This window comes from Meles meles, chromosome 19 (assembly GCF_922984935.1).
Source record: "Meles meles chromosome 19, mMelMel3.1 paternal haplotype, whole genome shotgun sequence".
Taxonomy (NCBI): domain Eukaryota; kingdom Metazoa; phylum Chordata; class Mammalia; order Carnivora; family Mustelidae; genus Meles; species Meles meles.
In genome coordinates this window covers 4,315,960-4,371,947 of record NC_060084.1, presented here as the reverse complement: position 1 = coordinate 4,371,947, position 55,988 = coordinate 4,315,960, and the positions used below count along the sequence as shown (strand labels likewise).

Sequence of the window (55,988 nt, the reverse complement as noted above, 5' to 3'; positions counted from 1 at the left end):
GCAGAGTCCAGGGGCGTATAGCACACTCACAGTGTTGTGAAACCACTGCCGCCACGTCGTTTCCAGAACATTCCATCTCCCAAAGGAAAGCTCTGTACCTGTCAGCGGTCACTAGCCATCCCTGCCCGGCACACTAGCCCGCTGTCTGTCCCTCAGCCGCCTATCCCGGACATTTCGCATACACACGAGCACACATTCTGTGGCCTTCTGTGTCTGGCTTCCTGCCCTCAGGAGGACGTTTTCCAGGTTCATGACCAGTACTTCCCCCTGTAGTGGCTGACAAATGTCCCAGTGTCCGGATGTGTCACTTTCTGCTCAGCCGCTCACGCACACATCTGGGTCGTTTTCGGCTTTTGGCTACTGTGAACAGTGTGGCTGTGAGCAGGCACCTACAGATTCTGCTCCAACACCTGTTTTCAATGTTCTGGGTCTACGCCTAGCAGTGCAGTAGCTGGGTTGTGTGCTCATTGTTTACCTTGGGGAGCTCCGAAAACAGATTTCAAGGCCCTTCCCAAAGAGCCTATGATTCAGTAAGCCTGGGGCCAGGCCCAGGAATGTGTATGTCTAAGCTACTCCCCTGCAGTGCCCAGTCACCAGCAAATGAAACCAGCAGCCAGTGTGGGATCTGCTTATGAAGGTAGTACCAACCGTGAAAAAGAAAAAAAAAAATCAACAATCTTACTATTTTCTGGAAACTTCTCTCTCATCTGTCGATGGGTCCTCACCTCCATTCTGTGTCCAGCAAATCTAAGTAGCATCCCCATTACTACCAGTGAGTGGGCATCCTTCCTGCCATGGGGAAAAGGGAAGCCTGGCGTTGAGGGGTCCAGGCCCAGACCCAGGCCAGAGAGGGGCTGGAACGCGGGTCTCACCTTGGTTTTCTCACCTGGGAAATGGATGTGAGAGCATCACAGGTGGCTGGGACGTCCAGGTTGGCATCACACAAGACCCGGGCCAACGCCAGGTGGGTGGGGGGTACTGTGCAGACAAGGTGCGTGCACTCGCCACTGAGGCACCAGGCAGGGGGGCCCCTTCCTGTGGGGCAGAGGATGTACACGGGCACATTCAAGAAGACCTCAGACCCTCATGTCCTCTTACACAGGCAGGGTTGAGGGTGGTGGCGGGGCACCCAGCCGTCCCCGTTTCCAGCTCGCCTCCATTCAGCACCTTCCAGGTTTCTGCCGACAGGACCCCTGCCTGGCTCCCGAGAGAGCAGCGTTAGGGACGAGCTCTGGGGCCCAACCTCCACACCCAACCTGGCCCTGCAGGGACCCCCAGGGATGCACCTGTGGTTGTGGTGGGTTGACTGCCCTATTTTGTTTTTTTTGAAAGATGCAGCTGTGCTCTAGGACGATGAGCGCTCACGCCAGGGCAACAAAGAATCCCCTATAAGCAGGGAGTTGGCCCACCCTGGGATGGGGACATCCTCTCCAGAACATGCCGGTGCAACCGCTGACCAGAGGTCTCTTCTGGGAGAGGGCATCTGTTTTCCAGACCCCAGCATCCACCGGTTCTCTTCGGAGACCTTGGCCCCTTCCGAGGAAGCGCTCCCCACTGAAGACCTCTCTCAGCTCAGCCTCACCCACTCCACTGTCCCCTCTGTCCTCCCACGGTTCTGTCCAAGGCCTCCACGTCCAGTCTTCCTCCTAGCATGTCACTGTCCCGAAAGGGAGGCACTCAGGCTCAGTTCCAATCCTGCCTGCACCAGAGGTGTGGCTCTGGGACAGCTACTGCCCTCCCCCCGCCACCGGCCGGGCACAGAGACTCAGTGCACACAGTCTGCTGGGTGCCGTCAGCCTGCCGCACAGCTCCTGCCGACGGCCCGTGGGCTCGCACACAGGAGAGGATCCACCTCCTTTCTCCCACGTTATGCCTCTATTAACAAGACGCCTTCGGGCAGGCACATCACAGCACAGGCTGCCAGCTCCCAGGCACACCCCATCCACCCCCAAGGGCTCCAGGATGGCTGTGAAGCGGCCCCGTCCTCAGAAGCCCACTAGGGTCTTCACAGGGTCGCTAATGAACTTCACCCTGCTCTATCACCCCCCACGTGGTTTCCCTTCGCGGAGCCACAGTAACCACAAGTCCCTAAGAATCCTGCTGCACTAACAACTCTCCAATTCTCGTCCTGCCCCAACTCTGCAACCCTACGGACCCTACGCCCAAGCCTAAGCCATACACACGTGGCACAGTCCACCCCGCCTAAACAGGAGAGCCAGTGCCGAAGGCCAGGGACACACGTGGACACCGACATGGGGGGCCAGGTGAGGGAGCCTCCCAGCAGGCAGGGAAGGGGACCGCTACCAGGGAGGAGAGGCCCAAGTCTGCAGACAAACAGGCACCCCCACGGCCTTCAGCCGCATGGACTCTGCGGCCTAGCGCTTCGTTCCACAATCGCATGGTGTGCCCTGTTAGAGGAACTCCAGAGCAGAGCTGGAGAGACAGCCTAAGTCCCCAAAAATGTCTCTAATTCTGTTACTTGCCACCATACTCCCGGTTTCAGGCCTTTCTGGAATAACCTAAAGACGTGCTGTCCCCGAGGCAAGGCCTGGGCATTCTGGCCGGTCCCAGCTCCCACAGCCTGCAGTCCTGCGCCCAGCCCGTCTCCTCATTCCCAGGACCTGCCTGGGCCTGTGCAGAAGCACGGGCTGGGACCCCAACTTCCACAGTGCTGAGGAGCAGGTGGTGAGCTGCCCACACCTGTGGGGGACAGGCAGTGGGACCAGAAGGCCCCACAACAGATGGCGCCTGAGCCCTGGGCTCTGACACACCCAAGCTGCCCTTGGATGCGCGGCCCACCTGACGACCACAGGGCTACCGTATGCCAAGTACTGACGTCCTCCGGGCTGCTTGGGACAGAGAGAGCTCTGTGGGGACCTAAGGGATGCCTGCAAAGTCACGAACATGACCTCTGAGGTAGGCCTTAGCGACTTCTCCCTCATCCCGTGGCCTGTGCCTTCTTCTTCCCAAGACGTCAGCAGCACCCTGATTCCACAGGGCCTCTGCCCCTCCGGTCAGTCCTCACCTGTGATGTGAAGGCTGAGGTCAGCCGGTTGGCATACGAAACAGACTGGACAGGCAGGGGTTAAGTATTAATGGGCTCCCTTGGATGAGGCCATGGTTTCCTATGAATGGCCCGAGAGATAAAATGGCCTCCATCAAAATTAGACACTTTCACGCTTCAAAGGAGACGACCAGGAAAGCGAAAAGACAACCAACAGAATGAGAAACACGTCTGCAGTTCACATACCTGGTAAGGGACCTGCACCTAGAATACAAAAACAAGTCCCACTCGCACAGTGCTAAGGAAACCCAGTTACAAACCAACGCCAAACACACACGGCTCGAGAAGACATAGGGACGACCCACAAACAGCGAAAGATGTTCAACATCATTCGTCTTTAGGAAAACACAAATCCCAACCACAACGAAGACAGCACTTGACACCCACGTTGTGCTAGGACGGGGCGGTCAGGGGCCTGGGGGAGGGCGCGGAGAGGCTGGGACCCTCGGACCCCACTCCTGGGGATACAAAAGGGCGCCCTGGCTTTGGACAAGAAAAGCTTAGCAGCTCCGCAGGAAGGTGAGCATGGTGCTCTAAGCTCTTACTCCGGGTATTTACACCCAACGGAGATGAAAACTGATGTCCACGCACAAACTCGTACTCAAACACTCTTCGCATCAGCGCTCCTAGGAGCCAGAAAGTAGGAGAGTCCAGCGCCCACCGACGGAGGAACGGATATACAAGGTGAGCCCATGCGCACGCCGCGCCGGTGCCCGGGCCGTGCTGGCCAAGCCACCACACGAGCGCGTCTTACAAACGTGCTACGCGGGGAAAACGGGCCACGCATCACGTGATTCCACGCGCGTGAAATGTTCGGGCCAGATATATCCGGGTGCAGGAGGTGCTGCCGTTGGGCTGGAAGGGAAAGGATACAGCCTGATTTCTTGATGGGACAGCCTGTTTTTGGGGTGTTGAAGAAGTTCTAGAATCACAAGGGTGATAATTACACAACCTTGTGAGTATACTAAAAACCACCAAATGGGACACGTCGGAGAATTTTATGGGACGTGAATTAGAGCTCAAACCACACCCCCCACCCCACCTCCCCCTGCCGCCCAGCAGGCCGACGGGGACCGTGCTCAGGCGGTCATCAGGGAGACCGGGGCGCGTGGAAGAAGAGCCTGTTACACCTTCTCTTCAGCTTCGCACAGGTAATGCGTGTTTACTGAAAATCTGCTTCACCCACAACGGTGAAATCAAGACCCCGAATTACAAAACACGACGGCAGTTGATACTTATAAAAATAAAGCGAAGGTCTATGTTTCACAGATCTGTGCAAATTTCCTTCAAATCTCAGTCTGGAGATCACGGAATCTGTGTTTTTTCTCATGATGTCATAGTAAAAAAACCGCATTCCACTGACAAAAAAAATAGCTTTGCTTCCGAATAGCACAAGTCTTTAAAGTGACTTTTCCCAACAATAAATATAGAAAATAGCCTTTGATGAGCACAGTTCAGCTTGGTCAGAGCTTCCGCTGGTGTAAGGCGGCGCACCCCTGAGGGTCGGGAGTCCCCAGCCAGCGTGCCCGAGGCCCCTCTGAGTGGTCTCCCCGGAGGCTGACCCACCAGCCCCTCCCACAGACCCCCGGGAGGCCCGCTAAGGACAGACTGTGCGGCGTCGCGGCTGGAGACGTGACCCCTTCCTGATGGGCTGCCCCTCACGGCCGTCCTCAAAGGCTCTCTTTGGCTCTCAGGGCCAGCAGGTCTGGGGTCACACGGAAGGGGTCTTTGGCGGGTGGGCCGGCTGCACCAGCTGGGGGCGCTTCACCCTGGGCTTCCTGCGCTTCGGCCGGCTCCTGGCCTTGTTGATTTGTACCACGAAGAAGGCCAGGACCACCATGGCTCCCAGGAAGGCAAACACGGGGATGGTCTGGCCCACCTCCTGGTTGTAGCGACCGGGCATGATCCCTGCAAGAGCACAGCGGCAGCGGTCAGGGGCACCCGAGCATCTGGTCACCGCCCCTCTGCCGTGGAGGCAGACGCGTCAGAAACAAAAATGAAACGAAACACATCACCGAGGCTCACGGGGCAAACGGAATCGTGAAACCTTAGGTGAATGGACCCGGGTCACGTGCAGAGAAGAAATGAGCGATTCTCAGATTAGCAGCCTTGGGAGTGGAGGGTGGGGTGGGCAGCGGTGTCTGAAGTGAGGTTTTTGCTCCTTCCTCTCCCTATGCCCACCTTAGACGGAGCCCAGGACCGGCCAACCTACACAAAGGGGTGCGAAGAGCTGCTTCCAGTTCCCCTACGTGCATGGGAAGACAGAGGAGTCTGGACGCTGGGCAGGAGACGAGCTGCTGGTGTCGGACTAGCTGAGTGGGAGGACGGCTGGCCATACCCCGACCCTCCTGGGAAAGCCGACCACAGATGGGACATGCGGTCAGAAGTCAAGAGTGGCACCTGGAGGACCCTTGGTTCCAAACAAACCACCATCGTACACCCCATGACTGCAGGCAAGGCCCTCAGGAGCTGGGCGTCACCACACAAGGCCCCCGGGGTCGGAACACATGGGCCACGGCGACAGTTCCTGGAACCAGGAGTCCTATGGGGAGCTGTAACCTCTTGAAAGAGCACAGAGCTCTCCAGAAAAAAAACAAAAACAAAAACTGCTGCCCACGCTTTGCTGGAATGACTGGATCCTGGTCGTTCCAGGTAAAAGACGACCTGTCCCAAATGGTCTAGTCAGGCCAAAAGCCACTGTCCGTGGAGGGAACGTCCTGTCCCTTGGGATGGGGGGCACAATCAGATCAGCTGAGGGGCAGAAACACGCTTTCAGGGGAGCGTCCCAGCTCAGGTGGGCCAGAACGGAGAATCAGCGGAGACCTCTGGGCTGAGGGTTTAGAGGCCAGGGTGGCTCAGCCACTGGCTGGGACCCAAACCACCTAATGACAGAGGTGTTCCCCGCATCAGACACACTGGCCTACAGAACTTGGACAAGAGCGTGCAAATTACTCTACAGGAAGAGTTTCGGGTGTAACACCCGGCTATTTGTTCTGAATTTGAAAATCACGGTAGAAAGTTCTGAAGGGAACACGGTGTGTAATCTCTTAGGCCCACTTCTGGCCGTGCTGATTCATACCACAGAGAAAGCGTGGGGGCACCTGGGTGGCACAGTGGGTTAAGCTGCTGCCTTTGGCTCGGGTCACGATCTCAGGGTCCTGGGATTGAGCCCCTCATTGGGCTCTCTGCTGGGGAGCCTGCTTCCTCCTCTCTCTCTGCCTGCCCCTCTGCCTGCTTGTGATCTCTCTCTGTGTCAAACAAATAAATAAAATCTTTCAAAAAAAAAAAACAAAAAAAAAAGGCAAGCATGGACCAGATGCTCCCAGGAAGGCAAAGGCAGGCCCACCTGGCCTGCCCTGAGCGGGGTGGGGGGAACCAGAACAAAGCGAGTAGGGTCTAGCACACCGAAGCCCCTAAGAACTGACCTCCAGGAATGTCCCAGGCACCGCTCTCTCCGGGAGACAATGGCCTCACTTGAGGGCGGTTCGATCGGAAGTTGGGTAATACCACTTTGTCCAGGTCGATGGAGAGCAGCTTCTGGTGTTTCCAAAGGTTACTTCATGAAAATGGATCGAAACAGAGTGAAAATAAGCAAGTGCACTAGCTTAGAAGCTTAGCCGATACCTAAGAAGAAGCCATTTCAGGAGAAAGGTGAAGCCACGTCCCACCGACACCCACCTAAGCCCAACTGCACAGCACACTGTGAGAGCTTCCAGGTCCCAAGACAGAAACGTCAAACGGAGTCTATACGTGGTCTACCGGGTTCCTAATAGGCCCCAAACGGTCTGCCTCTGCTTAAACTGGACATGTCGCCGCACAGTGGGAGAGGAAACCACCCATGAACCTCTGAAAGGAGTCTGAAGCCAGGAGCTGAGGCCAGGGCTCCAGGTCTGGGGGCTGGCGGGAAGGTGCGTGGGCGTCTCTGCCCCGGGCCGGCACAGCCTGCGGAGGCTGCTTTCCGAGGAACCCAGACCAGGGCGGCCTAGGAGGCTCCACGGGTGCCGGGAACCAGACGGCCTCTGTCCTCAAAGATGTCGCCACAAGGGAGGATGAGGCAGACACACAACCGCGGAGCCATCAAGAAGAGCCAACCGTGGGAATGCACGTCGGCCTTGCCCGCTGGGCCAGGATGAGGAAGAAGGGCGACGTGTCCACTCTGTCAACACGCTGGCCTCACTACGGCAGATGCACCGCTAGTCTCGTTCCTGATGCTGAGACCCAGCAACATTTTGGGGTCACACCTGACGCACAGAGAGGCCGACACGCTGCACAGAGCCGCAGAAAGCTGGCGGGGGGGGGGGGGGGGGCGCCCAGATTAGAGCAGCGTGCAAGTGAGCCACGTGAAGACTGCTCTGGCCGATCCGGGAGAAAGGAATACAGTGTGTCTGCTGATCATGAGCTCCCCGTTTTTCTGCTCCTTGCTCTTCTGGAAGTGGGTAGCTGGCCTTGTACTTTGGCCGACTGAGGCAAAGATACTCCACTCTCTGGGCACCTGGGTGAAGGGGCGCCAGGGGAGCCCGGGTCTGGGAAGGAGCTTTATGCGCAGGAACGGCAGGAGCGCCTCTCAGCCACCTGCAGCTGGGCAGCAGCTCGGAAAAGGCCAGTGAGCACGACAACCTATCCTGCCTCGCAGGGCTCAACTTTACCGTTCAGGTTCCATCCTCTGAAAATCAAACTGACAAGGTCAAGTTACGGAATCCAGGCCAGAGACGACCCTGTGGCTGAACAGATGCGGGCTGTGCTGTAATTCGGACGTGAGGTCCGGCTCTGGAATGTAATTATCTGGCCACGGCACCTTCTAGTCAACGACGGTGGAAAGCAGCACACTGCGTTGTAGCCCTCCAACGCGACGACGGAGGGTCACCCGGCCCGCAGGTTCCTCTTGAGTGTGACATTCCTGCGACTGCTCCAAGTAAGGACAGCCGGTGCCCAGCAACGGAACTCAGAAAGGGGTCATTTCAGAAACAGAAACTTGCGCTCAGCACCAGACTGACGGACACCAGGCCTTTCCAGGGTTGTCTAGAGCCGTCTGACGTGGTCTCGGATCTCTCTGCTCCAGAACTGGGACCCAGATGTAGATCTCTGGGGACTGAAAATAATTTTCAGCAAAATGTTTCATGTGAGATAAGGGGGAGCCTGACGGGCAGATTAAGAGGCAATTCCCGGGCGTGCTGGCGGACGCCAATGCCAGGCGCTGCACGGCGTCCGGAACGACTGGCTGGTGGCGGCCAGATGCCCGACGTGGGCGCGCCTAAGGACGCAGGACAGCCTTATCTGCTTCTGAGTCCCCAACAGCACCGGGGGGAGAAACTGGGCTTCGGCAATTCTGGCCAACACGGGCTGCCCCTGACTAGGAACCGCTGACGACAGCTGGAACGAAGTGCGGCCTGAATGCTACGATAATAGGAGGTTATGAACAAGTGGATGTAAAAATGGAATCTTATCAGAAATTTTTAAATGACAGGATATTAACTAGAATGGAAAAGTACTCTGTAATTAAAGTTTCAGAAAGAAGCAGCCGATGAGATGACGTGAACACTTCACAATCCCACGGTCTTCTGCCGAGCGCGTTCTCCAGAGGACACACGGTCCGTGACTGGTGCACTGAGTAGTCGGTTCACGACGCCTGGGCTTCTTCCTCCCAGTGGCTCACTGCGTCGACGGTGGTCCTCTGTCCCCTGCCACCCCGAGCCCCGGCCCACCAAAGCCTGTATACACCAAGACCCAAGCTAAGTGGGCAGCTTGGTAGGGGGAGCCCCACCGGCCAGGAGGCAGGAGCCGTGCTGCCGGTGAGGCGGACGGCTGCCCGCAGGACTGCGCAAAGGAGAGGCGTGGGAGGACGGCCCCCCAGCTGTCCTGGGACACAGGCCCCGCCTCACTGTGCCAGGACCCCAAATCAGGACAAGCCCAGAAACAGGGAGGAGGAGTGAGGGGGAGAAAACAAGGGAAGCAGCGTGCTCAGTGGGCTGCGGTGCCCAGAGAGAAACAGCAGGAGTCACTCTCGCTGTGGCTTCTGAAAGCAAAGGGAGCAGAGAAAGGAGTCGATGGCGTCCGTGAGATGAAGCAGCAGGCAGACCCGCAGTGTCCGGGCACCACACACGCAGGGGCGACAGGGACCGGGGGAAGGGCGCGGACGCGCTCCAGGCCAGGCCGCAAGCAGGAGCGCACACCTCCCCCGGGCAGCCGCGGCCCTCTGGACTGAGAGAAGAGCCTGTCAGCACTTCAGAACCCGCACCACAAATAAGGAGCACCCGCCTCTCGAACCCCAAACCAGAAGAGTCAGAGCTTCTGTTCAAGCGACAGCACTGTCAGACCCCAGCTTTTGAAGCAAGAATCAAGCAAACCTAACACAATGCTAATTACCCAAAGCGCTTCCTCAGGCAGGACACCACCAGACGCGTAACTGTAAAGGTCGATATGGGGGCTCACCCATTAAATAACATCACAAAATGGCAAGCGAGAAGATCGGATGATTCGATAATGATGTCAGTAAAATTCCATCCTCTCTTACAAAAAAAGAGTAATGAATCACAAACCCCGCAGAAGGAGTGGAAAAGCACAGGAAGGCACTAACCTGGGAGCCGTCTCGTTTAGAGGCTGTGGCTTGGCCCACGACAGGTGCGGACAGGCCGGCAGAGCCCGAGGCTCCGGGCCTCCCAAACGGGCCTCAAGGACCTTGGAGTACCGGTGCAGGTGGTTCCCTGGGGCGGCAGCAACACCAGCGACACAAAACCACGGTTGTTAGGAAGACGCCAGGAGATAACTGAGAGGCCTTAGCCCGTCTGTCTGCCTGCCAACGGGCCCACCACGTACCCTGGTACCCTGGCTCCCAGACGCTGACCAGTGCCCCGGGGGACGCGTGCTCACTGCTCACGGCAAGTGAACAGAGCGGAAGGGCCACTCCCTTTCAAGTGGCCAAGCCACACGCAAGGCTGTGGCCGGGCGACCTTTACTGACCACACTTCCACACACCTGTAGATATGCTTCGGGAAGAAAAGCTTTCTCTTGGGAGTGTTTACTTCTCAGGCAAAACAAAAAAATGTGCATCTTTAAATTTCAAAATTTCTTCTATTTCTCAGCCCTGTGCTGTCCAGTACTGGAGCTGTGGGTGTGGGTACTGAGCACCTGAAATGGCGTGTCACGTTCCAACAGTTTTGGTGTCCTGGGCCAAAGAACTTCACTAAAATGAATTTCACCCGTTTCCTTTACTTTTTTGGCGCGGCCACTGGAAGATTTACAATTGTGTCTGCAGCTCACGCTACGCTTCTGGCGGTCCCGGCAGTGAGGACCTGAACACTCCGGCCTGGCGGGCACACGGGCCAGTCCTGTCCGACACACAGCGGGCAAGGCCACAGGTTGCCGTGGCTCACCAGCCAGTGACCTCGACCAGTTACATCTCTCAACGCCTGCCTCTTCATCTATTCTCCCAGAGCTCTGAGAGGCCTGGGGGGAGGTGATCCGTGTACCCGGCACTCAGTGAGGGCTCAGAAACGCTGGCCCATCTTCCCACAGACCCCCAGGAGCCATGGCTCCATCTGGGAGAGGGCATGATACACGCTAACTTGGGGAAGCGCGAGGACCTCGGAGTTCACGTCCTTTCTATTCCCACAGAAGCCGGCCTGTGACCGCTGGCAACAGCCGGGGGCTCGCCAACAGGCTCTGTTTCTAGCAGGCACAATGGCCCACGCACACTCACCTTCCATCCTCTCTGGAGTGGCCGAGCCGGCTCCGCTGGGAGGGCGCTGCCGGTTCCCGGAATGACTGAGGCTGGGAGGGGTCACCCCATAAGACGTGTACTGAAGGAGTGCATCGAGGAGCCAAAAGCAGTCTGTGGGTTCAATGGGCATGCCGTTTAGGGATTAGAGTGTTTTCAAGGAAGGCCTACAGGAAATTGAAAGCCCCCCAAGTGAGGAAAAACAGGACGTGAGGAGGTCGCCTACTCCTGAGAAGTCCACACCCTCTGCGGTCAGCGCCAGCTCACAAACACCAGCACGACAGACAGGACCTGACCGTGGGCTTCACTCCTAGCCCCGGGGCTCACGTGGGTCAGTGCCACTGGGTGCTGGGCTGGACAGGCTGCCCGAGCGCCACCTGGCTCTGGGCCCCTCACCATGAGGACAGAATCCCACCCAGGGATGGCCGGACCACATGACACCCACTGAGCAAAGAATGGCTCAGAAGAACAGGGCCGCAAAGCCGCGGCCAGCTCCCGGAGGCTGTCCTGAGGGAACTATCGGGATCTACGCTTCGAGGGGGGAGCCGGGACCACTGTGTGCACACCGCTGGAAGTGAGTTCAAGGTCAACACGAGGGCAAAGTCTAGTAATCTGGGCCGCCGGGCCCCACACACAACACAGGGGAACAGGAAACAGTCATTCTGAGGGACCCAGCAGGGAGTCCAGGCGCTGGGCTGCGGCCGACGGCTCATCACAGACCCACACGAGGGTCCTTAGGTCAGGACACAGAGACGCTGCGGCGTCTGTAAACCGGGCCCCGCTGCCTCCACGCAGGCTCGGCCCACGCCTGCCACCGCAGACCCACTGCCCCCAGCAGGGGCTGGACAGGCTGGCGACACGCGAGGCCAGCAAGAGCTTCGCTCCCTCAAGGGCGCTCTGGCTGTGTGCGTGAAGCACGGCCGCCGGCAGACTTCGAACGAGGACAGTCCTCTCAAAAATTTTAATAAAGACTCTTACAGGAGATCTCCAGTCTTAAAAGGAAATCTCTGTGGAAGTAAAACATTAATCTTCTTTCAACTGTGACTTTAACCTTTTTTAAAAAGATCAACCATGTTCTAAGGATTTACACAAAACGCTAGGAATCTGTCAAGTTCAACTTCACTCAGAGATGCACGCACACCCAGCTCACGCTCCAGGGGATCGGCCCTCTGCTCTGGCCGGGCTCCTATTGCAAGCGTGAGGCTCCAGCCCCCTCCCCAGCCCCGCCGTCCTCCGGGAAGCCCGAAGGCGAGCTTCCGACCTGGCTGTGTCCGCACCTCACCAGGCCAAGACATGCAACGCTTTCACCTCCCATTTCCTCCTTCCCAGTGAGAAATAAACAGTCTGCGTCCGGGCTCGAAACCCCCAATGTGGAGGATGCAGTGATACCGAAAAAGCGGACGATTGCCAAGGACCAGGCCCCCCTCGCTAGCTCCCCCAACCAGGAGGGTACCGAACGCCCCCACTAATGAAGGCTCACAACAGCCAAATCCCCAAGTCTGGGAGGAGAGCCAGGCGCTGGCCCTCCAGGAAGAGCGGGTCCGACCTGGGAAGAGCACCACACGCGGCAGCGCCTGGGACGAACAGACTCCAGAGCGGGGCGGGCAGATCCAGGCAGAGAGCCTCTCCATGGACACACGACGGTCCCAGCATCCGCCCTCCTGAGGACAGCAGTGCGGCAGGGAAGGCAGCACAGCCCACACACGTGGGTTTGGCTTACTCTGCGTGTCCAGACTTAAGACACCCAGCGAGCGTGCCCCATCACCAAAGCAGCTGGGAGTTGCCCGGCTGCACCGGGCATGCATGCCCCTGGCGTGCCCCTGGATCTTCCAGCCCCTTATCGGTGCCTTTCCAGGGCTCAGGGGGACAAAAGGTTTGGCCACCAGTCAGGAAGCCCACGCTGTTTCGCGGCCGCACCCCCGGTCCTCACCCCTCTGTCGGTGACTGTCGTCCAAGCAGTTGGAGTCTCCATACAGCACGATGCGGCCACCGCCCTCAGTGGGAATTTGATAGAGTCCCAAAATGGGCACGTTTTCAACAACTGCTGTCTCCTGCTTCAAAACCTCCAATCCTAAAATAATATCACAACAAAAACAAAAATGCTGAGGAATGAAACTTCTTGTTGTTGAGGAATGAAATGATTTTCCAATCGCTGCTTGACATTTAATCCACACAACGAAGAAAATAAAGAATGAAAAAGAAAAAAGCCACAGCAAAATCTAATATTCAGTCTCAACAGTGCAAACTTTTACAACAGGAAAACATCTTTAGCGCCACTAATTTGGTTTCAGCGAAACTCACTTCTGTGTGTACACACATCTCCATGCCATCCTCTCCCATCTTCACTTGAAACGGCAGAACACAGGATTTGTAGTCCTGACAACACACATTTATGTCCCCTCGGATTCTGACGAAAGGCCTACATCCCGGGGCTGCGTTCACAAGGGGTCGCTGGCCAGGCAGCTCTCGGTACACAGAGGCACTCCGTGGCTTCAGTTACATATCCGTAGGTTTTGCATTTTATTATTAAAAGCAAGGACAAATATAACTGATTTTTAGAGCCGATTGAAGGCACTTGTTCTATCGGTCTCACCGTTAACAAATGTTCGACAGCAGAGCCTTCTTACCTCTGCCCGACCAGATTTCACAGTTTACAGTGGCCAACGAACCAAGAAGTCAAAAATGCATCAGTGCCACGGGCAGCAAGTGCCCGGGACCTCACCGCACACCCTACAAGGCTAGCCCTGAAGCCAAAACGTCGCTCTGCGCCGCACAGACGCACACCTTCTGCGTGGTGTTTACCGTGCTGGTGACACCTAAACCAGTCTGTGGCTATAAAAATAGAGCATTTCTTGGTCTCTGAGGATCATCCCACAAGGAACTAACTGGAAGAGAAAACAAGATTCTCTTGTTGGAGGGAAAGACAGAGAGAACAGATGAAACGGGGCAAATGCGTACTGCGTTGCCATGCGGCTCATGGTAAGTCAGAGGCTTCTTTCTGACAAAGGGTCCCTCCGATTCAGTGTAACCCAGATTTCCACATTCCTATTTCGTACCCAAAAGATTATTCAACTTACAGGCTATTTGGAAATAAAAAGCCCCTTAGAAAGGACTTCAAGGCAATTAATTTTTATTTTCACCACCAGAACAGCAAAACACACACCCTGAAATCTACAGTGATTCCCCCCACCCTCCCGCCCCAAAACCAGGCAGCGACAAGCCAGCAACATGACCACTACTCTCACAACCACACCGGAAACCACGGTGCCCTGGGAGAAACAGTTTCCAGAAGCAATCACCAGGCCATGGTAAACTCTGCCTAGCAACTGGGAACACAGAATCATTGGTGGGCCTGAAGTTAAATTACAATCTTAGGAACACAGATCTATTTATTGACTGACCTTGCCTTGATGAAGGGAGAAAAATCACTCTAGGTAATTAAAAAAAATACATTCTACTGTACAAATGCCAACGGATGACAGGGAAATTCTGCTTCCTTGTCATTTTTTTTTTAATTGCTAATGATAATAATTCTATTTTATTTTTTCAGCGTAACAGTATTCATTCTTTTTGCACAACACCCAGTGCTCCATGCAAAACGTGCCCTCCCCATTACCCACCACCTGTTCCCCCAACCTCCCACCCTGACCCTTCAAAACCCTCAGGTTGTTTTTCAGAGTCCATAGTCTCTTATGGTTCGCCTCCCCTCCCCAATGTCCATAGCCCGCTCCCCCTCTCCCAATCCCACCTCCCCCCAGCAACCCCCAGTTTGTTTTTCCTTGTCATTTTTAACCAAAGAAATTGTCCCTAACTATTAGCAGCAGAACTGCAAGGGAAGAACTTTCTTTCCTTCAAATTCCTTTTTTTCTCCTCCTTCTTAAGATTTTAAGTCATCTCTACATCCAGTGTGGAGCTGGAACTCCCGAGCCCCAGATCAAGAGCCGCTGCTCCCCCGACTGAGCCAGCCAAGCGCCCCGCTGCCCTTCAAATTCTTAAGAGAATTTTAAAAGATGACTCCATAATTAATATTCTTTACACAGCTAAGAACTTTAAAACATGGTCAGCAGTTTTCTAAAATTTTAGTGATCTGGCAATCACAGAGACAGAACAATTCACAAATAGTAACAAATTTTAAGCAACTATGAAGGTTGTTAAGAAGTCACACATCTACAACAGCCAACCTCCTGAAGGAATTCTACTTATCCTGCAGTGATCAGTGCCCACAACTATTCAAATTCGCTATCCTTGCAGCCTCTCTCCCAGAGCCACCTTCTGGAAGTCCTGCCTAAAGCAGGTACCATACAAAAAATATTACAAAAAGCTTTTTAAAAACACAAAACTGCTAAGAGGTATAGGGTGATGAAAATGTTGTGGAAGCAGGTAAGAGCGATGCCTGTGCATCTCTGTGAATACGAAAGTCACAGAATTATACAACTCAAAAGAGTCAATGTGGAAAAACAAAATTTTTTTAAAGTCAATGTGAATTATATGCAAATAAAAAAAAAAAAAAGGAAAGACACTAAAATAGCATTCCTTACCTTGGTCTTTAAAAGTCTGTGTTATCACTATGCCATCTTCTGGAAACTTAGCGATGCTGCACCCTGACGCGTAGTACACTGGGGAGAGAGCAGTATCCGGAGTTACGAGAATGTAGGCACGCACGCGCTTTATCCAGTTACACGCTCACCTCAAGTGCGGTCTTTACGTCAGACGGTTTTTCGAACGTTCTTTTTAATTCTAAGACAGAGGCTGCTGCTACTGCCTGTTCACATTTAAACGACAGGTTCAACCCCCAAATTCAAGCTGAAAAAGTGCTACTAACGTGAGGTCTCGGGCTAGACTTCGGAAGTCCAAGCATTCAGTCAGGACGAGCGGGGGTTAACAGTAATGCTCAGGATACTGTTCTAAAGACAAGTTTCCAAAACTAACCTGCAGGGAAACTTCTTCAGAGAGACATGCAAAGTGATTTCCTGAACAGAATTTTACAAATCAGGGATCGGTGAGAGTTTCCCTCTCCGGAAACACACGTCAGTGAGGTCAAGAACCTGGCCAGTGGCACCAAGATCAGGGATGCCTGCAGACAAGACTCTCATTTGAAGAATCTGGATAAAGCGACAGCTTGACTGCAGATGTCCTCTTTTGAAGACACTGACCCGTTCTGCCTACGGACCCTGCTTCTTCAGGAATCACACTGTCCTCTCCCTCTGACACCGTGTCTTCAAAGACACGTGGCTTATGCTCTCGCATCCTGAGATCATGGGCCCTTTTTTTTTTTTTTAAGATTTTATTTATTTATTTGACAGATAGAGATCACAAGTAGGGGGAGAGGCAGGCAGAGAGAGAGAGAGGAAGCAGGCTCCCTGCCAAGCAGAGAGCCTGATGCGGGGCTCGATCCTAGGACCCTGGGATCATGACCTGAGTGAAAGGCAGAGGCGTTAACCCACTGAGCCACCCAGGCGCCCTGATCATGGGCCCTTTTAAAGAACAAACGAAACCTTACTTACTGTCATGGTTTGCTAACGTAAAATCCCCTTCGTACAAGCCATCGCTGAACCCCATGTTCCAGACGGAGAGAAGTTCGTTTAGAGCCGGGACATTCGCCCCTCCGGTGTCCGGCATCCACCACTGCCTAGGGAACAAAGAGGGGGCTCGGGCTGTGAGGGGCTGCAACCACTCTCCCACCACACACACACACACACACACACACACACTCACACTCACTCTCGGTCTGTCTTTTCATGATGAGACTAAATGTCGCTGCCAGGATCCAGCCTGGGCACGCTAAGGTTTCAGTTGAAACCCCGTCCAGGCTTGAGCGACAATGCGACATACACGCTTCAGCCAGTGTACAGAGTAAGTCAAAGCTAAACGCACTGGACGCCACACACCACGTGAGCACAAACACACCGCTCCAGAGCCTGGACCACAAGGGGATCCGCGAAGAGACGAGAAAGAAATCTTTAAAGCTGAAGTCACAGACTCTGAAGAAAAAAATTCAAAATATGTTCTACTGATACATTCATAAAACACTGGGAATCCCTGATCAATAATTAATCTACTAAAACGTTCCTTTATTTTTTTAATTTTTAAATTTTTTTAAAGATTTTATTTATTTGTCAGAGAGAGCGAGCACAAGCAGAGGGAACAGCAGGCAGAAGGAGAGGCAGGCTCCCTGCCAAGCAAGAAGCCCGATGTGGGACTCGATCCCAGGACCCCAGGATCATGACCCGAGCTGAAGGCAGACGCTCAACCGACTGAGCCTCCCAGGCCTCCCTAAAACGTTCCTTTAAATAATGGTTCCTTTCATCCACTTAAATTCGTATAGATCCAACAACAGAGAAATGAAGAAAGTGCAAGCTCCAGTATCTAATATCTAGGACCAACGAGGGAAGACAGCACCCGGATCCAGGAGCACGTTGCTTACTCCGCAAGCGTCTCTCGGCAGCACCGCTGTGGGGGACAGGGAGCCTGCTCCAGCCCCGCGTCTGAACCCGTCTCTGGCCATGGAAGGACTGCCTTTGGACCAGTCCTCTGAAGTACGTACTGGACAGAATTTAATCCTCAAAAGGCCAAATCTCTTATCAAACACCAACTCCCATCAGTACCTTGTGTTTTCGTCGTAAAACTTGACTTTCCTCATGACAGACGTGTTGTACCAGTCACTGAAGACAATGAGTGAAAGGCCATTGTCCACATCCCGTCTCAGCTTGGCGACCTCCTCAGGGAAGTACTCCTCCTCACTGTCCACCATGAGCAGAGTTCCTGAGGGACGGATTGTGGGTGGTGAGACTCTGTGCCTCTGAACCGTGGGACTCGTGGCTTCAGAAACACACCCATTTCCCTGGTGGCCGCGTCTCAAGCTCCAGCTTCTAATATTTTGGTCTGAGGCCCCCGTACCCCTCTAAAAGGGGTTAAAAACAGAGGACAAGGGTCCAAAGCACAGTCACCTACTAACAACGCTGGCCTCCTCCATGTGTGACCCCCAGGTACACAGATGTCACTCGATGGAGAAGCAGCAAAATGCAGCGCGAATTTCTTTCAGTTAAAATGAATACGTAAAATGCACAAATGTCCTTGTCCCGAGTTTGCCAGTGTCCCCTTTCCCCAAAGGTTACCACTGTCACCGCCGGACGGGAAGACGTGTCACCCTGCCTCAGAGCCCCCCCTGCAGCCTCCTGGAGGACGGCAGGCCCCGCGCCCGCCCCCTCGCGGCCTCTCGCTCAGCCCGCAGTCCGTCCTTCCCCACACGGCCACCCCGCGGGAAGGACACGGGGCCGGCGCCTGCAGCGACTCACCATACTGACTCGCATCAAAGCACGTGAAAGGGGAGCCGAGGACTTCGACGAAGTAGCCCATGCTCCTCAAGTGCTGGTACATGTCCCTGAAGTTGGTGTGGATGTGGTCGCCGTTCCTGAAAGACACGGACGGCCCCGTCCCTGCTGGTGACCAGGGCGTAGCCAGCCACACAGCTGGCTTCCCACGCCGGCCACCTCACACCCTGCGGCTCGCCACCAGAGGGGCCTGGGGGCTCCCGCCGGCCACACGGAGCTCAGCCTCCGCAGACCAGCACGCTCCGGGCTGGCACGTGAAACGGGTGGTGCCAGGCGATCTCGCATATGGCATGAGCTCGGACTGCCCGAAGAGCTGCTCTGCCAAGTGCCCTGATGCGCCACGCTGGCGGCGGCAAGCATGGAGAGCCACCGCCAGACCCGGCTCGGGAACACAGAGCCTAGTGACGTTAACCGGGCAGCACCGACGTGGATCGCCTTCCCATCCCTTCGCCCGGAGCTCACTCGTTTTCCTACTGTGCCCTCTCCGTAAGCCCCTTGCCAAGCGCCCCATGGATGCGCCGGGGCCTCCCTGCAGCCCTCCAGAGCCAGCTCGCCCACAGCACGAGCCCGTCTTCTCTAGGATGTGGCCCCTACCTCCACCCACCAACTTCTCACCACTCCTGCCCCCCGGCCTCTGGCCCGAGCCTTCCAGAGACATCTTCACGAAAAGCCCATCACACCTGTGAGTGTCCTGCCCCCATCTTTCAAGGCTGCCTCCTCCCCCACTTCCAGCATTAAGTCCAAACTCCAGTACTTACAGAGGGCCACAGTGGGCCGGGCATACGGGCCACGAGGAAGCCAAGCCAACTGCCCTGGAGGGCAGGCCAGGAAGGCTGGCCGAGGGCTGGCATGGGGCAGGGTCTGGACAGTGGAGCAGCACATAGCAGGGAGTCTGGCATGTGAACGAGCCTGGAGAGTTCGAGGCCAAGAGTGCTTGAATCCCTGCTTTTTAAGATTACCAGAGCTGCTGCATGGAGAACCGACTTTAGGGGAAGAGTGAGACTGGCCAGGAGGCTGCCATCCAGGCAGGCAAGGACAATGACCTGGGTGCCGACGGGGCGGGGAGCAGAGGCGCAGCAGCCAGCCGGGGCAGGACTCGGGACACGCTGAGAAGACAGGACCGAGAAAGCGTGCCGACTGACCCGGCAGAGTAAGGAAAGACAGCACCTGAGGACGAGCTCGGAGGGTGCTAAGGTCGGGCTCCCCTGCTGTGGGAGGACTCGGGGGATAAGCGTGGCAGCTGGCGGCTGCTTACCAGTCCAGAGGGTCATTCTTCATCCTCAGGTTATCCCTGGGGAAGTAGCCGGGCGGGTAGCGGAGGTTGTGGTACTGGTCCCAGAGAACTCTCTTGCTCCGCGGAGGAGCGGGAATTATCTTCACCTTAACTGGGAGCTTCACGGTCGAAGTCTGTTCTGCACCATTTTTTGACTGAAATAAAAGGCATTCAAACCGCCCCTTTGACTCAGAAGAAACTGGCAGGCTTTTGGGTTTAAAAAAATCGCTTCTATGTATCAATTTAACGCAAATAATTTGAACACAAGCATTCCTAATGACAAATGTGGGACGAAACATTCACATGTCACAGTTCACCCCATTAAAATCCTTCCTTTCAGAATTTAAGACGTAAGGCACCTTGTTTCTAAAACCTACCGGACTACACAGGTGCGGCCCCACAGCCCCTCGGAGAGCACGAGTATCTGTGCAATCATTCTGAACTTGAACTCTTGCACGCGCTACTCTTACCTGCGGTTGCTCGGCGAGCCCACGGGCGGCAGCACTACGCACTGCTGGGTGGGCTCTGAAACGCCGGCTGCGGCACAGGCCCGGGCAGCCCCGACCACGGCCTGCAAGCCTCATCACACCTGTCAGCCGGCTTCAAATCCCGGACCCCAGGCACTCGGCCTGCACCTCCCAGCACCACTCCCCACTTCCTGGCAGGAGCCGGTGGAAGGTCAAGGGCAGGCCCCTCCCCCGCGTGCAGCATCTTCTCTCACCTCAGCCGGGGAAGCCACGGTGACCGTGACGTGGCCCTGCGCAACGCCCTCCCACGAAGCTGCCTTCTTGGTGACAGAGATAGAGATGGCCAGGTAGCCGGACCACGGCCATAACACGGAGGAGTAGGAGAAAGCGACTTCGATGTTGTCGCCATTCTGCGGTAAGTAGGGTTGCCAGTCAGGCTGCGGAGAGAAACAGGCAGAGGGTCCGGTGAGGCGCTCGCCTGCAGCCTTCCCTGTCTCGGCCTCAGACCCCACTCCACTCAGCAGCACCGAAGGACACTTACGTTCCGATCCTAAACTACCTACAACCGGAGTAGACCAGGTAAAGTCTGGAACAGCATCCGTTAGAACAGTCTAGAAACAACTAATTGGGACAGTCTCCAATTCTAAAGAGGATTTTTTGCCAAGCTTAAAAAAAAAAAAAAAAATCCTCCTCTCTCTCTCTCTGCCTGCCTCTCTCCCTACTTGTGATCTCTCTCTGTCAAATAAATAAAATCTTTAAAAAAAAAAAAAAGACAATGGTTTAGCAAAGAACTTTTAGATGATAAAGAACGGAAATAAACAAAACCTCTCCAATTTGAGAACAATTTTCAATTATTTGTATGCTTTAAGAATCACAGCAATATAAAGGAAGAAAATACTAAAATGGCGTGGATTAACTGTCCCAACTCAGACCACACAGCCAGTGGCCGCGCAGGCAGGTCTCTGCAGGCCGCCCGGAGGGAGGGGGCCTGCGACCGGGCAGAGGGAGCATGTGAGGGGGCATCTGGAAGAAACACAGACTCGCGCCCACAAAATGGACCAGTATTTCGAACCAACCTAAATTACTTTTTCCCTCACAAGCCAGGGAGCAATATTCTCCCCAAGTCAGCATATTAAAAAAAAAAAAAATCTGAAAAAGATGACAAGTGTGTGTAGGATACGGCACCACAAACACTGAGGAAGGAAAGGGATTTGTGACAAATGCTCCAGGGATCACTGGTTAACAACAGAAAAAAGTTAGTTTCCTTCCATCTCTTACAACATGTGTCAAATGAATTCAACATTGATGAGAAAAGTAAGCATTTTACAAGCATAAAAGGAATAGTAATACAAAATACAATCGAGAATTTTGTCCTACTGTGGAGAGAAAAGTTTCTAATTTTTTGAAAACAAGAGAAATTATGAAAGATGAAAATTCAAGCACTAGCAAAGTGTGGAACTTGTACGAAACCGAAAAGAACTCTGTAAATAACACTACCACGAGCGTCAAAGAGAAAGACACTCATCTGGGAGAAACTGTTACGTATAACACGATGATGGTTAATTCTTCTAGGACAGAGAGAGGTTCAGATCGACAGAGAAACCCCGAATTCCAGCAGGAAGAACAGGTCACGGGAATGAAAAGCTACCTAACACAAGGGGCCATACAACCGGGGAACCAACCTGGAGAGCGCCACCTCCCAGATAAGCGGAGAAGACCTCGGAAGCAAAACACGCATTTCCTCCCCTCTGAATTTAAAGTCAAAAGATGAACCACTTCGGGGCGCCTGGGTGGCTCAGTGGGTTGGGCCTCTGCCTTTGGCTCAGGTCATGATCTCAGGGTCCTGGGATCAAGTCCCGCATCGGGCTCTCTGCTTGGCAGGGAGCCTGCTTCCTCCTCTCTCTCTCTGCCTGCCTCTCTGCCTACTTGTAATCTCTGTCTGTCAAATCAATAAATAAAATCTTTAAAAAAAAAAAAAAAGATGAACCACCTTCAAACAAACCAAACATCCGCCAACTGATGCTAACACAAACGTGGACCAACCACACAACAGATATCACTCGACTCCGAAGAGGAACGAAACACCGACGAGCTAGGACACGGATGAACCACGAAGACATGCTGCACGAAAGGCCAGTCACGACGGGCCACACCAGGTGTGACCCCATGTGTACGGGCTGTCCACAAGAAGCAGCTGCAGAGACAAAAGGCCCTCAGGTGCTGCCCAGGGCTGGGAGGAGGGAGAATGGGGAGCGACTGCTAATGGGGCTTTTCCTTTTCCAGTGATGAGAACGTTCAGGAATTACAGAACATGGATAGTCGTGAATCACCTGATTTAAAAGGCTGCATTTTATGGTATGTGGATTTTATTTCAATTTTTAACAGCCTCATGGAATTAAAATAAAGAGCTGTCCCGGCCCGTGCAGACAATGGAGCCTCTGCAGAGCGCTGGCAGGTCTGCTGAGAGCAGCGTGCGCGGACCTAACTCCTGGTAAGAGTTCAGTAGCGTGTACCAAGGGCCACAGTAACGTCCACGCTCTCTGACTTGGGATTCCAATCCAGAGAGTTTACGTTAAAAACCTATTTCAGAAGAAAAGGAAACCATGTATGCAAAGATGCTCAGTGAGACATTTACAGCTGGAAACCCCCAGCTGTCCAAGCCCCGGATGCGGGCCATTTCCCACGGGGCCCCGGCGGCTAACTTGACAGTAAGCAGTCACAGCTGCAGCCTCTGCGTGTGGACAGATGCGACATCAAGAATTCACACTGTGAAGAAGTGGGATACGGAAACCGCTGGCAAGCTTCTGAGATCTGATGACAATGTCTCAAATCACACCCCAAGGAAGGACACTCAGATCAGTGCTCAGTGGAAATACCCCCATCAACGGAGGGCAAGGGCCTGAGCGTGAACAGAGTTCTGTTTTGTCTTTTACGGACAACAAAGTAGAAATCTCTTTTAACTTAGATTTGGATTATGTAAACCTGCACTGTAAATGCCCATTTCTGTACGCTCATCACAATCATCTTGAAAAGAAGAACAGCTTGTTCCCTGAAGGCTAAAAGAAGGGTTTTGGGTTAAAAAAAAAAAACAAAACAAAACAGTAGGTAAATTATGATTCAGCACTGCTCTGTGATATCAAATAGCTGTCAGCAAGTACCCCGGGGCTGTGCAGAGTTACATCTGACAACATGATGAGAGCGGAGAAGACGAGAGTAAACCTGGGCCTTACGGAGAACAAAAACGCATACTTGAGATAAAGGCTGGAAAAGAAGACTTTAAAAACTGTGGCTACGTGAGTGTGCTGGGGGCTGGAAGTGATTTCCCTGCTCTCTTTTCCCAGTCCTTTATTATCATGGTAATGCTTATGCAGGAAGTAAAAGAAAAATTATGAAAACAAGACTAAAAACAAGAACCCCCCTTTTCAACCACAGGCCCATTCGTGCTCACTCAAGAACACACTAATGGCGGTGGGCATTTAATTATAGGTGGGAAATCAGACAATGAAGGATCAAATATAATTAGTCCATTCGGGAGCCAAATTTGAAATGCCAAAGTCAAAAAGTACCAAGTTGGCTCCGTTAATTTATTCTGAGCTTATCAGTTTTGGACTCAGGAGAAAAGAAACCACTGCTTCCACACCCTGGCACCCAGGACAGGAGGAAACCTGCCCTGCTTTAACAGGCGAGAGAGGGAGACGGGCACAAAGGCTGGGCCATGTCTGAGGTCACCACAAGCCCGAGAGCGGTGTCACCTTATCTACAATCCTTCCCGTGACGCCCATGCCGTTAAGGATGGTGACGTTGACGATCGTCGGCATCCCTCCATAGTAGATGGGCTGGGAGCAGTACGGCCACATGTAGGGACACTCGGTCAGGTCGATGTAGCTGGGGCTCAGGCTGGAACAAAGAACGCAGGGTCAGAGGAGGACCAAAAGGCACTAGAGCTGCAGAAACGCACCTGCGTGGGGACCCGAGCCAGGGACAGCTGCTCACAGGGCCGCCCTGGGCTGGCACCCAGGGACCTACTTCGCAACACTTCCCGTGCCCAGAGGCCAACAGGCCGGCCTGCCCAGACTGCTCGTACGTGGCACAGGGAGCAGGAAACCCCTCTTTCCTTCCACGATTCTGGAACTCTGGAGGCCCCGGCTGGCACGGAACCGCCCCCAGGGAATACCCGGGCCCCAGTCTCGAAGGACGGCACGTCACATCCCTGAGGCAGAGACAGCGTTTAGGAACGGGAGCTCACAGACGGGTGGCCGTGTGGCAAAGACCCAGTAAGATCCCTGTTTCACATGGACACAAGAGTACACTCCACACGCGCCAGAGAAACTTGAGGATATAAAAGGACACACACACATATTAGAAGAAAACGTGGGTGAATTCCTTGTACTTTCGTGCAGAGAAAAGCCTTCTGTGACTCAAAATCCAGGCTGGCAACACCAGCAAGAACCTAACAAATGTGGCTCCTGGAAACACACACGGAACACAACAAACACTTCACGCCGAGTCAAAACGCCGACACACGGAGAGAAAGCTCAGGGACCCCGCTCTGTCAAGAAGTCTTCAGAACTGAGGAACAAAACCACACAGGAAAACAGAAAGAATAAGCAGACGCTTCCCAAGAAAGCAAGCCGAAGAGGACGAGACACAGACGCTGCACTCCAGTCAGGACGTGTGTGTTTCACGAGGGGAGGGCGCAGCCGTTCCCGAACTCTCCCGCACAGACTGTGAGGACTCTGCGCCAGCAGGTGAATGCTCTGGGCCCGGCACGGGGGAGAAGCGCGGTCCATGTCAGGAGAGACGCGCCGGAGAACCGCCGCCTGGGCGGGGCCGGGGAGCGATGCATTCACGCGCTCCTACCCACAGCGACAGACAGGGCCGACAAAGCCACAAGCCCTGGCGGGGGACACACTGCTGTGGGGCGCTGCGTCCGGACACCCCCTCCCACGGCAGGGCGGGGGCTGCGTGTGGAAACAAGGAACACCAAGGCCGGGGCTGGAAACGGGTGCTCAGTCCGTGTTGCAACAGTGAGAACGTGTTCAAAACACAAGCAAGGAGCGCCGCAAGGACACAGCAGCCAACTAGAAGGAGCCTCCAACGGGTCCCAAATCTGGGACAATTCGAGCAATAAAATCAACAATGGTTATCGATGGCTCCAGTCCAGAGAAAAACAAATACCCCCGTGCCCACTCTGACCTAAACCAGCCGGTAAGCAAGTACAGGAGAGAAAAGGGACAGCTCTTCCGTAGAGAATTTTAACTAATAAACGTAGGAGGAACGAGAGAAACAAAGTCAGCAGAGCGCACCCTCCAGATTAACACTGTTACAGACAAGAACCAGCAATGGATGTGGAACCCGTGAGCCAAAGGACATTAGAAACATTAGAATCTCCCGGTGCCTGCGGGGCTCAGTCAGTTCAGCATCTGCCTCTGGCTCAGGTCATCATCCCAGGGTCCTGGGATCAAGCCCGGCGTCAGGCTCGCTGTCCAGAGGGGAGCCTCCCTCCCCATCTCCCTCTGTTCCTCCCCTCTGCCTATGCTCATTCTCTCACTGCCTCAAATAAAATTTTTTTAAAAAGAAATTTAAAAAATAACAGAAAAAAGAGAAGGAAAGGATCATCTCCAAGTGCGCCCACACAATACCCTCAGCAATCACAGGGGACAGGGCAGGGACCTGGCGGGTGCCACCCATGGAGCCAGAAGCTCTGCGGCTCGGAGCCGCCACAGGAGCATGGCCGATGGACCCCCTGCCGTGTCTGTGCTGGGGCAGGCTGCCCCCTGCTGCCCCCGGCCAAGGCTGAGCATGGGGGAACCAGGGCAGGCCCAGCCCGAGACACAGGATCCTCAAATGGGCTACTGTGGTTCAAGAGCTCCCCATCAGTGGACACTCTGGGACCTGTGCTGTGGCAGCCCTCAGACCCTTCCTGTCGTCCTTCCTAGGTCCCTTCCCTGTAGCTGATCTCCTAGACATGCTCCCCCTTGGTGCCTGCCTCCTGGAGGGCGCAGAGGGACACACCACCTCAATCACACGAGGCCAATGGACACCACCAGCCGTAAGAGGAACCGGAACCGAGGAAGTGTCCTCGCAGGAGGAGACCAGGCAGATGGGCCCACCCAGTGTACTGCAGGATGGTGGCTGCATCCTGGACCCGGAAAAGGATGCGACACCCAATGGGTGACATGTGAGTACAGTCTGGAGATTAGGCCATGGTAACGAAGCAGTGTTAATTTCTAAGCTTTGAGGCAGGCACCACGTTCCTAAGCTGTAGTCCTCAACATACTATTTGTGACTTCGTTGTAAACCTAGTAATTTCAAATAAAAGTTTCAAAATAAAAAACAAAAACTACTCTGACTAAAAATACATAACCTCAAACTAATCATGAGAAAACATCAGGTAACTACTTACTACCCACTACGTAAGTAACCAGCACTCCCAAACAAGTCGTGGTCACGAGTGAAAGCAAAAGACAGATGAGCTGCAACAGGCTGGAGGACTGGTAAGGCAGGGCAAGAGCACAGGCCTGGATCCCGGCCGGACGCACGCAGCGCACCGGGGCCCGGGCGCCTGTGAGCCAAGCCCATGGCTTCATCGCAGCAGAGCGCTGGTGCTCCCTGGCTGGCTCCAAGCGTTCAAGTGCTGTCAGCGAAGGTGCTGGTGTCGGGGAAGCTGAGTAAAGGGAACGTGACTAGAGCGACACTACCTGTGCAAATTTCCGCAAACCTAAGATTATTTTAAAAGAAAGTTCTGGGGCGCCTTGCGTGGCTCAGTCGGTTAAGCGACCAACTCTTGATTTCAGTTCAGGTCATGCTCTCAGGGTCCTGGACTCGAGCCCTACGCTGGGCTCCCTGGTTAGCGGGGAGTCTGAGGACTCTCTCTCTCCAAAATAAATCTTTAACCAAAAAAAAAAGGGTAAAAGAAACCAAATCAGTATCTTAAGCTACGAGTGTTCCAAGCAGCAAAACGTGACCTGACCGCGCTCTGGCGGCAGCGGCCCCGCAGCAGGGTGTCCGCCCTCCCCGAGGGTCCAGCGCAGTGTGATCAGGGCCCAGCTCCCGCCCCGAGGCCAGGATCCTGTGCAGGGAGTGGGGGACCACCCTCAGAGCCCGGAGCGGGAGGGAGGCCGATGTAGAGGGAGCGTACCAACCTGGCCTGCGGCTTGTAGCTGTTGAGGATCTGATAGGCCCTGAGGAGATCCAGCTTGCCGTGGCCCTGCTCAAACATATTGACGCCAGGAAGCCTCCGGGCGGACGCAATGAGCGCCTGCTTCATGCTGGCCGGGTTCACCAGTTCGCGCTTCTGCACTGTGCTGGAGAGAAAATCACGGATTTGCTCATTACCTCTCGGTGGAAGGAGGAAAATCGGACTATCCCTGTGGACGCGCAGGCCCGTGACCTCCGATCTGGCGTCACATCTCCCGGAGGCTGCTCCGCAAGTCCGCGTGGGCTGAGAACAAATGTGTCATTTCTGCACCTGTCTCAGGATGACTTCTTAGCCATGTGACTCAGGGAGCTGCTGCCTGTTCGTACTGAGTCTATCAGAAACACATATTTTCCCAGCGACATACTCAAGAGACCGCAAAGGCGGCAGGAGGCAGAAGAGGTCAGAGCGCCTGGCTCCTGAGGGAAAGGGAAGCCGGTTGGCAGAAGGCAGTGGACCAGCTGCAACAGCACCCTGCGGCATAAGGAGCGGACACCAGATGGCGCCAGGGAGGACCTCCAGGTGGGACAGGCAGGAGCCACAGCGCCAAGTGACAAGGCCCCACAGCACGCACACACCTGGGCCGCCGCCTCATCAGAACGCACCCGACAAACGAACGCACGGCTCTACCTGGCCAGGAGGCCCGGGATTCGCAGGTGCATCGGCGCTGGAGAACGCTAGCACGAACACGCAGTTTCTCTATGCTCACGAATCACAAATACAATTAAGTGTCAACCCCTCAGCGTGGGGAACAAAACCCAGAAAACGAAAGAGAAACAGACTCTGCACAGCTCCCGAGTCTCTATGAGGGCGGCTGGTCTTGGAAGGTGTGCGGGATTTCTACTCGTCTGGGTGGGCCATCCGGTGTCAGGAGAGGCCGAGGTGGTCCAGCGGGAGTGAGACCCAAAGAGCTGCCAGGAGCTCGGCCGCAGCCGCACACACCCACCCCCGCACCAACAGGCCAGACCAAAGGCCAGGCCCGGCCTCCTCGGGAGGGCTGCCAGGCTGGAGGTGAGCAGACTCGCCCTGGGCGCACTTCTGAGCTCCAGGGAGACAGGAAGGTCAAAGGCTTCCCTGACACGGGAAGCAGCTGTACTTAGAGGAGCTCCTGGAAACGAAAGCCTCCTCTTCTCCCTGCTCGCCCGACGGGAGAGGTCCTCTGGGCTCAGGAGCGCAGCCGAGCCTCAGCCTGGCCCGCAGTCACAGTCGGTGGGGAAGGAGCCAGGGTCCCTATGCCCGTAAGCAACAGCGTAGCTGGACCCTAGTCGAGCGCGCTCCTCCCCGAGTATGAAGGCCTGCGTGCGCCAGGCGACCCCACGGTCTGCCGGCCCTCGCCAGCGCCTCTTCACGTGGAACACGGGGTAAGGAAAACAAGTGGAAGGGAAAAGGCTTCTTCTCCAGAGACCACCCCAGCCAGGCTCCGCATTTTCAAGACTATGGCTCTGAACGCTAAGGGAAGGATGGGAGAAGGAGGACAGAGACAGACAGCTACCTTTCTCAATGATGACTAATTAAAACACAGCCCAGGCCTCAGAAGCTAAAGTCAACATAAACTTACTTGCTTTAAAAAAGAATTTCAAATATAAAAACATTTACTATCATTGCCCTCTTACTTTCAAAATGAACACGGACTACATTAACTTTCCACTATATGGGTTTACGTGAGCCCAATACAAAAGCTCAACCGACACCTCACCCAGGTAGAAAGCGATTTGGGGGAAAACACCAAACGAGCACGAACTCCAAAGACCTCTCTGTAACCTTCGGACTGAGGCACACTGCCCATCCGACTCAGTCACAGCCCGTGAGCGTCACTTCTGGCCAACTGCCTCTGAGAACATCTTCCAACTTCACTCTCTGCAGAACTAAGGGCCAGTCACCAAGCTCTGTTCCAAGGGTACGAGGGATTCAACGAAATGGACTGATAAATTACATAGAGACGGTCCGTCCCGCGGCCTGAACACAGCTCCTCGGCTAACAGAGGACAAGGAAAGGGAACTCTCTAAGGAAAGGAAGAAACGGAAGGAAAACATCAGACTTTTTGTGCCCTGCCTGATATTCTGTTCAGACTTAGCAACTATAGCACAAAATTGGCATGTTAAGAAAAATAAAATGGAGGCACAGGGTCCGTGGCAAATCCCGTACCTTCCTCAATATTGCTGTGAACCGACAACCACTTTTTATTTAAAAAGCTTTATTTGAGAAAAAAAAAAAGCTTTATTTGAGAGACAGACAGAGAGAGCGTGTGCGCAGGCACATGCATGGGGAGTAAGGGTCAGAGGGAGGAGCAGACTCCCTGCAGAGCAGGAACCTGACGACTTGGGGCTCAATGCAGGACCCTGAGATCATGACCCAAGCTGAAAGCAGCCCTTAAACAACTGACTCTTTAAGGGGCCCCTGGGTGGCTCAGCCGGTTAAGCACCCGCCTCTTGATTTTGGCTCAGGTCATCATCTCAGGGTCCTGAGAACAAGGCCCGGGGCAGGCTCTGGGCCAGACATGGAACCTGCTTAGGATTCTCTCTCTACCTCTCCCTCTGCCTCTCCCCCCACTCAAATAAATAAATCTTTTTTTTTTTTTTTTTTTTTTTTGAGGTATTTACCATAAACCAACTGGAACAAAAGCAGACACTGGAACCGTGGCAGATACCATTCCCTCAGACAGTGCTTTCCAGCCAGAGTCAGCGTGTGCTCACGCACGCGAATCCCCCGCACATGGATGGGGTGGAGAGGGGGAGAGGGAGGGAGCGAGGTTCCTGGCACGCTCCCCGACCCTCCAGCCTGGCTGGGGACAAGCAGGACCCAGGTCTCAGTCTGCGGGCACCACATGCTCTCTGCTGAGAGGCACTCACCTTACCAGCAAGGTGACGGCACCGGCAACCACCGGAGAAGCCACGCTGGTCCCCGACAGAGCCCGGCAGCCCCCCTTCACACCGGAGCCCCTCACTCCAGCACCGTAGGTGACGATATCAGGCTTCACGCGGCCATAGCCTCCCGGGAGTTCCTACGGAGGAGAGAAGCTTGGTTTCCCCCAAAGCACGGCGCCAGCATGTGGCTACCGCAGTTCGGGGTGGACGTGGGGTTATTTCCACACGACGTAACCTTAGTCACGCACTATTTTATCTGAAATTCACTGCGCTAGAACTCACGCTTAAATGGCCGTGTAGAAAATGAAGTTATTTGGGGTGTGCTCTGTAACGGCCAGTGTAAGAGTAACACCACGGAGCCGCTGAAAGTGAGTGTCTAAAAGACCAGAACCTGGAGATGCTCGAAGGACCCCAAACGTTAGCATTACAACATAAATATCCAAAAATCAGAATTAAAGACTAAAGAAAAAGTATTTCTTCACAGATAAAGGATAACACGACATCGCTGGACATTTCAGACTGTCGACAGAGGGAAAGAAACGCTCAGAACGATAAACGTGACTGCACGAGCAACAAGATTTTAACTGAGTACTCGCCTTTTTAAAAAAGTTTTATTTATCTGACAGAGAGAGATCACAGCAGGCAGAGAAGCAGGCAGAGAGGGGGTGGAGGGAAGCAGGCTCCCCGCCGAGCAGAGAGCCCGATGGGGGGCTCGATCCCAGGACCCTGAGATCATGACCTGGGCTGAAGGCAGAGGCTTACCCCACTGAGCCACCCAAGTGCCCCTAACGGAGTACTCTCTTAAATGTCCTGGAAACTGAGGCAAAACGAGAATGACAAGATCTTATACCGTATCAGAAAGAAGCACGCCAGTCTGAACTGAGCGAGTGTTTCCTGGCTCTCAAACGTTCCAAGGTGTGGGATCCAGACTCAGCGTGGGGCACTGCGTAAAGATGCCTTCCAGACCAAGCAGGAATGCTGCTCAAAATGCCGCCACAAAACAAGGCCTTGGTGAAGGCCAAGGGCAAGACCCATGAGTCAGAGCACCAGGAGGGGCAGACGGGAGCACCCGAGCGCTACCCACAGGAGCAGCTCTGCTCTGGGGGTGAAGGAGGACGACTCAGCGGCACCATCAACCCCAAGGAGCCCAACGGATGAATGTGCCGGCGCTACCCCAGCTAAACAGGATTATCTCCCGGGCAGCAGAGCTGAGGAAGAGCTGTTCTCACTGGCCTCTCCAGCCTCCTAAGACAAGAAATATGATCTTCCCCAGCACGGCGGAAGGACTGCTTGCCTTCCTACCAGTCAGGACAAGTGGGCGTGAATCCAACCATCTAAAGAGCGAGTTACTCAGAAGTCAGTTAAGAAGTGGGACGCACCACTCACCACCGGCCCCCGCCCGCACGCCACGATGAGACGGCAGATGTCCACGGGGCCCGATCACTCATCCTCGTGGCCAGGCGAGCCCCCGCAGCCCTGGCCCCTCCCCAGCTCTCCTCCACAGGCACACCTGTACACACACCCATGGCTCGGACACACACGTCCTGTGCGGCACATCCCGCTAGTGAAGAAAAGCCTACCCAGGTGGTCATTCCCCTCGAAGAGAAGCGGGCGATGTTGTCCTCAAAGTCAATGCCGCCCACTCCAATCACATCCATCTGGTCAGCAGGGTTGTTCAGCGTGCTAGAGCGAGGCACAAAGACACAAGGGAAGAGAAGTCAGTTTACACGAATAATTCAGGGGGTGCCTGGGTGGCTCCGTCGACGGAGCACGTGACTTGTGATTTCGGCTCAGGTCAGGATCGCGGGGTCCCGAGATCGAGCCCCGGGTCAGACTCTGCACTGAGCACAGCCAGCTCCTCACCCCGCCCCCCGTCTCTCTCTCATAAATAAAATCTTTAAAAAAAAAAAAAAAAAAAAAGAGTAATTCAGGTAAGGGCCGTACTCCCAGAGAGACCCGAGATGGCATTAGGTTCTCATATGGCTCCTTGTGGCTATCCAAAGGCCACGCTCTCTGCTGCCCACACACCGGGCTAAGGCCGTTATCTCGTACGCGGAGCACCTCCGCGTTTTCTCCCAAGACACTCCGCTCCCTCGTGCTTCCAGGCCTGAAGGAGTCCTCTCTCTGAACAGCAAGAGACTCCGTGCGCTCGCGACAGTCGCCCACTCACATGCCCTCACGCCACGAGTGTGAGATCGCACACTTCTCTGGGAAGCAGCGCCAGCCACACACTGGCCCCTGCCACCGCCGTGAAGTCAGAGTTCTCAACTGGCCTGCCTCAGGGCCGACGGAGGACCGACCCCTCCACCCTCCTCGGGACCCCTCACGGCGCAGACATAAAGAAGAACCACGCAATTCTCAGTACCTCGGGTGGACCGAATCTGCACAGGAATCACAGTGGAGCGAATCACAACAAAAGGTTTTAATTCTAAAGACAAGAGGTTAAGTCAAGATAAAACCGAACTGCTGGAAAGTACCAGTTTTAATGCGTGAAACTCCCTTTCTGAACTTCACCTACTACAGCCCCATCACCAAAACCAGAACTGTGACAACTCAATAACCACAAGTGACTCGTGGGGGCGGAAGGGGTTCCAGAAGCGAGACTCTAGGGCACGTGCTTACACCGCACTATTCTGAAGCACCAGGACTCAATCCCGGCACGGCCTTCTTAGCTCACAGCCACCGACATGCTACCAGCAGGTTGCTCAGAGGCCCCAATGGGGATTTTTTTATTGGCTTGTGACAAAAACGAAGTCCAAGTGTCCCAAGGGTGCAGGACGCGGAGAGAGGCCGGCAGGTGGGGCACCTGCGGGGATGTGAGCATTACTTCCAGAGGCGCGAGCAGCGCCTCGCCTGTGGCAGACGACAGCCCTCTGAGCACAGCCCCGTCCTCCGCCGAGCACGCCCCAACGCCCAAGCAGGAAAGCATCACGGCGCGGGCCAGGCCGTACCCAGCACGAGCCCTGTGCGGCTCCACAAGCAGACACGTGAGTCCGACGCAGGGCCCTTTCCAGGGTGCTCCTCTGACACACGGAGAATGGACAACTCTTGGCCTGTAACAGTGTGACAGCCCGCAGAAGTCACAGGATTTCAGAAGAGTGACCAGCGTGGGGCAGAGCAGTCAGACGGTGCGTGCAGAGCTGGCGAGAGGGGTGCGGACAGACGGAAAGACGAGCGAGGAGGCTGAGCAGAACAGGTGATGGGGGCGCAGATAAATGCGGCCGCCGCAGGGAGGCCCAGGAGGGGACCGGGACCGGGGAGTGCACAGGGGGGTTGGGGGGCTGAGAGGACCCAGCACCTGCAGGCTCCCGTTCCCCGGCTGGGGCTGCGGACCCGAGCAGGTCCACCGTCTGTCCATGCACGTCACACTTCCCCTGGAACAGCCACGCCCACTCGTCCACGCACATCCAGGGCCGCTTTCCCATTACGGGGGCGGGTGGGTGCTGACAACGAGCACCACACGGCCTGCAAATCCTCAAATATTTACTCTGTGAGCCTTTGCAGAAAAGATTCGCTGGTTCCAGGATAGAGTAGCGAGGACCTTAAAAAACAAAAAAATGAATGTGTATCTGATTGGGCAATGATGACCTACAGCAGAGTCTTGAAGAAGAAAATTGCCAGAACGTGTCTGAGAAGAACAGAAAACAAGGAACGAGAACAGCCACCGCTTCCAAGGGCTCAGTATTGGCAGAGCCTTCCCTGCGGGTCGAAGGTGTCCCTCACAAGCGCCCCCACAAGCGCCACCCAGGGGGGCCTCACGCCCACCATGACGGACAATGAGGCCAAGGCCCAGCGACGAGAGGGCCCCACGGCCTGCGCTCTTCCCACAGTAGGGACCTTACACTGTCCAGGCAGGGAGACAGGCTGGAAAGCTGATGGACAGTCTGGGGACTCTGGAGTGAGGGGGGACCAGAAATGGGAGAAGTGGCCAAGGAGAGAAACGCAAAAGGGGCAACAAGACAGCCGGAGGGGACTACGCGGTACCGGGGCGTCCCACAGTGGAGCCGGACGCACACGGCAGGCGACAGAGCAAACCAGAACCGTGGGCCCCTTCCAAGGAGACAGGACCCAGGACCACTAAGAACGATGAGGCTGGAACCACGGCTGCCAGCACGTACAGCTCCCGACTTATACCAACAGTCGTCTCCCAGAGCTCGGCCCGGCCCCGAGCCCGGGGCCCCTCACGTCAGTCCATCGGTCTTCGGGACACCGCCGTGCACGCCTGGAGGTATCAGTGCACGATGCAGGGAGCGACTGGGAGGGCACACGAACACACACACACGCTCGTCTCTCCCCACTGGGCTGCAGAGCAGTGAGCACACTCTGTGTTTTCTTCCTCTCCGTGGTCCCCTCACCCCATCACAGCGCCAAACCGCACAAGGGAGGACGGTACTTCAGCACGAGAGAGGACTTACACGTGTCACCTACAGGAAAATCGGAGCCGGAGGTGCAAGGCCGGACAAGAACTGAGGGCCCGTACCGCAGTGACTGACGTTCCGCGTCTCACGCTGCGTTAGTTCACAACAACCCAGCACAAAGGGGCATTTCTGGGACAGCATTCCCTCTGCCTCCCTCCATGTGACCCCACTCGTCAAGGCGCAGGCGCTGGCCGGGTCTGCATCGGGGCCCGCTGTGGCGGCTGCGCCCGGTCCTTCCTAAGACAACAGGCCCCTCGTCCTGTTTACCTTCTCACGCCCGGGCTTTGCACAGAGAGGATCTCCATAAATACCATGCAATCCACTTATTTCTAGCAGGTTTACTTCCCCGACTGATTTTAGAAAAAAAAAAAAAAAATGTAAAATAAAAACTGCAGGCCTCCAAACTGCTTACATTAAACAAGAAAATAATAAATAAAAAATTAAATAAAAAGAGGCCAGCCTGAGCTGACCCATGAGACGGTGGGCACTGGTTCATTTCGCAGCCTGGCTGGCTGTGCAGGGAACGTCCCCGTGATACACAGTTCGAGACAGATACAAAAAGGAAAAAACAGAGACAGACGAACAACGGATCTGGAGTTCTTTCGGGGGAAACACCTCCAAGTCATCGCTGCGGGAGTACTTACCCATAAAGAGGCCCGTCGTTGCCAATAGCAGAAACCATGATCACGTTGTTAGCCGTTAACTCCCACACCTACGGGATTAGCAGACATGTATTGATGGAAGCAGGCCGGTCTCAATCAACACACACCACACAACTGTCCAAACTGTCCTTCTCCTCCAGATGTAACACTAGACCCTCACGGGCATGGACGTCTGCCAACCAGCCCGAGCGTGAGTGCCGACGAGGCCCAGGGCCCGGGGCCTTCCGTCACACAGAGCAGAGCCCGCTCTCCGGGCAGGTCCAGGAACGCGCCGTCGGAGAAGGAACCCAGCCCGCAGATGTGCCGCTCCCACCGCCAGTCGCCAAAGCTCACGCCACCACCCATCGTCCTCGCGAGGCAGGCACACTGTGCCTGACAGGCCACCAGCGCACCAGAGACAGAGCGCTCAGAGCAGAAGCTGTGACCAGGCGCCACCGTCCTTCCTGCGGGGACACAACCAACCTTGTCGACGAAGGGGTGGTCCATGAAGTCGGGGCCACCGATGCTGAGGTTCAGCACGTCCATCTTCTTCAGGATGGCGTAATTGAAGGCGTCCAGGAACCAGGAGGTGTAGGACACCTAGTCAACCGCCAGACATGACTTTAGTGAAGTCTCCAAGGGCGACGACAGAGTTTGTTTCTAAGGGTCCCTACAGACTCTTAACAAGCATGACATATTAACTTCAATTTCAGAAACGAAAACCAAGAACAAATAATGCTCCAAAATGTGAAGCAGACACCCGGAAATTCTAGCTCCCGGCAGCCGGACTCAAGGGACAGCCGTGCGGTGGGGGCGGCCGCGCTCTCCTAGCCAGCCGTCCAGCGCCTCACTCTCCGGTACACCTTCCAGGGTGAGCCGAACCCCACAGATCTCAGTGCCTCCTCGAAAGGACTAATCACAAGATACGTCCCTTTCAGCTGAGCATTTCTACACGGTTTGCTGTACTAACGTTCTTCATTCCTAACCGGACCGGAGGGGAAACGGCATCAATCAAAGTTATCTCACAGAATTATTTCTCGGACAGAGCTGAATCGCCTCGTGTAACACCACTCAAGACGTTTGTATAAAAAATACAATTAAACTTACAGTAGAAAGAGCATTAGTGCAATATTTAAGAATTATGTTTCTTAAAGGCGTTCATAAATAAGACCTGTTTACATTTGCTCGTACAGGCAAATACAGGAGGCCAGAAGCAGCTCGGCATCGAGGAGGTCTTCTAAATGAACTAAATGAGCTGCTTCTGAATGAACGGGTTCTCCCAAGTTTCACCTTTTATGTTCTGATGTCAACTCCGTAAGCCTCAGGGGTCCTCAAAACACCTACCTGGTTATTGGTAAAGACCCTGAAAATATGGAGTTCCGCATCTGGAGCAAAGCCTTGGCACTCCCGCATGCTGGCTATCACGCCTGCCACGAAGGTGCCGTGGCCCAGCCCTGCAGACCACAAGGAGAAAAGTCACAGGACACGGCTGACACTGGGTGGGAAACCCAGCTGAAAAAGAGCAACTCAAAAGACGCCCTTCTCTGAGCCCCGGACGAAGAAGTTGCACTGCCCCGGAGCGCCCCCCAGCCAGAGCCCACGCCCTGGCTGCCCCGATTCCGCGCCTCGCACCCCCGCCGTCATCCGAACCGGGAGGTCCGGGCTCCTCTACCAGGCAGCCCTCCCGCCTCCGACACGACTTCCTGGCATCCCAGGACCATCAGACAAACTTCTGCCCAAAGGCACACGAACAGCATGGGTCTGTCTTGGTGACGGCTGCCCACGACTGTGTCGCCACAGGCATCCAGAAAACCGCACTCTCAACCCACACGAGGAGGACAGGAGCGAGGGTCAGAGGCCAGGTCACACCACAGCAGTGCCACCCACCGTCGTCCAGCGTCCGCTCATTGGTCCAGTTGGTTCTCTCCTTCACATTTTTGAAGTGGGGGTGCTTCTCACTCAGCCCAGTGTCAAAAACAGCAACCCTGACATTAGCACCTTATTCCGAAAAAAAAAACAACCAAGCACAATCACGTTTAGAAAAATCACCTTTCTGGATCTTGTCTACGAAACACAGTCCTGAGGGTGGCTGGGTAGCAGACACCGGGGAGGGTGTGTGCTATGGTGAGTGCTGGGAAGTGGGTAAGCCTGAGGATGCACAGACCTGCACCCCTGGGGCGAATAATACATCACATGTTAATAAAAATAATTAAAAAAAAACACACATATTCCTCCCTGGGACCTGTCACGGAGGCGCAGAGACCACCCGACATCTGCACATTAGGTCAGGCGCCCCAGGGGCCCTGGCTGAGCCAAGACGAGAAGGGGAGACTGGGAGAGAGGCCATCATGTGCTGCTAAGCAAGGCTAAGTAACCCTTGAGGCTTCAGGGGAAATCCCCTGGCACATCCCTCCACTGTCATCAGGGCTCAGTCCTCCATGTGAGGGAGTTCCCGCTTCTGGTGACTTCCCCGGGTCTCCCTCCCCTCATCTCCTTAGAGAGGCACTATGGAAGGAGGGGCACCAAGTAAGAGCACACCCTCGGGGGACAGGAGACGAGTCCGTTGCCTCCCCTCAGACACTGCCCATTAACCCCTCTGCACACGGGGCTGCCGGCACGGTAAGGAGAAACCACTATGCAGTACACCTCGCTATAACAAGGAGCCTATTCCAGATACGGGCCAAAAGCTACGTGCACCAGTGTTAAGACTGATATTGCCAGATGAGGAAATTCTAGCAAACAGGTAGAAAAACCTAGGACACTCGTATTGTTTAACAGCTAACAGGTGTCACAGAGGTGGGGTCTTTCTGGCGCGAGAGCTGTGCTGACGCGTCCGTACTACATTAAATCATCAATTACACCGACAGAACTAGCAAAACATACTGCTTACATTTAAATAATGCACATAATCTCAAAAACCACTTGGTTTGGGGGGACAGAAAACGCTTTTCTGTTTAGAGAATTTGCTCTGTGATGAGTTCTCATCCTGAAGAGAGAAAGCCACGCAGTGACAATCATTTTACTGCAACTCTGCTCCACCAGGCCTGAAGAGTTCAACGGTCTCAGACCTACTGCAGGGCAGGGGCTAGGGCAATCAAGGGAGAGGTCAGGGTCTCCAAGGCTAGAGGACGTGGGTGAGGACCCCAAGACCGGCTGAGATGGACGGAGTGGAGGAGCTAGATGGACGGATCTACAGAAACGGCTTCCATTTGAGCGGGCGTTCAAACCTTCACAGTAGTTATGACAGCAATTTTCTTCTGTGATGCACGGGGAAAATACTGTATTGGCTGTTCTACTTCCTAGGATATGGTCACTAATGCCGTCTCCCGCTCTGAAACTAAGCAACAGGTGCACGGCCCGTAACTCGGCCACTCTGCACAGAGCTCCACTCTCAAGGGATAAGCTCAGTTTCACGTTATCACTTCACAACAGCCATGTCTGCACTTGACCTCATTCCCTGAGCAGCTGCTGTGTGTCCACCTGCACGTCAACAGGAGAGAAATGCTCCACCATCTACCCCCAACCTCAGAAATGGTACAGAAACACACCGAAGGTAGAGAGGATTCAACAACCTAAAAAGGCAGAGCCAGATGCCCAGCACAGGAGGTCAAAGGCGGGGCCGCCAGAAGTGTGCGGCTCCACACGCAGTGGAAGGGCCGAGGCCCGAGGCCGTGGCTGCAGCGCCAGGCTCCCAAGACAGAGGGCGCGCCGGCCACCAGGCCCACGCAGGTCCCGGCCGAACAGCACGCACCTGTGTAGCCCATCTGCCAGAGCACGTCCGCCTGCAGGGTCTGGGCGACCTGGCGCGGGATGGCTCTCAGCAGCCGTCTACTCGAGTGTCTCCCTGTAGCGTGCCAGAACCCAGAGCCCAGGGAGAGGCTGGCTCTTCGCAGCGGGCGCGACGACTGCCACTTCTGGCTCCACCGGGTTTCGTTACAGGGTGCGACGGGGTCAGCTAGAGCCAAGGAGAGAGAGAGATGAGACGCGGAGCCCAAGCCGGGGACAGCTCAAGCCGGCAGGGAGAGCACCCACGCTGAGAAGGGCGGCAACCAGCCCTGAAAGCGACTTGCTCTCACTGAGTGGGAAGGGTTAAAGACAACGATGACAAGGACAACAAAACAACAAGGAAGCAAATGGCCCCCTGCAAGGGCGAAGCTTCACAGTCGGGCTGCTGGCACGGAAGAGGGGCTCGCGTTGACCTGTCACACCTGTCTCTGGGCTCACAGCAGCCGGACCTTCTGCCAAGGGCGCACAGCTCGCTACTCTCAACACGCTGCCTACGGTGTCCCCCTTCCCAAGCAGATGCGCTAGAAAGGAGTCGGGGGTTCAGAAGGCAACGAACCGCGTCTCCTCTCGATCCTGCAGGCGGACCAGCCCTGTGCACATCAACACCCGCCCCGTGGCACTGAGTCCACGGGTTCCGCTATCTGTAAGGACCCTACTTGGTGAAAAAATGGAAGAAAAAAGCAAAAGAACCACCACAGGAGGGGTCCTTACCTTTCAGGACTGTGCTACCATGTGAAAACCTGCATCTCAGATCAGCTTTCAGCAGAACACAGCTGTGCTGCTGCGCCCGACACTGTGGTTCTAGAGCTAACACCCACCGTGCAGGCCAGTCCGAGCAGGCTCCCCACGAAAGGGTACAGGGACCTGGGAAACACGCAGTCGTGTCCACTCCATTTGGTAATTATTTGCACAGACCAACTGAAATATTCTGCACGGAACTCGCCGTGTTGACTCCGCTCTTTAAGTCAACGGTGCGGAGCGGGGGGGGGGGGGGGGCTGAGTGGCTCAGTGGGTTGAGCCTCTGCCTTCGCTCAGGTCATGGTCTCAGGGTCCTGGGATCGAGCCCCGTGTCGGGCTCTCTGGTTGGCGGGGAGCCTGCTTGCTTCCTCCTCTCTCCCTCTGCCTGCCTCTGCCTACTTATGCACTCTGTCTGTCAAATACATAAAGAGAATCTTAAAACAAGAAGTCAACAGTGCAGGACAATACTGGCGGTGCTGGCGGAAGACGGTGTGGACAGCACACGAGGGTCTGCTCTGTCTGCCGGAGGCGGACCAGACTACATCTGAGCAATGAACTTGGCTCTCTAAGAGCAATTCAGAGAGCCTGGAGAGTACTGGAAGGAAAGCCGTTAAAATGGTAAGAGGGCTTGAACCCGAGTCAGCTGAGGGACCATCTGAAGGATCCGGAGAGGAGAATCCATCAAGGACACCGTGGTATCTTGAAAACATCTTTAAACACTGCCTGGTGGCAAACAGGTCAGCTCTGTCTTCCAGCCCGCGGATAGGGCCAGGGACGGGAGCCAGGGTGGGACAGGCTCCAGCTAAAAGAAAGCAGAGCCTGCTCACAACACAGCCAGAGAAACAAGCAGTATTTAACGTCTATTTACACCCTACAAACTCTGCTAAGCTCTCACACTTGCGCTATTTTATTTCATCTTCGTGAGAACCCTTGGAGGTAGGCAGCATTATCTCCAGTTTTTGTACGGGAGAAGCTGGAGCCCACAGGAACGCGGCTCGCTACCGAGGCAGCAGATGGCGACGAGGCCGCTGGGACTGCCGGCAACGCAGCACGGCCTCAGGGGGCGTCAAGCTCTGTGTCGGACAACCGTGCGGAGAAGCAGAGAAAGGAAGCCGGCCCTGAGAGGCCAGGACCGCTCTGCTGAAGTCGGGCATTTCCATGCTTCTCACAACGTCCTAGGGCTCTTTATGGTAAAAAAGTAAAACAGAAAAGCTAAAGGAAGCCACTTATCTGGCTAAGGGGACAAGGTCTGGTTCGCTTTTACTTCTGGATTGCTCTGAGGCTACTGCTTTTCAAAGAGAAAAAGCATCACAGAACATCTGGCCTGGCACAGAGCGCTGAGGAAGCCGGACAGCTGACCTCTGGGGCGCCCGAGAGCCAGCCTGTCCCACTATGCAAATTTGCGCGGCTTCCTCCGGTCCCTTCCTGAACCTCAGAGGCTCTCACACCTGCTACCCAACAGATAAAGGGAGAAAAGGAGAACTTTCCTTCTCTTTCCTCCAGGGAAATAAATGACACTAAATGATAACAGAGCTGGCAATCTGTTACCCTACTTTATCACAAATGGGGGGGAAAGCCCTTTTTTTGGTAATGTTTGCTTCAGAAAATGTTAAGTAATAAACACGTAATTTATTATTTAAGGGTAAGCTCTACCCGGACGAGCACAAGCTGTATAGGAGCGGGACAGAATAAGCCCTGGGGCTGAAGGGAGAATCATCCAGTTCCCTCCGTCCTTACCCCTGCACAGCCTGCAACTGAAATAGGCCGCGCAGCCGTGCGTGGTCCGAAGGCTCTCAGAAAACAAAATGAAACCCACAGAAAGGGTGTATTCCGAGACGCCTTAAAAATAAAAACACACACTGACAAGCACAGCGCAACCAAGAGGGAGACCCGAAGACCCGCCTTTCACTTCAGAATGTGCGGGGCGCAGGGGACTCCAGGCTCCGGCTGAGCACCGGCAGACACGAGCATCACCATCGTCCTCCTGCAAACCTGTAGATTTTCCCCACCAAACAGCAGGGCATCTGTTTCTAGTGTTTCAAATGCCTGGCAAGAAAATGTTCGCCATGGACAAAACTGAACGAAGGGACTCAGGGCCTTCCTGGACCGCCTCTGGCCGGCCCGCGGGAACACGCGCACTCTGTCCCCACGCCGCAGCCAAGCGGGGGCCGCAGCAGATGCGGCCACGCAGAGCCGGAGCCCACGGTACTCACACTCCGCGTACTTGAGCGAACGGAAGACCTTCCGCTGGGGCGTCACCCGTTTGATGTTGGGATGGTCTTCAAGGGTCAGCAGCCCCGCTTTCTGTTTCTCTTTGATCTGAATCACCTCAAAATCGCTAGGGTAGTCACTGGATGGGTTGTTTCGAGGAATGATTCTCCAGTTGTCTATTTCACTGCTCTTCAGGGCACTTGAAATAAAAGAATTTCTAGCTTTGGCTGTAAAGTATCCATTGAAAGCCACGATGTATTCTGAAATCAAAGACCGCAAATAAAAATAAGAATTTATGTCCCTGTATTGTAATGTAAGAGTGCACTACTCTCAGAGTTCCCTGGTAAAAGAAAACCTACAGATCCTAAAAGACAGTACAAGGAGGAGTAAACCAAGACTGGTCTAAATACCCCACACAGCAGTCCCCAGGGCTCTGAGGTCAAGCGATCTGAATGAGCCCCTGATCACAGAATTCACCCCTTAAACTCAGATACCTGTGCTGTTTTTCAAAAAGCAAAGATCAAGAGAATTCTGAATATACGGCAAAGAAATGCGTGTAACTTTTTCAAACCAGAGAAAGGGATTCGGAAGGAAAGGCTCAGTTTTACTTTCCTGAGCATTCGGCATCTCCCAACTCCCCACCCTCTGCGGCTACAATGGCACCTGTTCCACAGAGTCAGGTTTTAGGGAAGAAACTCCCAATGCCAATGTATCCCGGGAAAGCCAACTTCAGCAGAGAGAACATCTAAGCACTGTGCACTCACCTCATGTGAAATCGTAGAAAAGAGGGAATTTTTTTTTTTTTTGGCAAAAGCTAATTATTTAGAGTTAAGTTTAAAAAAAAAATGGGGAGGGGGCTAAAATAGTATCATTACCATATTCCACAACCGTTGAGGAGAATTCCACCTTCAACGTCAGGTGGGAACAGCCAGGGCACGGGGCCTTTTCGAAAGACTTCTTCTCCAACCTGTCCCCCAGATGTTTCCTCCCGCAGAGCAAAACCACGAGCAGAAGCAGCCAGATGTTCACAAGCTTCATGGTCAAAAGTGAATATGCTCATAAAATCGCATAAATTCAAATCACACTTTTTCCTTCCTTGATTATAAGTTAATTTTTGTTTCGGCAAAAAGCTGAAACATTATTGATCAGCCATTTTACAGTCTTGTCCAACATAAAAAGAAGTTAAATTTCATGGCCTTTTGTGGTTTGGCCTGGAAAGAGGCTTTCATTTCTTTCTTCGTTTCTTCTCCATCTTGGGCCTCGGGCTCCTCTCACTCCGGCCCAGACAACTGAGTCCTCCCCTCCATCTGCAGCACAGAAGCACGGTCCGGCGGGGAGAGCAGTCACTCCGGTAGCTCTGAGCGGCCTACGAATCGGAACAGAACAGAGTAAGCGGGCAGGAGTCAGTCCCACACGCACCGCGGGCCAGAGCCAGGCTTGAACTCATGACCCTGAGATCAAGACCTGAGCTGAGAGAGTCAGACTGAGCCACCCAGGTGCGCTGAAACAGCAGTTTAATTCCCCACACATTTTGCCAACTCTTCCGGCAAGAGCTTGGTAGACACATCCTCACCTTCTACCATAAAATAATACCTAAGGACCAACTAATTTGCATCCAAGTCTAATCCTTACCACTTTCTTTTAGAAAAACTATGCTTTAAAATTATTCGAACTATTACCTTTCAGATTTTGAAATATTTCCTGCCAATTTTATGAAGAGGGCATAGAAGGATTCACGCGGTCGTCCAATGTATTTTATGTGAAGCCTCACCTTAAAGGGATCTGACCGGCTAAATATGTTGTCAAACCAGATTACCTCTTTCCCGGAAGTAATACAAGAGAAAATCTCATGAGGTACACTGCTGCCAAAGAAAAGTGTTATCTGAGTGTTAAATTACACACGGGCACAGATACCTTTCAAGTATCTGAACGGCAGAAAAATAGTCATTCTTCACAATAAAAAGCAGACCGGCAATTAACAAAAAAAAAAGAAAAGAGAAGAAAACGATGCCGGCTGTAGCTCGTCCAGAAAGATCTGTTGCACGGATCCTACCAGAAACATAAATAATCCAGCAAGGGAAACACAATCAATTGAACAGGACAGGCCTTATACTGCTAACTTGTTTCTGAAAAGAAAACACTTAGGACCAGGAGTCGGCCCCCTTTAAAGAGAGGTACAGAATTAAAAACCCTTTCTTCTGGCAGCAACTGGTACTTTGGAGTAGCAAGGACTTTGTGGCTTCTGGAATTATTCATACGTGCATCTATTCACAGGAAAACACTCATAGGTAGAGTTTCTAAAACAGTCTGTAAGGTTACTATCTAGGACTTCACTGCTGGAGGGCCACACGATCCTGAAAAGCAGGCCTTCTCCGGCATTAGAGACTAAGGCGGGTTGAATGAAGCTCATCAGACGGAAATGAAATTCTCGAAGTTATTTCCGTATCAACACGAAGAACAATAAAAATGTCAACCACAAGAACAAACTAACACCAAAGATCAGAACAGAAAGAGTAAAGAAGGGGCTCCTGGGTGGCTCAGTGGGTTAAGCCGCTGCCTTCGGCTCGGGTCATGATCTCGGGGTCCTGGGATCGATCCCGCATCGGACTCTCTGCTCAGCAGGGAGCCTGCTTCCCTCTCTCTCTCTCTGCCTGCCTCTCTGTCTACTTGTGATCTCTCTGTCAAATAAATAAATAAAATCTTTTAAAAAAAGAAAGAAAGAAAGAGTAAAGAAATGCAACAGGGGACGCCAAAAAAGCCACTCCAACATATTTCGTGGCAATACGCCTGGGAGCAAGCCCCAATTTTTTCGGCTTATACTTGGTACCTGTAGCAATGGCCCATCACAGCACAGAGCCACAGGAGGCACATGCGTCCGCTACAGGACGAGTGGTCACAGAAGACGGAGCTCAGCATCGGTGAGAAGAGTTCTCATGTCATGTTACATGAACTGACAGCGCAAACGATTTAAACAGGTCTCTCATGAAGGGAAGTTTTTAAAAAAATAATCTCTTTATCTCTACGGCCTCGAGCTGAAGAATCTACGACATATCTGGGCTACATGTAACAAGCATTAGTGAATGATACTAGTAAGCCCATCTTATCTAATTGCGTCAGATCAACTGTAATTAAACCTACTCTTAATTCACACAAGGGTCCGGACAGCGACCGCACAGTGCAGCCCGTGTGGAAACGACGGCTGGTGTCCTACACCTGGGCCAGGAGACCGACTTCACAAGACAGAGAAACAGGAAGAAAAAGCTTGAGGGGTTTTAAACTTTAAAAATCCCTAAGATAATCAGCTCTCTCCCAAAGAGAAAACTTTCTAGGTTTTCGAAAACAGAACACTGCAATATCCCTAAGATGTTCTACCTTAATCTACGCAATTAAATTCTACAATCGTATATCGTGCTTACCAAGATCAAGGTGGGATCCAGCAAAGCGGCCGACAATGAGCGCAAACAGCTAAACAAAGAGCAGGAAGACACCGGAGAGGAGGCCCGTGTAGGCCAGGACACTGCGCCCAGAGCTCCTCTGGGTGAAACGGGAGCTCCTGCAGACGAGCTGGGGGGCACCGGGCAGAACCTGGGCCAGCAGAACTGCAAGCATGGCAATGAGGAGGGAGAAGGGGAGCAGCCTGAATGAAGCTACATCACAGACCAGAAACACACGGGATGTGCAAGGGATCAGCGAGTCATCGCATGAGGGAGGCCACGGCGCGCCAGTCTGGGGGTGGAAAGATGGTGGGAAGCAGGCAGGGCAAGCAGGTGCGACCTCTGAGCAGAACAGGCAGGAAGCAACGGGAGCGGGGTGCTCAGAGCAGCTCCGCTCACCCGCCTGGCTCCTTTAAGGTGCGAGTCACAGAGCCACTGAGCAGGCGGCAGGGACACAGCAGCCAACAAAACCCAACCCAAACCTCCGAGCTCATGGCACTGACCCAGAGAGAGAGAGAGAGAGAGAGAGAGAGAGAGAGAGAGAGAGAGTGTGTGTGTGTGTGTGCGTGCACACGTGCGTGCACGTGCCAGCCTGGGAGGGGGCCTCTGAGGAAGGACCCAGCGGAAGCAGGAAGCTGGCCAGGCCAGCTGGGCAGAGGACTGGAGGCACTGGGCACGGCGAGCCCCAGGGCCCGAGGCAAGGAACATGCCTGCTTTGTGTAAGGAAAGTGAAGGGGACGGTGTGGCTGGAGCAGGGAGAGGCGGAAAACAGACAAAATGGGAGATGGGACTGATGGGGAGACAAACTGGGGAGGGCCTTGTAGGTCAGAGAAAGGACCTCAGCTTTCACTCCGAATGGGAGGAAAAGCAGGATCTGAGCAGAGAAGCCACCCCAGCTGGTCTGCCCGTGAACTGGTTCGCTCTGGCTTCTGTAAGGAGGGCGGCACAGGCAGACACAGGAGACAGACGAGACAGCTCCCATGATGATGCTGGCTCAGGCCAGGCTGGGGCAGAAGGACCAATGAAGGAGGGCACGCGACGGAGGTGACCACAGGGAGACAACCTGCGGACAGCCAGATTGGGGGGTGCGCACCTGAGGAGCCAAGGACAACACTGAGGCCTTCCGTCCAAACACAGACGGGCGTCTGCCCCTGACGGGGACGGAGAAGGTGCAGGCAACGCTGGTCTGGGGAAGACAGGCAGGTGCTGAGGTCTGACCCTGTGAAAATCAGGGTAAGCAGGAGCACTGGGAAGGCATGGCTCCAGGTAGAAAGGAACAGGGAGGTGAAAAAAAACCCCAAAATCTGTGGGAAAGGATTTCCATGACTAATCGTGGTCAGCTGAAAGGGCCACACACAAAAGGGCGAACAGCTACCCGCCCCTAACTCCAAAGCCACCAGCAGCAGGAAGACGCCCTCAGGCGGGAAAGTGCCAAGGGGCTAAGGCTGGAAACAGTGAGACAAGGACACACCTCTCTTCGGTTTGGATATGGCTGACCTGTGCACAGTCTTTCAAGGTGAAGGAAAATCTAGGTTCTAAGAAGACACTCTTGTCAAAGACCCATGGCTCCTAAAAAATTCTGACAACAGGGGCCTAGGTGGCTCAGCGGGCTGAGCCTCTGCCACCAGCTCAGGTCCACAGTCCTGGGATCGAGCATCGGGCTCTCCGCTCGGCGGGAAGCCTGCTTCCTCCTCTCTCTCTCTCTCTCTCTCTCTCTGCCAGCCTCTCTGCCTGCTTGTGATCTATCAAATAAATTAAAAATCTTTAAAAAAAAAATTCTGACAACAGATACTGAAGTTTCTATGGTTTCCCAATCCCAGAATAACAGGGCTCCGAAATATAAATTTGCTCTTAAGAAAACAAAACTGCCACCAGGGGCACAGAGGCTGGCGAACGATGCCACTGGCACCGAGGTCGCAGGGAGCCGCTGCACGGCTGGCCTGCTCCGAAGACAGCCCGTCCCCGCAGACTGTCCTACAGGGGCCTCAAGGGCGCAGACCGCAGCTCCTACTTCTGAAACATGGGCTCGCCTGTGCCGACGAGCAGTCATCCCACCGGCTCTCACGACGCGAGGCAAACCTACGGAGCGCCGTCCCCGAGCTGGCCTCACCATCTAGCCACAAGCATGGCAGCGGCTACGCGGCGTATAAACACAGGCGCAGACATACACACGCAGGAAAAGACACACTTTTTAACAAGAGTTCTGTCCTTCCTTTTCTCCCTCCCTTTCTGCATAATCCAGCCGAGGGCAAGAGGGTGAGATGCTGATGGAGACCCATGGCGGCCTGGGTGGGGAGGGGCGATGGCGTCTTGAGAGACAAAGAAGGTGTGAGGGGCAGAGGCACCAGGAGAGGGGGTCGGAGCCTGACTGGGGTGATGGCCGTGAAAGCGGGAAACTCATCTAATCAAATAAATATTTACAGATAATGGGAAGCAGCTTTCTACCGGCAGAGAAGAAAGACCCAGGTACAAATACGGGAAACACCTGAGAGATCCACGCAGGATCAGACTGAAGTTGAAGCACCGGTGTGAACTCTGGGTTCTCAATCACGGACTGACGGACGTAGAAACGAACACATGCGAGTGTGGTGTACATTTCCTAGCTCTGTCTACTGCAAGGGCACGGGAGAAGGAGCAACCCAACAGGAGGGAGCCCATCTAGCAGTACCCAGAACTGGCTTCCTTCTTTTTCTTTTTCTCTTTTTTTTTTTTAAGATTCATTTATTTGAGAGAGGGAAAGAGAACACACTCGCACGAGCAGGAGAGAGGAGGAGAGGAGAGAAACTCAAGTAGACACTGGGCTGACCACGGATCCCCACATTGGTGCTCCATCCTGTGACCCCAAGGTCAGACCTGGGCCGAAACCAAGGGTCAGACACTGATGGCATCACCCAGGCCCCCCAGAACTGGTTTTCTAAATGTCATTCTCCATTGCAAGAAACCAGACTCCTGGTTCCAGGCGAGTGGCCAGCGGAGTCTGGAATATCCTAGGCCACGGAGTGAGGAAGCGCTCCGAGAGTAACGGGAGTGTGTCTGAGGACCAGAGAGGCCAGCGAGGGACAGCTGGAGCATCAAAACAAACAATGAACGTAACAGATGATAGCCCCTGCAGAAAATACAAAACAAGCGTCCACAGTAACATTTATACGCAGGCTGGAAGCCTGAAAAATGAGGGATTCACAGAGTCCCAGCATGCCTCCCAACAACATCCTGATTTCCAAAGGGACAAGCTGCTTCTCCTACAGCAGAGAAGCTTCACCAACTTGGCCAGCCAGGGAACAAACGGACCCAGGTCCACGGAGCAGGTGACTGGAGAGGCCGGCACCGCCCGGGCGGGTCCTGCCAAAGACGCACAACCTGAGTCACATCAGGAGGAAGGAGCAGAAGCCAACCAAGGACGGTCTTCAAAGCCAATGCCTGGAATTCTCAAAAGTACCAAGGAAGGTAAGGAGAGCCAAGGAATGGCTGAGACACAGCTGCAGACTGAAGGAGACTCGGGAGACTCGACCGGTAACTGAACCTGAGGTTCTCAGCTAGGTCCCTCGGCCGTGAAGGCGCTCCCGGAACAGCTGGCAAACCTGGACAGGGGCCCGCCTGGGACAACAGGGCGCGGGGTATCGGGACTCATTTCCTGCACCTGAAGGCTGCGCTCGGATTGCGTAAGGACTGTGCCTGCAGGAAATGCCCCGTGAAGTATCTGGGGATACTGGTCTGGGTATCAGGTCTGCAACTTGCTTTCACAAATGGTTCAGAGGGGGAAAAGGCTCGGTGCTGTTCTTGGAACCTTTCTGGTAGATTGAAATTGTTTCCAAAATATGCAAAAAAAAAAAAAAAAAGAAGAAGAAGAAGACAGAAAAAGTCTTATATTTAGTCTCAGCCGATAGGAATGAATGAGAGGGATGGGAGTATTAAATTCTAAAAAGGCGGAGAGGGCAATTCAGGCTCTCTTCCGGTACCCATCTGAGCTGCCCACCGTGCACGACCAGACTATACACCGTGTCAGACTGACTCGGGCACGTCAACCGTCACACAGAGTGACATCCTAACAGCCCAGCAGATGTGACTGAGCTAGTCAAAGAGAAACTCAAACTCATTCCCCTTCTAACGAATTGAGAGAGCCCCTGAAAAGTTTCACGGCAAAGTAAATTTGTTAAAACTGACTCCAGCGTTCCCACTATTTACATTAGATCAAGAAACTTCTTGAAAACTGAAGTGTAATTGACACGGACCATCCTAGTACTTTTCAGGGCTCATCAGCTGGTGCTCTGATTCCCACACACTGGAAGTGATCCCCCGACGTCTGGCTAGCACCTGTCACACACCGAGTCACCGCACTGCAGGCTGTGCCTGACATCCGACGTCTTTATAACCGCACGTCCGTACCTCCCACTCCCCTTCACCTATTTCTCCTGCCCCCCAACCCCTCCCTGCTCTGGTAACCAACAGTTCCCTGAACTTATCAGTCACTATTTGTTTTGTCTGTTCATAAAAATCAAGTAACATTGTCAGAGACATAAACTGAGACACCAGGATAAAACACAAATCATGTTTAAGAAGTCAAGCCAATAAAAGGACTCTCATATGTTGTGAGTGAACGTAAAAAAAACTGTTACGTATTAGAACATTTACCCATATGTATTAAAAGCCTTAAAAATGGAAAACCCTTTCCTAATAAATCCAGAAATAACGATAAACACTTAACACACAGAGCATTTATTCTGCGGCAGCCACTATCCTAAGCAACCTTCACAACCTGTTACTAACCCCCCGCTTCCAGATGAGAACACGGAGGCGCCCACAGTGGCTCATCACCGGGCCTGGAGCCAAGTGGCAGTGAGTGGGAAAGCCAGGCTGGAACTCAACTAGTCTGGCATGGAGGCCACCCTCTTAGAAGGTAGGTTACCCCGATTTTTTTTTTTAAAGATTTTACTTATTCATTTGTCAGAGAGAGAGGGAGAGAGAGCGAGTAAGCACAGGCAGACAGAGGCAGAGGGAGAAGCAGGCTCCCCGCCAAGCAAGGAGCCTGATGTGGGACTCGATCCCAGGACGCTAGATCATGACCTGAGCCGAAGGCAGCCACTTAACCAACTGAGCCACCCAGGCGTCCCGGTTACCCCGATTTTCTCAAATCTCCCCTAGAAAGGCGCTCTGGTGGCACACTTGTTAAGTGTCGTACTCTTGGTTTCAATGCAGGTCCAGATCTCAGGGTCACGGAACCAAGCTCTGTGTGGGGCTCCGCACTCAGGCCGAGTCGGCTTGATACTCTCTCCCTCTCCCTCTGCCCCTCCCCTCAGCTCAAAAGCGCACGCATGCACACACTCTTAGATTTTTTTTTTTTTTTAATTTAACAGACAGAGATCACAAGTAGGCAGAAAGGCAGGCAGAGAGAGAGAGGAGGAAGCAGGCTCCCTGCTGAGCAGAGAGCCTGACGCGAGGCTCGATCCCAGGACCCTGGGATCATGACCTGAGCCGAAGGCAGAGGCCTTAACCCACTGAGCCACCCAGGTGCCCCGCATGCACACACTCTTTCTTTAAAATCTTTTTAAAAGGGGCGCCTGAGTGGCTCAGTGAGCAGGGCCTCTGCCTTCGGTCCATGTCATGATCTCGGGGTCCTGGGATCGAGCCCCGCGTCGGACTCTCTGCTCAGCGGGGGGTAGTCTGCTTCCCCCTCTCTCTCTCCGCCTGCCTCTTCACCTACTTGTGATCTCTGTCAAATAAATAAAATCTTAAAAAAAAATTTTTTTTTAAAGAATAAAACGAAATAAAATCTCCCCTAGAAATTCATTCCACAGAAGTGTGAATCTGAAAGCATACAGTGATTCACACCCAAAGATTACAACCAGGAAAAACTAGAGAGTATCCAAATGCGCAACGGGAGACCAGCTAACTGATGAATTAACCGGGACTCCAGAATGCTGCGCAGCAACTGCAAATGAGGTTCCTCTGGAAGCTGCGTAACGGTCCCCAAAGCTATCCACATCCTCATCCCCAGAACCCATAAATGTGACTTTATACGGCCAAAGAGATTCTGCACGTATGATTAAACTAAGGATCTTAAAACAGGAAGCATATTCTGGATTATCCAAGTGGGACCGATGTAATGACAAGAGTCTTTACGAGACACAGGCCCACTGAGCTCCTTCTCCACCACCAGAGGAGAAGAGATGATGGAAGCCGGAGGCTGAGGCAGGAAGAGGCCAGGAGCCAAGGACTGTAGGTGCCTCTAGAAACCCAAAAAGGGAAGGAAACAATCTCTCCTGGAGCCTCCATAAGGACTGAAGCCCTCCCGACACCCTAACGTCAGCCCAGCGACACTGATTTTGGACAACCGACCCCCAGAACCGTAAGATAATAAACTGGTGTTGTTTTAAACCACGAAGTTTGCAGAAATTTGTGCTAACAGCCACAGGTCTCGAATATATTTCCCAAAGAATATGGGGAAAGGGTAATGCAATATTAAATAAAACGGCTCACGGACATTGACCCAAATTTCTATTTTTAAATAATGTATCTATATGCACGGGAGAAAAGGAACAGGAGAAGATCTCTGCCACAAGGTAACATGGTCCTCCCGCTCCATGCCAGCAGTACAGGGAGTTAGGGTCTTAGTTCTAGTATTTACAGTTTTACAAAGAGCCTGTTACACTTTCATAATTAGGTAAAATAACTACCTATAGGTACTTTACTAAACCTTTTAAAATAAATTTTATAGAAAAACAAATTTTCTGGTTAAGTCAGCAGCACAGAGATTCAAAATAAAGGTTAGGGTGTTCTTTTTTTTTTTTTAATAAATTCTGTTTATTTTTAAGTAATCTCTAAAATGCCTAACATGGGGCTCAAATTCACGACCCTGAGAGTGAATCACACTCCACTGAGGCAGCCAGGCACCCCAAAGATTTGGTTTTATCTGTACATACAGAGCTTAAAAGAGATCCATTTCCTAGGAATCGTGTTAAAAAATCTATCTGTGGGGGCGCCTGGGTGGCTCAGTGGGTTAAAGCCTCTGCCTTCGGCTCAGGTCATGATCCCGGGGTCCAGGGATCGAGCCCCACATCGGGCTCTCTGTAATGCGGGGAGCCTGCTTCCTCCTCTCTCTCTGCCTGCCTCTCTGCCTAGTTGTGATTTCTCTTTGTCAAATAAATAAAATATTAAAAAAAAAAATCTATCTGTGTCTACCCTAGAGCTCCAGGCCAAGCTTTTTGCTCATTCATTCTGAACAGGCTTATCATGGGCCGTATCACCTACTCAGAGGGCCTGCTTAGAGCTGTTACTGGATCCACGGTTTACTGGATTTAATTCCTACAAATTCTTTACGTAGGTGACCTGCTGATCTTTCCAAACAAAGGTACGCCCTGTAAGATGGTATTTGCACAATTATGGATTTTCTGTTAGTAAGTATGCCTCTAAGACAGGTGTAATCCAAAACGTATTTGACATCAAATACTAAATGGAAAATAAACAGTTCAAACAATATATGCCAGGAAGAAGATTTAACGAGCTACGAGTGAAAACGAGACCAAGGAGAGGAAATGGGTTACCTGGGCAAACCACTGGTCTGACAGCTAACATTCCTTGCAGCTCAGGTGCTTCGACTTTGCATTATAAAAGAGTATCACTCCGATTATAATTCTGGGTATAGCTAAAGTATATCTGAAATCATTTCTTTGCAAATAAGAACACAATTCAGGGCAGAGGAAATCACTGGCATCACGTGACAGTCATCTAATTACGCAGGTACACCAGCTTTTTCTAATGAACCTTTACTGAAATAGCTCCAGAGAAAATGGAATGGTGTTTAGGCCACGAAAGAGTAGCATTCAGTTCAGTTCAACTTTGGCTGTAGAAGTACCACTTTCATAACTAATTGCGTCTTTGGCTGTACCACCATTATTTAACTGGCCAACATTCAAACGATGCCAGACCGCACTATCTTAAAATAAAGGTGTGTTCTTCGGGCTGACTGAACCATTCCTTCTGGCACATTCTGTCCATTAGCCTTTGTAAGGGGACAAAACAAGCAATTCCGCCCAAAGAGGCAGCCATGCCAGGGTGAAGAGGTGCTTGTCTGCGCTGGCCTTTGTTCTTCTGCGGGTGCCGGGCCCATCTCCTTATTCTCCTGGCCCTTCAGTCACCCAGCACGTGCTAGCCGCACGAGGCAGGCACCTCCAAAGCCAGTACTCTCATTTTACTTGAAACTCTTTTCCTAAAGCAAAGACACCGTCAAGATTAGTAATTCCAGGTCATCCAGATCTCTGCAGCACGTCAAAACTGATTGGGCCACAGAGGAGGGAAAATCGACCTGTTTTTACCACCTCCTTGGCCTGTCTCAGGCAAGATGCTGAAGGAAAACCAAGCACCCCACCCAACCACCCAATGCAAGGTCTAGCTTCCCATCCCTAATTAAGATTTCAAGTCACGAAGGGTTGGAGAGTTGTTGTTTTTCCAATGAAATTCAAACAGTATCTCAACTCTCCTGGTGCAAAGAGGCGGTTGCAAATCTCGCCCTACAAACCCCACAGGGGACACAGGTGGAAACCAGGTGCAGTTCCCCTGCGTGTTCCCCCTCCTAGCTTGTTACTCCGTTTGTGACACTTAACTGTGGCTGCCACACCGAAGAGGCAGCAGGCAGGACAGAGCGGTAACTACCTACCCCGAGAATGACAGAAGACGGAATCGAACATGTGAATCTGAAGGGAAGGCTAAAAACTCAGCCAGAAGAGCTCCGGCTTGGTCCCACGGGGCCCCGGGTGCTTCAAAGGTTCTGCAAGCACTAAATGCCAACTCTTGAATATGAGAGATGCACGGGGAGGGCAATGCAGAGGCCTACCAGGCATGAGTCCCACGGACTGAGGCCGCTCCCAGACACAAAGGCCACAGATGATCCCACCTCGGTGAAATATTCGAGAGAGACAAGCCTAGGGAGTTAGAAAGCAGATTAATGATGGCCTGGGGCTAGGGTCAGAAATGGGTAGTGACTGAACCTGGGCACCGGGATCTTTCAGGGGTGACGAAAATGTTCTAAAAAGTGCGTTGTGGTGAGGACGCACAACTCTGCATTTATGGGGGGGGGGGGGTCACTGAGTAAGTACACTTAAAAGAAGTGAATTTTATGGTATGTAAATTTGACCTGAACAAAGCTCTGACTTAAAACAGAGAGAGGGAGAGAGCGGGGTTATGGTCACTGGGGAAAGTATGTGCTGTGGTGAGTGCTGTGAAGTGTGTAAACCTGGCGATTCACCTGTACCCCTGGGGCTAACAATACATTATATGTTAATTAAAAAAATTTTTTTAAATTATAAAATAGAGAACGTGTGCTGCAGATTTAAAAAAAAAAAAAAAAAACGTTGGCAAGAATCAGTTCAGCAAGCTCCTCACTCTTAGACCAATGCAAACGGAGACCCTGCAGGTGGGCTGCTTACAGCACAGCTAAGGCCAATAAAGGGCCCCGGGAAAACAGATTCGACCGAGGTCAGCTCTGCGATCCCATGCCACTCTGCCTCACTTGGAAGCGTCGCTCAGAACCTAAAGTATTTAACTTAATTTGTACAGACAAACTGGCCACCATTCCCAGGGGCTCTCACCAAAACGAAGGGTAAGCATCTTAATAAAAATGGGTGTTGAAAATCTATCATACACTATCCCAGTGGCAGGGAGCACGGACTTGGCAGGGCAAGGCAGGAGCCTCTCGGGCCCACCTTGCCCACCAGCTTCCCGCACTGCACTCCTGAAAATCGGCACGCTGGGCAGTGAGCGCAGACCCGGGGCTCGCGAAGAACCGAGGTCGCTGGAAAGGAGATCGCGGCCCCTGGGGGAGCCGGCCCGGAACCGTGGGTGCGCCGGGCGCGCGGCTTCACTGCGCTCAGGTTTATCTGACGGGAGGAAACGGTGAGGCTGAGCAAGCTAGCACCCCGCGTGAGCCCGGAGACAGGGCCCCGCACCGGCTGTCTCGGGTGCGGGAAACGTCCCGTCCCCCGCCCCGCGCTCCGGTGCGGCTCCCGGAGGGTCCAGGGACGCAGGGAGGCCCCGGCCCCGGCCGCCGCCGGCGCACACCTCCAGCCTCGGGGCCTCGGGCGCGCGAGCGGCTGCACAGGCCGGCGGGTGGGGGAGCGGCGCTCCGGGCAGCGAGCCGCCAGCGAACCTACCTGCGGCCGCCTCAGGCTCGGGTCCGGCGGGCCCGGGATAACGGCGCCTCCGCGGCGAACACGCCTCGCGTCTCCATTCGGGGCTGTTTACTCCCAAGTCTCGCGAGACTGCGCGACCGGGGCGGGGAGACCGACGGCGGAGAGCGCCGGGAGTGCCAGCCCCGCCGGCCGTGCGTCCCCTGCGTGCCCGGCGCCGGCCTGCGTGCGCGCTCCGGACGCCGGGGGCCGCCGGGCCCGGGGCGAGCTGACGGACGAAGGTCTCGCGACACTTGCGGCCCGGGACGGGGCGGGGCGGGGGGGTGTGGCGAGCTTTCCGGGTCCAGGTCCGCGGCTGCGCTGGTGGGAGGTGGGCTCTGGGCTTTGGGCCGGAAAGCGGCCGCGCGCGGCCCGGGCCCATGGATGACGGTCTTGGCGGAGCCGCCAGCGTTTGCCGTAAACTCCAGAGAGCTCCGAGTGCAGCGCCCTCTCCCTGGGGTCCGGCGGGGGCCGGGCTCGGGCGGCACCCCCAGCCACGGCCCTCTGCAGGCCTCTGCCCATTTGCCCGACGCGGCCGGCTCCGGCCCGGGGACCCGCACTGGAAGGCGAAACCCCCGCCGCAGCCGCGCTGGCTCCGCCTCACTCCGCGCGTGGCCGGGGCCCTGATGCCCGGCGGCTACCCTAGTGGACGAACCGAGGCTCGGTGCGTTCGACTCGGAAACGCTGGCCTC

The 55,988-nt window shown here is 53.9% G+C and overlaps 1 protein-coding gene across 1 annotated transcript; it reads right to left on the bottom strand.

The window, feature by feature from the left end:
* Positions 1-4,185: 4,185 nt before the first annotated feature.
* On the bottom strand, positions 4,186-55,435 carry MBTPS1 (membrane bound transcription factor peptidase, site 1). The gene is made up of 23 exons (XM_045987731.1): positions 55,282-55,435; positions 42,581-43,071; positions 41,708-41,965; positions 38,722-38,925; positions 36,858-36,968; positions 36,315-36,424; positions 35,454-35,570; positions 34,974-35,041; positions 31,492-31,594; positions 29,897-30,048; positions 26,995-27,156; positions 23,602-23,746; positions 20,104-20,286; positions 19,365-19,537; positions 18,074-18,189; positions 17,384-17,540; positions 16,283-16,407; positions 15,317-15,394; positions 12,709-12,849; positions 10,761-10,892; positions 9,639-9,765; positions 6,490-6,620; positions 4,186-4,972 (listed from the first exon to the last, which is right to left on the bottom strand). The coding sequence occupies exons 2-23, from the start codon at positions 42,741-42,743 to the stop codon at positions 4,776-4,778; spliced, it is 3,153 nt and encodes a 1,050-aa protein (XP_045843687.1). The 5' UTR covers positions 42,744-43,071; positions 55,282-55,435; the 3' UTR covers positions 4,186-4,775.
* Between the last annotated feature and the right edge of the window lie 553 nt (positions 55,436-55,988).

Bases quoted from the DNA above. Each gene is read 5' to 3' on its own strand.
- MBTPS1 (XM_045987731.1), bottom strand. From the start codon at position 42,743: ATGAAGCTTGTGAACATCTGGCTGCTTCTGCTCGTGGTTTTGCTCTGC. The intron at 15,395-16,282 runs GTAAGTAAGGTT...CTCTCTCCCCAG, and splicing joins TACGTTAGCAAACCATGACA to TGTACTACGCGTCAGGGTGC. The intron at 10,893-12,708 runs GTGAGGACCGGG...TTGAACCCACAG, and splicing joins CGACAGTCACCGACAGAGGG to ACTGCTTTTGGCTCCTCGAT.